Genomic DNA, 72,089 nt, shown 5'->3' with positions numbered 1-72,089 from the left:
CTTTGGCTTTGTCTCTTCATTCTTTCTCAAGTTATTTCTCCACACTTCTCCAGTAGCATATTGGACACCTACCAACCTGGGAAGTTCATCTTTCAGTGTCCTACCTTTCTGCCTTTTCATACTGTTCATGGGGTTCTCAAGGCAAGAATACTGAAGTGGTCTGCCATTCCCTTCTCCAGTGGACCACATTTTGTCAGACCTCTCCACCATGACCCATCCACCTTGGGTGGCCATACACAGCATGGCTCATAATTTCATTGAGTTAGACAAGGCTGTGGTCCATGTGATCAGTTTGATTAGTTTCCTGTCATTCTGGTTTTCAGTCTGTCTGCCCTCTGAGGTATAAGGATAAGAGGCTTATGGAAGCTTCCTGATGGGAGACTGCCTGAGGGGGAAACTGGGTCTTGTTTTGATGGGCAGGACCATGCTCAGTAAATCTTTAATCAAATTTTCTGTTGATGGGTGGGACTGTGTTCCCTCCCTGTTGTTTGACTTGAGACCAAACTATGGTGAAGGTAATAAAGATAATGGCAACCTCCTTTAAAAGGTCCTATGTATGCACTGCCACACTAAGTACCCCCAACCCTGCAGCGGGCCACTGCTGACGCACGCCTCGGCCGGAGACTCCTGGACACTCACAGGCAAGTCTGGTTCAGTCTCTTGTGGGATCACTGCTCCTTTCTCCTGGGTCCTGGTGTGCAAAAGGTTTTGTTTGTGCCCTCCAAGAGTCTGTTTCCCCAGTCCTGTGTAAGTTCTGTTGGCTCTGTGCTGGGGTTAATGGTGACCTCCTCCAAGACGGTTTATGTCACACCCAGGTTTGCTGCCCCCAGAGTCCCTGCCCCAGATGGTCAATACTGAAATCAGATTGATTATATTCTTTGTAGTCAAAGATGGAGAAGCTCTATATAGTCAACAAAAACAAGATCAGGAGCTGACTGTGGCTCAGATTATGAACTCCTTATTGCCAAATTCAGATTTAAATTGAAGAAAGGAGTGAATATCACTAGATCATTCAGGTATGACCTAAATCAAATCCCTTACAATTATAGAGTGGAAGTGAGAAATAGATTCAAGGGATTAGATCTGACAGAGTGTCTGAAGAACTATGTATGGAGGTTTGTGACACTGTACAGGAGGCAGTGATCAAGACCATCCCAAAGAAAAAGAAATCAAAAAGGCAAAATGGTTATCTGAGGAGGCCTTACAAATAGCTGAAAAAAGAAGAGAAGTGAAAGGCAAAGGAGAAGAGGAAAGATACACCCATCTGAATGCAGAGTACCAAAGAAGAGCATGGAGAGATAAGAAAGCCTTCCTCGGTGGTCAATGCAAAGAAATAGAGGAAAACAACAGAATGGGAAAGACTAGAGATCTCTTCAAGGAAATTAGAGATACCAAGGGAACGTTTCATGCAAAGATGACCACAATAAATGACAGAAATGGTATGAACCTAACAGAAGCAGAAGATATTAAGAAGAGGTGGCAAGAATACACAGAAGAACTATATTTAAAAGTTCTTCATGGCCCAGATAAACACAATGATGTGATCACTCACCTAGAGCCAGACATCCTGGAATGTGAAGTCAAGTGGGCCTTAGGAAGCATCACTACAAGCAAAGCTAGTGGAGGTGATGCAATTCCAGTTGAGCTATTTCAAATCCTAGAAGATGATGCTGTGAAAGTGCTGCACTCAATATACCAGCAAATTTGGAAAGCTCAGCAGTGGCCACAGGACTGGAAAATGTCAGTTTTCATCCCAATCCCAAAGAAAGGCAATGCCAAAGAATGTTCAAACTACCACACAATTGCACTCATTTCACACGCTAGTAAAGCAATGCTCAAAATTCTCCAAGCCTGGCTTCAACAGTACATGAACCGTGAACTTTCAGATGTTCAAGCTGGATTTAGAAAAAGCAGTGGAACAAGAGATCAAATTTCCAACATCCATTGGATCATTGAAAAAGAAAACAAGTTCCAGAAAAACATCTACTTCTACTTCATTGACCACTCCAAAGCCTTGGATTGTGTTGATCACAACAAACTGTGGACAGTTCTTCAAGAGATGGGAATACAAGGCCACCTTACCTGCCTCTTGAGAAATCTGTATGCAGGTCAAGAAGCAAGAGTTAGAACTGGACATGGAACAACAGACTGGTTCCAAATCTGGAAAGGAGTATATCAAGGCTGTATATTGTCACCCTGATTATTTAACTTACACACAGAATACATCATGTGAAATCCCGGGCTGGATGAAGCACAAGCTGGAATCAAGATTTTTGGGAGAAATATCAATAACCTCAGATATGCAGATGACACCACCATTATGGCAGAAAGTGAAGAACTAACGAGCCTCTTGATGAAAGAGGAGAGTGAAAAAGTTGGCTTAAAATTCATCATTCATAAAACTAAGATCATGGCATCTGGTCCCATCACTTCATGGCAAATAGATGGGGAAACAATGGCAACAGTGACAGACTTTATTTTTCTGGGCTCCAAAATCACTGCAGATGGTGACTGCAGCCATGAAATTAAAAGACACTTGCTTCTTGGAAGAAAAGTTATGATCAACCTAGAAAGCATATTAAAAAGCAGAGACATTACTTTGTCAACAAAAGGTCCATCTAGTCAAAGCTATGGTTTTTCCAGTAGTCATGTATGGATGTGGGAGTTGGACTATAAAGAAATCTGAGTGCCGAAGAATTGATGCTTTTGAACTGTGGTGTTGGAGAAGACTTGAGAGTTGCTTGGACTGCAAGGAGAACAAACCAGTCAATCCTAAAGGAAATCAGTCCTGAATATTCATTGGAAGGACTGATGCTAAAGCTGAAACTCCAATACTTTGGCCACCTGATGCAAAGAACTGACTCATTGGAAAAGACCCTGATGCTGGGAAAGATTGAAGGCAGGAGGAGAAGGGGATGACAAAGGATGAGATGGTTGGATGGCATCACCAACTCAACGGGCATGAGTTTGACCAAGTTCCAAGAGACGTTGATGGACAGGGAAGCCTGAAGTGCTGCAGTCCACAAGGTCACAGAGAGTTGGATACGACTGTGCAACTAAACTGAACTGATTCTAGTGCGTATGTAATAATGTCTCACTGAAGTTTTAATTTGCATTATTCTGATGATTAATGATGTGGAACAATTTGTTATATGCTGATTTTACATCTGGATCTTCTCTTTTGTGAAATCTTTCTCCATTTTCTTGTTGGGTTGTGTGCCCTGTTTTTATCAGTTTGTAGAAGTTCTTTATATATTAGATATTATTCATTCATCAGAGAAGGCAATGGCAACCCACTCCAGTACTCATGCCTGGAAAATCCCATGGACGGAGGAGCCTGGTAGGCTGCAGTCCATGGGTTCACGAAGAGTCAGACATGACTGAGCAACTTCACTTTCACTTTTCACTTTCATGCATTGGAGAAGGAAATGGCAACCCACTCCAGTGTTCTTGCCTGGAGAATCCCAGGGACGGGGCAGCCTGGTGGGCTGCCGTCTATGGGGTTGCTCAGAGTCAGACACGACTGAAGCGACTTAGCAGCAGCAGCAGCAGCAACAATCGTTCATAAAACATATGTGTTACAAAAATGTTCTCCCAGTCTATGACTTGACTTCTCATTCTCTTAATGGCAATTTTAATAAAGAGATCTTAATTTCAATTACCTCTAATTTATTGACTATTTTTCTTTATGGTTAGTGTTTCTTATTTCATTTTTAAGAAGTTTTGCCTGCATCAAGATCATCAACATATTTTTTCACAGTTGTCTTCTAGGAAATTTACTGTTTTAGTTTCAGTGCTATAATTCATTTTGACTTATTTTTTTGTTTGATTGTGGTAGGAGTGAGTTCACTTTTTTACCTATATAAATATCCCATATATTCAATACTATGTATTAAAAAAAAAAAAAACACCCCGCACACACACAAATGTCACATGTTACACACCAGTGACAACTGTGCCATGTATTTGGTGATTGTATGTGATTGGGCCTGTTTCTAGACTTTCTGTTTTGTTCAAATTGACCTATCTTTCCCTCAATACCACAGGTTTGATACTATAGCTTTATAGTAAGTTGTCTTTTTCAGCCAGGCTATGTGGCTTGTGAGATTTAGTTCCCTAACCAGGGATTAAAACAGGGCCCCAGCAGTGAAAGTGCCGATTCCTAAGCACTGACCACCAGGGAATTCCCCTATAGGAAATCATGATATGTGGTCATATAAATGTTCCAATGTTGTTTTTATTCTTCAACGCTGTTTCTGCCATTCTTGGATATTTGCATTTGCTTTTCAATTTTAGAGTCCCTTTGTCAATTTTGATTTTAAAACAACCCTGCTAAGACGTAGACTGAGGTTACACTATAGATCAATTTGAGGAATTAACATTATAATAAAGTGTCACAATTCTTGAATGTAATATATCCCTTCATGTATTTAGATATTCATTATTTATTCTTGATAATGTTTTAGAGTGTTCTGGTATTCTTTCCTTTTTAAAAAAAGATTTACCCATGCATTTGCTCACTTTTTATGCTATTGTAAATAGTTCCACTTTTCTATATTTTTGTTTCTATATATCAAAGTGAAATTTATTTGTCTTTATTGGCTATGTGTCCACTGATCCTAATAACTGTATTAATTCTAATATTAATCATTTGTGTATACATTCATTTGCATTTTCTATGTGTATAACCATGTTGACATAGTTCTTCAAAAATTAAAAATAGAATTACCATATGATTGAGCAATTAATTCCACTTCTGAGAGAGAGAGATATATATATAGATACACACACACACACACAAAAAGAATTCAAAGAAGGATCTTGAGGAGATATTTGCTTACCCACATTCATTATAGCTTTATTCACAATAGCTAAGATATGGATGCAATCCAAATGCCCAGGATTAATAAATAGGTAATGAATACAGAAATGCAGTGTATATGTAAAATATGATATTATTAAGCCTTAAAAAGGAAGGAAATCCCGACACATGCTACAACAGGAATTAACTTGGAGGTCATTATGCTAAATAAAATAAGTCAATCACAAAAAGACAAACTTCCCAGGTGGCGATAGTGGTAAAGAACCCGCCTATCAATGCAGGATACATGAGAGAGGTGGGTGCAATCCCAGGGTCGGGAAGATTTCCTGGAGGGGTGCATGGCAACCCACTCCAGTATTCTTGCCTGGAGAATCCCATGGACAGACTGGTGGGCTACAGTCCAAAGGGTCACAAACAGTTGGACACGACTAAAGCAACTTAGCACCTACGAACTACTCATCAGTATCAATTCAGTCACTCAGTCATGTCTGACTCTTTGCAACCTTATGGACTCCAGCATCCTAGGTTTCCCTGTCCTTCACCAGCTCCTGGAGCTTGCTCAAACTCATGTCCATTGAGTCAGTGATGCTATCCAACCATCTCATCCTCTGTTGTCCCCTTCTTCTCCTGCCTTCAATCTTTTCCAGCATTGGGGCCTAGAGAATTTAAACAAACTGAGGGCTCTGTCTCTCTCTAGCCTATTTCCTCAGTCATAGTAGGAATGTTACTGGTAGCACTACACAGACTAATGGGTGGAGCCAGGCTTTATAAACTGATATGTGGAAGGGTGACCTTGGTCTTACACACAAAGGAAGGCAGGAAAGGATTGTTAAGTAAATTCTCATATGAGACATCTAAAATATTCAAATTCATAGAAATAGACTGGTTGTTACCAGGGGCTGGGGGAAGGGAAAAATAGGGAGTTGGTGTTCCATAGGTACACAGTTTCTGTTTTGCAAGATGAAAAAATTCTAGAGATCTTGCTACACAGCAATGTTAATATACTCAACACTTTAAAATGGTTAAGATGGTTAAAAAACTATTAGTCATATAAAAAATATAACTGCAATTGTTTGTGATTGTCAGAATGCTTAAATCGTCTCATACATTAATTTTACAAATAAATATTATAATACAGATTTGGAAACTAAGTATTTTTAAAAGATAATTGACCATTTTAACAAAAATACTAACAATTTTTATAGTTTATAGCATATCTAAATGCAAAATATATGTTGTCATTTATATAATACTGGGAAGAGAGAAATGGAAGGTTCTTAACTTATGCCTGAAGCAGTATAATATCTCTTGAAAGTTAACATCATAGTTTTAACATCATAGATTCAATGCAATCTGTCAAAATTCCAGCTAACTTCTTCATAAAAAGTGACAAGCTGATCTTAAAATTCATATGGAAATGCAAAGAACCCAGAAGCACCAAAACTATCTTGAAAAAAAAAACAAAGTTGGAAGCCTCACACTTTTTGATTTCAAAATGTACTAGAAAGCTGTTGTTAATCAAGACCTTGTGGTAATGGCATAATGATAAATGTATATGTGTGTGTGTGTGTATATATATATATATATCAGTGAATGGAATTTTGAGTCCAGAAATAACCCTCACATTATGGATCTTTGAATACTTTTGACAACAATGTCAAGACAATTCAATGGAGGAAAATAGTAGCCATTTCAACAAATGGTGCTGGGAAAACCATGCAACAGAATGAGTTGGGCTCATCTATCATACTATAATGTTAATACAAAAATAAACTCAAAATGATCAAATACTTATATGTAAAAGCTAAAACTATAAAACTTTTAGAAAAACACATATGAGAAATCTTTATGATTTTATATTTGGCAATGAATTCTTGGATATGTCACCAAAAATATAGGCATTAGAGGAAAAATTGAGATAAACGGGACTACATCAAAATTGAAACATTTTTTAAATCAAAAGACAAAGTGAAAAGGCAACTCATTAAATGGGAGAAAATATTTATAAATCATATGTGTGATAAAGGATTAATATCCAGAATATACAAAGAACTCTTAAAACTCAACAAAAAACCCAATCTGAAAATGGATAAAATACTTGAATAGACGTTTCTCCAAAGAAGATGTACAAATGGGCTATAAGCACATGAAATGCAAAGCAAAATCACAAAAAGATACCAGCTCATGTTCATCAGAATAGCTGGCTGTTACATTTTTAAAAATGAAACTAACAAATGTCCACAAGGATATAGAAAAATTAGAACCTTTGTGCATTGATAGTGGGAATGTAAAGTGGTGCAGGGACTTTAAAAAGTTTGATGGTTCCTCAAAAAGTTAAACATCAAACTACCACATGATCCAGTAATTGCATTTCTAAGTATATTCTCTAAAGAACTGATAGCAGGAATTCAAACTGATCTTTTTACACCATTTCAGCATTATTTGCAACTCAAATGTCCACCAGATGAACAGATATACAATATGTTACAACATATTGTGTACATAAAATGGAATATCATTTCAACTTTAAAGAATGCAATTCCGATACATGCTACAACATGGATGAACTTTAAAAACATTTTGTTGGATGAAATAACAACAAATTATTGTTGTTATTTTTGTTGGAGGAAAATAATTTTGTTACTATTGTTGGAGGAATATTTTGTATGATTCCATTTATACAAAATGTACAAGTAGTCAAGTTCATAGAGACTGAAAAAAGAGAAGAGGTTACCAGAGTCCTGGGAGAGAGGGAAATTGAGAATTATTGCTAAATGGATACAGCTTCTGTTTGGGATAATGAAAAAAGTCTGGAAATAGTGGTGATGGCTGTACAACAATGTGAGTGTATTTAATACCATTGCATTATATAATTAAACAGGGTTAAAAGAGTCAATTTTATGTTATGTACATTTTACAACAATAAAAAACCAGTTAGGCCTCCAAAACCCCCATTCATAGCAGCCAGATGAATGACACCCCCACCTCTACCCTAGCAGAAGACTGAGGGTAATTCTCTGAAGAAAGTCAAACAGACTTTCATGGGTGGGAGGTGCTCTTGAGTACCTCAAGGAGCACTCTTGAGGGTAGGAGCACTACACCGAAGTGGAAATTTCATGAATATTTACATTCTTCTTCTTGAGCCTTCACTTCTTTCCTCCCCTCACTTCCTAGGGTGCTGGCACCAGACTGATACTCTCCAGCAGGGAGACAAGACAAGTCACTCTGTGAAGAATCAGAGAAGTTCAAGAAATAAGGCCGTAACAGTGACATGAGGGCTGCCTCCAAACAGATCACCCATCAGTGAAACCCCCAGTCGACAAGTCCACCTGTATGCAGAGAGTCATACTCTCCTACTAGACGGGGCAAGATGGTCAACCATCAATCGAAGCTACAAAGATAGAGGACAAAACAAACCAAAACACTTAACTTGGAGGGTGCAGCAGTTATACAAGGAAAAAGTAATACTGGAATAACATCACTAATATCCTTAGAGAGATAAGATATTCCATCCATGATATAAGGGCAAGGTGTTAACACACACACACAAAAGAGTTCTGAGAAATTTGGGGGTTGGCCAAAAAGTTTGTTCAGTTTTTTCAGTACGATGACTCTAGTAGCACTGAGTTGTCTTTAACTTCATTCAAAACAATTTTGTTAGACTATTGTGACAGCTGTCATATTAGCTTGCATTTTTTAAAAAACTTATCAAAAGGGGTGAATTTTTGTATAGCCATTTTAATATTGAAAATGGAAGAAACAAGCAACATTTTCAGCATATCATAAATAAAGGTCAATAAAGGTGAAAACACAACTGAATCACAAAATAAAGATTTGTGCAGTGTTTGGATAAAGTGCTCTGATTTATCAAATGTGTCAAAAGTGGTTGGCGAAGATTTGTGCCGGAGATTTCTTGCTGGACAATGCTTCATATTCGAGTACACCTGTTGAAACTGATAGCAATGAAATGGGGACATAAACTGAGAACAATCTCCGTTACACCACGAGGGAGATATGTGACATACTCAAAATATGCAAATCAAGTGTTGAAAATCACCTGCACTAGCTTGGTTACATTAATTGCTTTGATGTTTGTGTTTCACATAAGTGAAAAAACCTTCTTGACTATATTTTTGCATGTGATTCTCTACTGAAATGTAACAAAAATGTTTCATTTTTAAAACAAATTGTGATGGGCAAGGAATACTGTGGATATTGTACATAATGTGGAACAGAAGAGATCATGGGGCAAGTAAAATGAATCACCATCAACCACACCAAAGACTGCTCTTCATACAAGGAAGGTGATGTTGTGTACACGATAGGATTAGAAGGGAACTCCTTCAGAAAACCAAGTGATTAATCCTCAAATGCCCCCAATTAGACCAACTGAAAACACCACTCAATAAAAAGCATCCAGAATTAGTCAATGTAAAATGCATAATCTTCCATCAGCATAATGGAAGACCACATGTTTGTTTGATGACCAAGCAAAAACTGTTACAGTTTGAGAAGTTCTGATTCATCCTCCATATTCACCAGACATTACAACTTCAAATGTCCATTTATTTTGGTCTTTACAAAATTCTCTTAATGGAAAAAATTTTAATTCCCCGGAAGACTGTAAAGGGCACTTGGAACAGTTCTTTGCTCAAAAATATAAACAATTTTGGGAAGATGGAATTATGAAGTTGCCTGGAAAATGGCAGAAGGTAGTGAAACAAAATGGTGAGTACATTGTTCAATAACATTCTTTGTGAAAATGAAAATTGTGTCTTAGTTTTATTTAAAAACTGAAGGAACTTTTGGGGCAAACCAATAGAAACATGATAGCAGAAGTGAAAAATAAAATGTTTAAAAAATAATGTTGATATTTCCTAGAAAATAGTGCAAAAATAGATATAAAATAGAAAAAATAGGTCATAAAACTAGAGGACAAATCAGAAAATCTACTAATAATATACAAATGACAGGAATTCCCAAGGGAACAGAGAAAATAAAGATTACAAATAATTCAAGAAAGTCTCCAAAGTGAAGGATGTGAATTTCTTGATTGAAATGAGTTCCCAGTATAATGGTTGAAAATTTAATGATATCAAGGTGCAGTATCATGAAATTTCAGAACAATGAGTGCAAAGAGAAGATCCTCCACGTTTCAAAGAAAGGATGGGTCTTATTCAAGGGGCAGGAATAGAATGACAGTAGAATTCTCTATTGGCCACAGGAGATGCCAAAAGACAATGGTGCAATGACCTTAATGTTATGAAGAAAAATGATTTCCAAATTAGATTATTTAACCAGCTAGACACTCACATTAGTAAAGAATAAAGACACTTCTACACCTGGACATTTTATTTCCCATACACCACTTCTGAAAAAAATCTCCTGGAGGTAGGCTCCACCAAGCAAGTAAACTAGGAAAGTGAGGAAGAGGGCTCCACAAATCAGGGATTCAATGCAAGAGAGAGGTATGATGGTGAAGGGAAATCCTTACACAGCAGCTGTGCACCCACAGGTCTGGAGAGCGACCAGTGCAGACTGGAGCAGATCACAGGTCTCTCTGGAAGGGATCTTTTTTTCAAAAAGATGAAATTGATACAATTCTTCATGTGTTTAAACATACTAAGAGCTTTACACAAAGAGAATTTGGGAATTAATCAGTGATAAGCACATGAAAAATCTAACAAATTAGCAAGTCACCTAGAGATTATCATATTAAGTGAAGCAAGTCAGGAGAAACATAAATATCATATATCACTTATATGTGGAATCTAAAGTAAATGATACAGGTGAACTTATTTACAAAACAGAAATAGACTCACGAAAAAAAAAAGAAAGAAATAGACTCACGGACATAGAAAACAAACGTGGTTAACAAAGGGGATGGAGGGGAGCTAAATTAAGAGTTTGGGATTACAGAGGCATACGACTGTATAAAAAATAGGTAAACAACAAGGACCTACTGTGTAGCATAGGGAACTGTACCGTATATCTTGCAATAATCTATAATGGAAAGAATCTGGAAAACAATATATATGTATATATATTATAATATATGTAGTGTATACACTACATATACACATATGCATAAACCAAGTCACTTTGCTGTACCCTTGAAACTATCAAAACACTGTAAATTAACTATCAGTTCAGTCCAGTCGCTCAGTCGTGTCTGACTCTTTGCGACCCCATGAGTCACAGCACACCAGGCCTCCCTGTCCATCACCATCTCCCGGAGTTCACTCAAACATCACGTCCATCAAGTCGGCGACACCATCCAGCCATCTCATCCTCTGTCATCCCCTTCTCCTCTTGCCCCTAATCCCTCCCAGCATCAGAGTCTTTTCCAATGAGTCAACTCTTCGCATGAGGTGGCCAGAGTACTGGAGTTTCAGCTTTAGCATCATTCCTTCCAAAGAACAACCAGGACTGATCTCCTTTAGAATGGACTGGTTGGATCTCTTTGCAGTCCAAGGGACTCTCAAGAGTCTTCTCCAACACCACAGTTCAAAAGCATCAATTCTTTGGCGCTCAGCTTTCTTCACAGTCCAATTCTCACATCCATACATGACTACTGGAAAAACCATAGCCTTGACTAGACAGACCTTTGTTGGCAAAGTAGAAAGAAGTGAAAAAAAGAACAAGGCAACTATTAACTCCAAGTAATTCAAAGGTTATGCAAATGAAAAAAGTGACCCTAGGGTATTAGGGGGTGGATAAACTTGTCTGCAATTAGAGTTTACATAGCCATAGTAATGAAAAAACTCTAGGAAAAATTTCAGTTTATCTACATTCAGAGTCTTGAGGTGTAGTAAGTACATGTGAGGTGGGAAGCATGGAAGAGAGCTAAATTCTTATCTCCTATACTAGGAAATCAAGATATGATACCTAAAACGGAAAAATATAAAAAGCGGCAAAGTAAGCATTTGGTTATGTGTTGTAGATACTAAATTATCAGCCCAAAGATGTGAAAAGTGGAGTAAAATGGAGGTAAGATGGAGGCAGTTACATTGGACTACATTCCTTGTAGAACTTTTTAATTCTGCACATTTAGCTTTCATAAAAGTAAAACCACAACATTGTTTTAAATAACTGCAAAAACAAAAGCAACCTCATACTCCAAAAACCCTAGAGTTTCCCATTTGCTATTCAAATTGAACTTTGAGTTTGACTTCATCTGTAAAATCCCTTATTATATGGATTGAAATAGATTGTGAATACAAAAGTGCTTGGACACTACAAGAGTTGTTTAACAACAAGAATTTACAATCCAAAAGTTAGGAATCCTTAATGTTGATTTATTCCATCATGTTGTGTGTGTAGCAAGGAGCCGGGACACAACAAACATTATCACTGCGTGAAACCAGTGACCTTGCCTGAACTCACGTGTCCAGTCCCTGCACCCGCTCTTACCTGTTCCAGGTGGCTATCTACTCTTTGGCCTCTGGGACCAAACTTTTCTGAATTCGGATTCCAGCTTGTGCCACTTCTGGTTGCCTAACTTCAGACAATGTTCTTAGCTTTTTGAATCTCCGCTTCCCTACGAGGCAATAGTAAAGCCTCTCTTGCGAAACTGCTGTGACAAACACATGAGAAATTAACAGAAAGTCCTTTGCTTTGGTGGGTAAGTAATCACAGCTTCCCAACTCCAGCGTCTGTCTTCCTGGGCGCGCGGAACACAGGAGACACCAGCATAATAGAGCTGCTAGGCGGCGGGTGGGGGGGAGGGGGAGGATCCTGTCACCATGGCAACCAGAGACGCCTTGCGTTCCCTGGCTGCCCGCGGCAGAGCAGAGAAGGCCAGCCGGCTGCCGGCCACGAAGACCCCGGCGGCATGAGGGAGGAGGAGGCCGCGGCAGTCGTGACGGTGCCTCAGGCGGGCCGCGATGGCGAGCAGCCCGGGCCTCCCGCAGGCCTGGGGTGCGCGGCGGTGCGCGGAGAACCGGGCGGCGGTGGTCCCCAGGAGTCCCGCAAGCAGTGTGAGTTCCCTTCCAGCCGTCGACACGGTGGGAGGGACGTGGGCGAGGAGAATCCGTGAAAGGCGAACGGGGAAACTGCGGTGGGACTAGCTGAAGCCGCAAAGGTTTTGGAGGGAGGGGTTGGAGTTGCTGTTTTGACAAAGGTAAGGGCCAAAGGCATCTGGTCCATTTCCCCAAGCCCTCCTTCATAAAAGGTTATCTGAGCCCAGGTAGCCTCCAACTTAATGGGCAGTGGCATTGGCCTGGAAGGTACTGAAAAAAATTGTGCACGTATGAATACACATACATATAGTATTCAAAATATTAAATTACAAAATATATTTTAATTAAAATTGTGTAAAATATAAAAATTTGTTTTACATATAAAATATGAAATTAATTTTTAAATACATAAATTATATATACACGCATGGAAATACACGTATCATTTTTGTCAATTCCTTCATTTTACAAACCGGGAAACTAAAGTCTAAACTAGCAGAAAGGATATACCTTGCCCAGCATCACTCAGTGCAGGAGAACGCCTTCAAACACTTAAACTCCCATCTCTTGGATTCTCCGTTCATAAATTATGATTACCTGACCCTTTTAGAGTCTCACAATTATGGGTCACATGTTAACACACTGCTGCTGTTTCCTCCTGCCCTGCCAAACATACAAACAACCTTGCAAGAAGTAAAAAGGAGTTCTGGTTCACAACCAACATAGTTGAAAGTTGAGTCCGCGCCAGGTCAAAGCGCTTATCCATCTTGTTCCATAAATTTACAGATATTTCCCAGCCCCGTGTGCTCCACATGTCTTCAGTAGGTGCTAAGGAATGATGAAGATGAAAATAATAGTCTGAAGAAGGTGAGCAATTCCCAGCCATTCTGCAGAGCCTCGCTGATTACCCCTCTAGAGAGCAAGGGTTGGGCCGAAGAAGCTCGACTTCCACTCCCCCAGGGACCACACACCCCCTCTTGAGAGCCCGGCACCTCCCTAGGAGCCTCAGAACTGCTGTTGCCTGCCTCTTTCCTCAGCATCAGTCACAATATACTTGATTATGATGCCTCATTCTTGTTCTTGTCAACAGCAGGCAGAGACCTTATTTAGAGCGACTAAGTTCAGTGTATATGTAAGTATTCAGTATATTTAAGGAATTCCTTACTCTGACTTGAAATTCAACCTGGAAATTTTCTCATAAGCGACACTAGAATTTAGAGGTTCTTTATTCCTTTTGGCTGTAGGAGTAAAAGGTGGAATTAGCCATTTGCTTGTCAGTTGAACAAATATTGAGTCCTGATTGCGTGCCTTCCATTGGGCAGTTGCTGGGAAATGAGTAATGAATTAAGGCTGGTGTCTAATTTACACAGGGGCTGACAGAGTCAGGGTAGAAACATACGAAGAGTGCCTGCCTCAACCTTCCTGAGCTCATTGTTTAGGGCCTCAGCTCAAGTAGAGACAGATTATTCATACCTGTTAAATTAAATGGGCACAAGTACCTATTTAATTTTCAAAAAAAAATTTTTTTTAAATCTTCAGTCTCTATTTTTTGGAAAGGTCCTCAGTGTCTGTACAGCTTCTACTCCCTAATCACACATCTGCTCCCAAATATACACAGATAAAATGTGGCCCTTTCCCACTGAAACATCTTTGAATTATATAACGGTGGCTATTTGAGCCCCACCAAATCTTTTATCGCCTCAGTGTTACCTTTATTTATTCATTTTAGTGTTATCTTTAAAATAATTTGTAGTGCTCTCACCATGGGCTGAACTATCCCAATATTCTCCGTTTTATTAAATCACTGAATCCAGTATACTAGGTACCATCAGATTAGGGTAGTGTGGTAGGACCATAACTTCGCTTGATCTGAACGTTATACTTCTATTAGGTGAATCTATATAAATTCACAATAGCTGTTTAGGCAGACACATTAGATTCTTAACACACAACAAATGCAATCTATGACATCCTTAGTTTCTCTTTTCCCATCTGTCCAATTGAAAACATTTGACCAAGGCCTTTTCTGTCCTATACTTACGGAGTTCCTCTGTTTAGTTCTAAATGCAGGTCGTTATATTATCCCCATCAATACCATCCTATGGATATGAACATTTCATTCCAAGTATGGAAGGCCCTTTGAATCCTGAGTTTGCCATTCAGCCTGTAAACCATTCACCAAGTCTGTGTCATTCTCACATTTGGTGAGTTTGCTGAAAGTTCCTATATTCAGATTAACTAATTAAATGGTGAACCCCACAGTCCAAGTAGAGTCTCTGGAAGCCCCTGATCTGTCAAGTAGCATCTTTGGCTGGGCACTCTGCCTCCTATATGAATGCACTTTATCAAATGTCTTGCCGAAATGCAAATACTATACTATGGGTACAACATCTCCTTAATCTAGCCAGTTTAGTAACTTGGTTTGAGAGGGTCAGCTATGTTGTTCAGTCACTAAATCATGTCCGACTCTTTGTGACCCTATGGACTGCTAGCATCCCAGGCTTCCCTGTCCTTCACTATCTCTTGGAGTGTGCTCAAACTCATGTCCATTGAGTCAGTGATGCCACCCAACCATCTCATTCTCTGTTGTCCCCTTCTCCTCCTGCCTTGAATCTTTCCCAGCATCAGGGTCTTTTCCAAAGAATCAGCTGTTCACATCAGGTGGCCAAAGTATTGGAGCTTCAGCTTTAGCATCAGTCCTTTCAATGAACATTCAGGGTTTATTTCCTGTAGGATTGACTGGTTTGATCTCCTTTCTGTCCAAAGAACTCTCAAAAGTTTTCTCTTGAACCACAGTTTGAAAGAATCAATTTCTTTTAATTTTTATGACTAGTTTTAAAAACTTTTGAAACTTACTTTCTCATCCATAAGTGAAAGGTCACTCAGTTGTATCCAAACCTTTGCTACCACATGGACTGTAGTCCATGGAATCCTCTAGGCCAGAATACTGGTGTGGATAGCCTTTCCCAATCCAGGGATTGAACCAGGTCTCCCATATTGCAGGCAGATTCTTTACCAGCTGAGCCATAAGGGAAGCCCCTCTTACATAAAGTAGGAATAATTTTACCTTCCTATAGGCTGATTGTCAAGAAGAAAGATAGTATACATAAGATGCCTAGAACATGGTAGCATTCAATAAACCGTAGCAATTGTTAGTAGCCAGCTCGTTGCTTCCTTCCTTTCTTGTCTTTCTCTTTGTCTTTCTTAGAGCAAGGAATATTTGCCCAAACTAGCTCTTTATGAGTTTCCCAGGTGCCACTGTGGTAAAGAATCCACCTGCCAATGCAGGAGACACGGGTTTGATCCCTAGTCCAGGAAGATCCCCTGGTAGGAAATGGCAACCCACTCCAGCATTCTTACCTGGAAAATCCCATTGACAGAGGAACCTGGCGGGCTACAGTGCATGGGGTCCCAAATAGTTGGACATGACTTAGTGTGCATGCACATGCACACGCGCACGTGCACATGCACACACACACACAGCTGTTTACAAGTCTGTCATTTTTCATAGTTCCTTGAAACCTTTGATGATTTCTTCTGTGAATTCTTGTGAGAGAAGGGCTGAAATTTGTCAAGAGACATCAAATTACAGCAAGTGATCTCTTCATTTCTACTGAGCTATTATAGGCTTTTCCTCTTAGCCAAATTTCTTAAACCCTTTTCTGCCTGAAGATCATGATTTAACTAAATTTTAATCCAGAGTTAAACTTGAGTAATGCTGACCCACATTCATCTCTCATTCGTATGACTCTGAATTTGGGGGAAAACAAGCCCAGACCCAGAGAATATCTCACTCTACCTTGTTCATGTCTGAGGGTGTGTTTGGGTCTCACGACCAGGAATGACCTAGACCCGTGGCGAGAAGCATTAGGTCTCTTGCCCCATTTGGGCCAGTCTGCACACAAGTCAAATTTGTTCTTCTTCAGTTGGTCTAGAAAAGAGGACACCTGCCATATCTTTGCATCGGTCATTGAGATTCTCCATGGCTCCCTGGACTGAGTTTTTAAGCACTAGGACTAGAACTACTAGAACTGGCTGCCTGCTCTTCACAGGGCTGGGTGGGCAGACACACACACAGAGGAATCTGCGCTCCACCTGATTGAACAATGCTTTGGTTCCACTTGAACACACACTTGTTGAGCATCTATTATTTTTTTAATTTGTATTTATTTATTTTTGGCTGTGCTGGGTCTTCGTAGCTTCACGCAGGCACTCTCTAGTTGGGGCAAGCAGAGGCTACTCTCTAATATGCCGGCTTCTCACTGCCGCGGCATCCCTCAATGAGGAGCACACGCTCTGGGGAGCAGGGGCTTCAGTAGTTCACAGGCTCTAGGCTCAGCAGTTTGCGGTGCACAGGCTTAGCTTCCCCGACGTATGTGGGATCTAGTTCTCTGACCAGGGATCAAATTCCGTGTCCTCTGCATTGGCAGGCAGACCAGCAGGGAAATCCTGTTGAGCATCTACTATTATGTCACACTCTGTTCTAGGACTCTGATGAGCTGAACAGACACCTCTGCTCTCACGGTATATAGCCTGGCAAGGGAGACATACGGTACTAATAGTTACACAAATAAAATTGTACATAAAGTAAATGAGGCTGCATACACATTGCAATAAGTCAAATGAAAGCAAAGAGGAAAATACTATGAGAAAAAGTAACCAGGGACATTGTGGAGCCAAGGAAAATTTCCTTAAAGAACTGACATCTCAGCCTAGACCTGACATTCAGGTAGAAGTCACCCAGGCAAAAATAATTATGAGAAGGACAGTTCAGGCAGAGAAAACAGAATGTACAAAAGAGACAATGTGTGGGGATGGACAGAAAGGCCACATGGCCGGAGCTCAGAGAGCAAGAGAGAGAAGGGCTGACAGGAGAGTCTGGAGAGAAGTATGGGCTCAGATGACTCCCTGGGCTGAGCAGAAGAAATGTAGCTAAAGAGCTTAGAAAAAACAGTCCATCCTCAACTATAACAGTGAAGTCTTGTGGGGCCAGGTTTGGAGGTCAGGAAAAGGTCATATGTCCATTACTGACACTCCACTACAATTCAGGTTTATTCTTTTAAAAAGCTGATGAAATACTACTAGACTGTTCTGTATCATGTATCTGGATTGTAGGCTGTATGCATGGAAAGTGAAAGTTGCTCAGTCGTGTCCAACTCTTTTGAACCCATGGACTATACAGTCCGTGGAATTCTCCAGAATACTGGAGTGGGTAGCCTTTCCCTTCTCCAGGGGATCTTCCCAACCCAGGGATCAAACCCAGGTCTCCCACATTGCAGGCAGATTCTTTACTGTCTGAGCCACCATATATCTTTATTATTCACTGCTGTGTCCTCTGCCCCAAATGCCTGGCACAGAGTATGTCTTTAATAAGAATTTATTGAATAAATGAAAGTTTTCTTCAAGTTAATGAAGAAAACTTCATATATTACTTCATAATACTTAAAATAAGTTATCTGAAACTTAACCACAAAATATAAAGTTCTCCCCCGGCAAAGCTAAAAGTTACACTGGAAGGGATCTTTCCAAAATAGAGTCTGCAGGATGAAACACCTGTTATTTGTATGGAAGGATTTGTCTCTTTAAAAAATAGTTATTTATGTAAATAATGGCTAGAAGGTTGGGCAGAATTTATAATAAGTAACCAATTTTGTTAATACCTTTACAGGGAAGAAGTTTTTATATTGTGAACCACATAAGAGAATTAAGGAAGTACTCGAAGAAGAACTTTATATTAAAAGAGATGAATGCCACATTAAACATCCACCTGCAGGTAATCTCAGTGACAAATTAAGTATGTTTGCAAAATGGATATAAAATTACCTGTTTGATGGCAGTGATTATTTTATTTATTGTAAAACCATGAGTATTAAAAGAAAAACAGCCCCCTGAGAGGTTCTTGGATAATTTTATATAATTATTTTGCCCTTGCCCAAATAAATTAATGTATTTACATTGCTGTTCCACATTTTTGATGGATTTATTTCTACTTAATGATAAGTAGAATTTTTTCCAAGTGTCTGGAAAGCACAATAACATCCTCAACCTTTATCAATATGCTGCTGCTGCTGCTAAGTCACTTCAGTCATGTCCGACTCTGTGCGACCCCATAGACGGCTGCCCACCAGGCCCCCTGTCCCTGGGATTCTCCAGGCAAGAACACTGGAGTGGGTTGCCATTTCCTTCTCCAATGCATGAAAGTGAAAAGTGAAATTGAAGTCGCTCAGTCATGCCTGACTCTTAGCAACCCCATGGACTGCAGCCTACCAGGCTCCTCTGCCCATTGGATTTTCCAGGCAAGAGAACTGGAGTAGGGTGCCATTGCCTTCTCCATAAGTAGTACCAATAACCGTGATGCTCAAAGTATTGACTGCATCAGAATTATCTAGGAATTACAGGTTAAAAGCAGACGGCTGAGCCCCATCTAGAGAGTAACTGGCTTAGAAAGTCTGGGATGGGGCCCAAGAATTTGTATTTCTACCAAGTCCCAAGTTGATGATGCTGGTCCAGAGACCCCACTTTGCAAATCACTGACTCAGAAGAATCTAAGTCATTTAAATAGGTCAATTCATCCCAGGATTTTATCTCACATACACATAGTATATGGGTTACATGGTCTGGGCATTGATAGCTCACACTGATGATTCATTTGAAAAAAGATATGCTCTAAAGAGGGTTTCCCTGAGAGCTCAGAGATAAAGAATCTGCCTATCCATGCAGGAGATGTGGGTTCGATCCCTGGGTCAGGAAGATTCCCTGGAGGAGGGCATGGCAACCCACTACAGTATTCTTAACCTGGAGAATCCCATGGACAGAGGAGCCTGGCAGGTTAGGGTCGCACAGAGTTGGATATGACTAAAGCAACTGAGCACACACACATGCATGCTCTAAAGAATCCCTTATAGACATTATTTTGAAACTGCTGGAGCTCCTTATTTTTTATAGTTCCTTCTCTGTGATTACTAGGTGCATATTTCATGTTTTTATTGAAACCCTCTTGGATACCAGCAGTTGCTTGAAGATATAAAAGAAATGAGACATGACTCCTGTACGTAGAGAACTTGACATTTTCTGAGGAGAATTGTTGAAAAACAGGCTCTGCTGTGCTAAGTTGCTTCAGTCGTGTCCAACTCTTTGCAACCCTATGGACTGCAGCCCACCAGACTCCTCTGTCCGTGGAATTCTCCAGGCAAGAATACTGGAGTGGGTAGTCATTTCCTTCTCCAGGGGATCTTCCTGACCCAGGGATCAAACATGTCTCAGATTTCCTGCACTGGCAGGCATGTTCTTTACCATAGGTGCCACCTGGGAAGCCCAGGCTAGTGGGACCCAAATTAGAGCAGAGGCTGCAGGCCCAGAGGTACAACTTTCAGACTCTGTGACATAGTTTCACACTTTATGGGGTTTTTCCTATTTCTTCACTCCCTGTTCTGTCCCATTGATCTATTTCAATGCCACATTGATACTACAGCTTTTCATAATGTCTTCTTTTTCCTTTAAGAATTGTTTTCCCTCCACTTTACATTTTAAAACCAGCATAGAAACGCCTTTTAGGGTCTTCTTGCATCACCCATTCTTATGGAAAGAGAGGTCAAAGGAATGGCTAATTTTGTTCATACTGTGTCTTGAAGGAAAGTTTAAAGTCTTAGAGTTTGAACTCTACAGATGGATGCAGAATGACCAACTAAATTGTTTCTCTGAAACCCAATCTGCAATTGTATTTGGGTCCCCTTCATTTCAGAGATTACATAAAAGCTCATTTATACACTATTTGGATGGTGTGTTGATTCTTAATGGATAAATTTATTTATGTCAGTCTGAATAATTAGGAAAAATCATTTGGTTTATAAAAATTTGTTTTTCTAGGCAATCTTAAATATTGAAAGTGAAAGTGGCTCAGTCATGTCCAACTCTTTGCGACCCCATGGACTATACAGTCCATGGAATTCTCCAGGCCAGAATTCTGGAGTGGGTAGTCTTTTCCTTCTCCAGGGGATCTTCCCAACCCAGGTACTGAACCCAAGTCTTGTGCATTGCGGATGGATTCTTTACCAGCTGAGCCACAAGGGAAGCTCAAGAATGCTGGAATGGGTAGCCTATCCCTTCTGCAGAGGATCTTCCAGACCCAGGAATCCAACTGGGGTCTCCTGCCTTGCAGGTGGATTCTTTACAAACTGAGCTATCAGGGAAGACTTCTTAAATATTTTTCATATGAAATGAAGACCGCATGGGGTGCTGCATTTTTTGTAGCATCCACCAGAGGTCGCACAGAGGTGCTATTTTAGCCTAGAAAAAATATTTCAAAGCTGAGAATTGCTTCTGTAACGTTAAGTTTTAAAGGGCTCTAATGGATAAAAAACGGAAGCCTACTAAATTTTTTCTTTTTCGTTTCTTCTCCTTTTCACGGCTGGAAGCCCCATGTGGACCAGAACAGGAAACTAGCACGTAGGGAGAGTTCCACACTCTTCCAGCCTAGCCCGGAGAGCTAAGGCTGGCAGTGTTCATCAGCTACTGTAAACTGCAAGGTTTACAGTGACAAACTCTTTTAAATATCAGAAGAAAGATACAGCCTCTCTTGCTGGAGGACACACCTTGCCACACACACCCAGAATTCTGCATAAAACTCTTAGGGATTTTTAGGACCTTGAATGTAGTCTTCTAAGGTAGTACAGTAGTAAAGAATCTGCCTGTGAATGAGGGAGACGCAGGAGAAAGGGGTTTGATCCCTGGGTTGAGAAGATCCCTTAGAGAAAGGCATGACAACCCACTAGAGGAAGGCATGGCAACCCACTCCAGTGTTCTTGCCTGGGAAATCTCATGGAAAGAGGAGCCTGGTGGGCTACAGTCCATGGGGTTGCAAAAGAGTCAGACACAACAGCAACTGAGCACGCACACACATGACTTATAAGCAGCCATCCCTAGATGTTAGAAGTTAGACCCATTATTTCTACGTTTTCACTTATTGGCTCTGTCACCCATCCCAATTAGGCCTTTGCTTCCACGCATACAAGGAAATTGTTCCTTTCCAGATTGCAAATGACCTTTGTTGTTAAGGTCAAAGGTAGTGATCTTCAAGGTCAAATCCAATCCACAAACTCAGCTTCTCCACAGCATATGACATAACCATTTACTCCTTCCCCGGAAAACACTTTCTCAGCTCAGCCTCCAGGTCACCATGCTCCAGTCTCCTGGTTTGAGTTGTACCACCCGTTCTCTGTCCTCCTTGCTGACTCTGCTTCTTCTATGCTCTAAAATGTGTAAAACTCAGTCATAGACCTTTTTCTGTATCCATACTCCCTCCCTGCAGATCACACTTGGCCCTCTTGTGCTGACAACTCCAAAATTTATATCTCTGCCCTCTGATTTTCAAATTCCCAGAAGCCTACTTGGCTTGGATATCTAAAGGCCTCTCAAACTTAGCATGACCAGAACAGAACTGAATAAAAATCTTTGAAAAATTTTAATATGGACCATTTTAAGTCTTTATTAAATCTTTTATAATATTGTTTTTGTTGTATGTTTTGGGTTTTTGGCCACGAGGCATGCAGGATCTTCGTTCCCTGGTGGTAGTGTTTTAGTTTCTAAGTCGTGTCCGACTTTTGCAACCCCGTGGACTGTAGCCTGCCAGGCTCTTCTGTCCATGGGATTCTCCAGGCAAGAATACTGGAGTTGGGGTGCCATTCCCTTCTCCAGGGGATCTTCCAACCCAGGGATTGAACCCAGGTCTCCTGTATTGCAGGCAGATTCTTTACCGATTTAGCTACGAGGGAAGCCCAAATTCCCTGACCAGGGATCAAACCTGCACCCTCTGCATTGGAAGGTGAAATCTTAACCACTGGACCACCAAGGACATCCCTAAATCCCAGCTTTTAAATCCCACTCTTCAGTGGGTCTTCCCCATCTCAAGAAATGGTACCACCATTCACTCAGTTGATTAGGCCTAGAAGGCAAATCCTCTCTCCATGGTCAGTCCATCAGTGAATCCTGTGAAATCTACATTTGAAAGATATTTGAAATCTCCCCACCTTGCCCAAAACATCTACTTCTGCTTCACTGACTATGCTAAAGCCTTTGACTGTGTGGATCACAACAAACTATGGAAAATTCTGAAAGAGATAGGAATACCAGACCACCCTAACTTCCTCCTGAAAAACCTGTATGCCAGTCAAGAAACAACAGGTAGAACCAGACATGGAACAACAGACTGGTTCCAAACTGGGGAAAGAGTACATCAAGGCTGCATATTGTCACCCTGCTTATTTAACTCACATGCAGAGTACATCATGCAAAATGCTGGGCTGGAGGAAGCACAAGCTGGAATCAAGATTGCAGGGAGAAATATCAATAACCTCAGATATGCAGATGACACCACCATTATGGCAGAAGATGAAGAACTAAAGAGCCTCTTGATGAAAGTGAAAGAGGAGAGTGAAAAAGTTGGCTTAAAACTCAACATTCAAAAAATGAAGATCATGGCATCTGGTCCCATCACTTCATGGCAAATAGGGAAACAGTGGAAACAGTGAGAGACTTTATTTTGGGGGGCTCCAAAATCACTGCAGATGGTGACTGCACCCATGAAACTAAAAGACACTTACTCCTTGGAAGAAAAGCTATGACCAAACTAGACAGCATATTGCCAACAAAGGTCAGTCTAGTCAAAGGTGTGGTTTTTCCAGTAGTCGTGTATGGATGTGAAAGTTGGAGCATAAAGAAGGCTAAGCACTGAAGAACTGATGCTTTTGAACTGTGATGCTGGAGAAGACTCTTGAGAGTCCCTTGGACTGCAAGGAAATCAAAGCAGTCAGTCCTAAAGGAAATCAGTCCTGAATATTCATTGGAAAGACTGATGCTGAAACTGAAACTCCAATACTTTGGCCACCTGATGGGAAAGGCTGACTCATTAGAAAAGACCCTGATGCTGGGAAAGATTGAAGGCAGGAGAGGGGGACGACAGATGATGAGATGGTTGGATCGCATCACTGACTCAATAGACATGAGTTTGAACAAGCTCCAGGAGATGGTGATAGACAGGGAAGCCTGGTATGCTGCAATCCATGGGGTCACAAAGAGTCAGACGTGACTAAGCAGCTGAACAATAGCAACCACTTTGCCCACAATCACCTGCCCCAAACCCCAGTCGTCTCTTGCAGGCTCAGCAATAGCCCCCAGTGACAATTTCTACTCCTTCCCCCTGCAGTCTATTCTCTTCTCAGAAACCAGAGGCATCTCTGACAAACATAAATTTTTGCCCATCACCGCCATGCTAAAGCTCTCCAATGCCTTCTTATTTTCCTTAGGCTAAATTTCACCTTTGTCGTGTGGCCTGCTCACCTCTGTGAACTCATCTCCCATACTCTCTGACTCCACTTTAGCCACACAGTTTTTCTTGAAATTCCCTTGAGAGTCTTCTCCAGCACCACAGTTAAAAAGCATCAATTTCTTCAGCACTCAGCCTTATGTATGGTCCAACTCTCACATCTGTACATGACTACTGGCAAAACCAAAGCTTTGACTATACAGACCTTTGTCAGCAAAATGATGTCTCTGTTTTTTAATATGCTGTCTAGGTTTGTTGTAGCTTTTCTTCCATGGAGCAAGTGGTAGCAATAAGAAAAAAAGTATTTCTGTGGTATCCATGCCTCCAATAAATGTAGAAAAAGAAAAAACTGGGAGAGCCAATTATTTCTTACCTCTAGCCTCCTCTACTTACTTATATTATTTGCCTGGCCCTTTCTCTCTCTTTTTTCTATGTGTATATACACATATGAATATATATTTTTATTTGAATTTAAGCAATATATACTGTTCTTTATATACACCCAGTTCAGTTCAGTTCAGTCGCTCAGTCGTGTCCAACTCTTTGCGACTCCGAGAATTGCAGCACGCCAGGCCTCCCTGTCCATCATCAACCCCCAGAGTACACCCGGGGGTGTACTAAATCCTGGGAATCGTTAACTTATTGACCTCACTGGGCCTCACTTCTAGCGTTGTTTTATTGTTTGGGGGCATGTCTCTTGCTCTTGTTACATGTTGTTGTTGCTAAACAAGCCTACTTGGTTTTGTTGTTAAGCAAGTCTGCTTCCTTCAGTCATCATTAACTTACAGGAGTCTCCTATACCTTTTGCTTCACTTACAGTCCCCCAGTGGGATTAGCTATTTAATCTCCTACTTTGTCCCTTTACTCTTTCCGTATCACTATTCTTCCCATTTTGTAGCTCTAGAAGCTGAGACTAGGGGAAGGTACAGTAACTGTTGCCACTCAGTGGAATAACTGATACATGAATGTAGGTTCATCTGAAGCTGGTATCTTTGCTCTTTGTCACTGGGTTATACTTTATAAGATTATATTTTCTTAGAGGGAAAAAAGATTTGAAACTGCATTGGTAGCGAATAGTATTATTTTCGGTTAACACAAGATTGTCATGATCTTATCCAGGTTCAGGTTCAAACCTGAGATAGAACAGGTTTCAGAGGCTTTACACGTTCTGTCAGATAAGCCATTGGGCCTGGATCTACAGAATCTCACCATCCTGAAAAAAAGAAATGCAGCTTTCTGACCAGCAGTGCAGGAGACCAGTTGTAATACAGAAGTGTGTGTGTGCGCTCAGTGCTCAGTTGTGTCCGACTCTTTGCGACCCCATAGACTGTAGACCACCAGGCCCCTCTGTCCATGGGATTCCCCAGGCAAGAATACTGGAGTGGGTTACAATTTCCTTCTCCAAGGGATCTTCCCAACCCAGGGATCAAACTCAAATCTCTTACATCTCCTACATTGGCAGCCAGGTTCTTTAGCACTAACACCACCTGGGAAGCCCTGTAATACAGGAGATGTGGGTCAATCCCTGGGTCAGAAGATGCCCTGGAGAAGGAAATGGCAGCCTACTCCAGTGTTCTTGCCTGGGAAATCTAATAGACAGGGGAACCTGGTGGGCTACAGTCCATGAGGGTCTGAGCTTCCCTGGTGGCTCAGACGGTTAAGTGTCTGAGTGCAATGCGGGAGACCAGGGTTCAATCCCTGGGTCGGGAATACCCCCTGGAGGAAGAAATGGCAACCCATTCCAGTACTCTTGCCTGGAGAATTCTATGGACAGAGGAGCCTGGTGGGCTACAGTCCATGGGGTCGCAAAGAGTTGGACACGACTTGAGCGACTTCACTTTACTTTCACTTAGCAACTAAATGGCTGACCACCACCATGTAACTTTCTGGATAAGTAAAGAATTTAGCTAACACAGAAGCAGAAGATATTAAGAAGAGGTGGCAAGAATACACAGAAGAACTCTACAAACAAGATCTTCATGAACCAGATAATCACGATGGTGTGATCACTCACCTAGAGCCAGACATCGTGGAATGTGAAGTCAAGTGGGCCTTAGAAAGCATCACTATGAACAAAGCTAGTGGAGGTGATGCAATTCCAGTTGAGCTGTTTCAAATCTGAAAGATGATGCTGTGAAAGTGCCGCACTCAATATGCCAGCAAATTTGGAAAACTCAGCAGTGGCCACAGGACTGGAAAAGGTCAGTTTTCATTCTAATCCCAAAGAAAGGCAATGCCAAAGAATGCTCAAACTACCACACAATTGCACTCATCTCACACGCTAGTAAAGTAATACTCAAAATTCTCCAAGCCAGGCTTTAGCAATACGTGAACTGTGAACTTCCTGATCTTCAAGCTTGTTTTAGAAAAGGCAGAGGAACCAGAGATCAAAATGCCAACATCTTCTGGATCATCGAAAAACCAAGAGAGTTCCAGAAAAACATCTATTTCTGCTTTATTGACTATGCCAAAGCCTTTGACTGTGTGGATCACAACAAACTGTGGAAAATTCTTCATGAGATGGGAATACCAGACCACCTGACCTGCCTCTTGATAAATCTATATGCAGGTCAGGAAGCAACAGTTAGAACTGGACATGGAACAACAGACTGGTTCCAAATAGGAAAAGGAGAACGTCAAGGCTGTACATTATCACCCTGCTTATTTAACTTATATGCAGAGTACATCATGAGAAACACTAGACTGGAAGAAACACAAGCTGGAATCAAGATTGCAGGGAGAAATATCAATAACCTCAGATATGCAGATGACACCACCCTTATGGCAGAAGTGAAGAGGAACTAAAAAGCCTCTTGAAGAAAGTGAAAGAGGAGAGTGAAAAAGTTGGCTTAAAGCTCAACATTCAGAAAACGAAGATCATGGCATCCGGTCCCATCACTTCATGGGAAATAGATGGGGAAACTGTGGCTGACTTTCTTTTTGGGGGCTCCAAAATCACTGCAGATGGTGACTGCAGCCATGAAATTAAAAGACACTTACTCCTTGGAAGGAAAGTTATGACCAACCTAGATAGCATATTCAAAAGCAGAGACATTACTTTGCCAACAAAGGTCTGTCTAGTCAAGGCTATAATTTTTCCTGTGGTCATGTATGGATGTGAGAGTTGGACTGTGAAGAAGGCTGAGCACCGAAGATTTGATGCTTTTGAACTGTGGTGTTGGAGAAGACTCTTGAGAGTCCCTTGGACTGCAAAGAGATCCAACCAGTCCATTCTGAAGGAGATCAGCCCTGGGAGTTCTTTAGAGGGAATGATGCTAAAGCTGAAACTCCAGTACTTTGGCCACCTCATGTGAAGAGTTGACTCATTGGAAAAGACTCTGATGCTGGGAGAGATTGGGGGCAGGAGGAGAAGGGGGCGACAGAGGATGAGATGGCTGGATGGCATCACTGACTCGATGGACGTGAGTCTGAGTGAACTCCAGGAGTTGGTGATGGACAGGGCGGCCTGGCGTGCTGCAATTCATGGGGTCGCGAAGAGTCGTCAGACTGAGCGACTGAACTGAACTGAACTGATAATTCATGTATTTTTAGTGGTTCCCTGAAATTTTCCCCCTCCTTCCAATTTTTTTAAAAGAAGAGGTAGGTTTATGAGGCATGCATTACAGGACTATTGCATTCATTTTGCCATTGATTTTAAAACAATATCTACATTTCAAAAAATTCTGTAAGAGAACCACACAGGAGTAAATTAATGTACTAATTTAATGTTTTTAAGTTGCTAGGGTTTTTTGTATTTTTCTGGCTAAAACTAGCAGAGTTTATGGTGGTCGTGAAAAATTTGATGAATGAAGCTTACTAGTTTTCTCTTACACAACATTCTATTTCCTGATTAATTTTGGGAGTGTGGTACCAGACACATTCATTTGTGTCTATATGTGCCTGAATGCATGCAAACTTACTTTGAGTCTGGTTTATTATGTTTAGTATAAATTTAAGAAATGTAAAACGTTACCCAGCAATTGCGGATATTTTTGCTATTCATTAACACATTCAACAAAAATGTTTTTGTACCTGCAATATACAAGGAACTTACTAGACACCAAAAGCATGTTAAAATAATTACCAAAAAAAAAAAAGAGAGATAATTACAGAGCTCAGAAGTCACCAAACAAAAGTTTAAATGACTTGAAATTTTCTTCCTCTGACCACGTTTACACAAAGGAAGCATGGACAGTATGTTTCTAAGCTGGCTTCTCAAGGTCTAATGTTCATTATTCACAGTCTGGAGACAGCTGAAGGAAACAAAAATGTTTTTAAAGGGCAGCCTTCTCTGTCGGACCAGGTCAGATCCCATCGGCCAAAATTTTCAGCATAAAGACTTTGTTCTGTAGCTTTCAAATTCAGGATAAAAACACACCTAAAAAGATTTCTGAGTAGAATAGGCTTGGAGGCAAGAAAAGAGGAGAAAGAAAAGAATCTCTATAATATTCCTACCTTCCAGAAAGGACTTAATTCTTTTCTCCTGGCTTCTCTCTGTGCCTGCTTCTCTTTTCAGGTTAAGCTGCCAGCAGAGGTCTCTCTGGCCAGCTCCACCCCTCCCCCTCCTTGTCTTCCTTTCTCCACCTGGAAAGCGTTTGCCCAGAGCTTAGAGGCTGAAGCTCCCTTTAAAGATGCCGCTGCTTCAATGGGTATTCATACTTCTTGCTCGTCCTCTTTTCCTCCAGGAGAATGTATCACTTTCCATAACATTTTCATCCAAAAATATCCTATCTGCTCAAAATCACGCTATTTATCCCAGCAGCCTCTATCCCCAAGTACAATAAATGCTTGTGACTAACAGTATTCTGCTTTGAGAGTTTTCTTTTCTCACCCAGGTGTTTCTGGGCATATGCATTTGTGTTTCAGGTACTTTCTCTGTTAGGGCTTCCCGGTTGGCTCAGCAGTAAAGCATCCTCCTGCCGATTCAGGAGACTCGGCTTTGATCCCTGTGTCAGGAAGATCCCCTGGAGAAGAAAATGGCAACCCACACCAGTATTCTTGCCTGGGAAATCCCAAGGACAGAGGAGCTTGGTGGGTTACAGTCCAAGGGGTTGCAAAAAATTGGACGTGACTTAGGGAATAAACAACAACAGCAACAGATTGTTTCTATCAAGTTGTGCTTGCATCTGAAAGAGCAAACGAAATTAGATTGGTACAATCTTTCCATCTAATTTGAGATGGGTTTTCTACAGAGTTTTGCCCCCGGATCTTTTTTTTTCATATTTATTTATTTAGCTGTACTGGGTCTTAGTTGCTGTATATGAACTCTTAGTTGTGGCATGTGAGATCTAGTTCCCTGACCGGGGATAGAATTCAGCCAACTGCATTGGGAGCACGGAGTCTTATCCACAGGACCACCAGGGAAGTCCCTGCCTCTGGATTTTTACCTGTTTTCTATTTACCAGACCTTCCCACAATATGGAATAAATCGAAACGTATTTCCTTAGTGTTGCATAGGGTGTCACAGAGAGTATTGAATAAATGTTTGTGGACTCCTTCATCTGAGAGTTTATTACCCTTTTCTATGTCTACACAGGGCAAAAGAGGAAACTGCCTTGATCAGTTAAGAGAAGATTTGGGTTAGATATTAGAAACAGCTTGAATTTTGTAAGGTCTTGGCAGAAGGAAGTTGTGGAGACTTCCTTGAAGGTCTTTAGAAAGGAGGGGGGAACTAATCTTGACAGATAGCTTCAGCCACTCCATTCAGGAGCAGAGAAGGAGTCAGTTCAGTGAGTCACTTCAATGACTGTGCCTCTGGAAACAGAGTCTCAGTCCATGCTTGGACAGGAAAATCATTGTCTCTGTAAAAAAAAAAAAAAAAAGCTACTATTTATTGGGTACAAAGCACTTATGTCCATTTCATCCAAATGCAACAACAATCCTTCAAGGTAGATATTATTGTCATCCCCGTGAGAGGACTGACACATACTGGATTAAATGATTTGCCCAAAGTCATAAAACTGGTAGGTGGTAGAGAAGGGACTGAAACCCAGATCTCCTCAGATCCCAAAGGCTGTGCCCCCAGTCATTACCTGCTATAGACTCCTTTCTGGAGGGGTCATGTCAGTGTGTTTGCCATAGGAAACCTTACGTCTATGGAGAATATTGGATATTAACATTTGTAGCTTCAGAAATGGGAAAACCAACTTAACGGCACTTACCTGAATTCACTTCTTTGTTTAACTTGGGTCACAGTTTTCTACACAGTAAATTCTCACTAAATACTTGTTAACTGACTCCCCAAATGTAAACATGTGATTTTAAGATACATAGAAAAGCCCAGTGCAAATCATTACTAAGCCAACACTTATTGACAGTATCAGGATTTAGACATTCAGTTCAGTTCAGTCCCTCAGCCATGTCGGACTCTTTGCGACCCCATGAACCGCAGCATGCCAGGCCTCCCTGTCCATCACCAACTCCCGGAGTCCACCCAAACCCATGTCCGTTGTGTCGGTGATGCCATCCACCCACCTCATCCTCTGTCGTCCCCTTCTCCTCCTGCCTTCAATCTTTCCCAGCATCAGGGTCTTTTCAAATGAGTCAGCTCTTCACATCAGGTGGCCAAAGTATTGGAATTTCAGCTTCAACATCAGTCCTTCCAATGAACACCCAGGACTGGTCTCCTTTAGGATGGACTGGTTGGATCTCCTTGCAGTCCAAGGGACTCTCAAGAGTCTTCTCCAACACCACAGTTCAAAAGCATCAATTCTTTGGCGCTCAGCTTTCTTTATAGTCCAACTCTCACATCCATATATGACTACTGGAAAAACCATAGCCTTGACTAGACGGACCTTTGTTGGCAAAGTAATGTCTCTGCTTTTGAATATGCTATCTAGGTTGGTCATAACTTTCCTTCCAAGGAGTAAGTGTCTTTTAATTTCATGGCGGCAGTTACCATCTGCAGTGATTTTGGAGTCTAGAAAAATAAAGTCAGCCACTGTTTCCACTGTTTCCCCATCTATTTCCCATGAAGTGATGGGACCAGAAGCCATGATCTTAGTTTTCTGAATGTTGAGCTTTAAGCCAACTTTTTCACACTCCTCTTTCACTTTCATCAAGAGGCTCGTTAGTTCTTTTTCACTTTCTGCCATAAGGGTGGTGTCATCTGCATATCTGAGGTTATTGATATTTCTCCTGGCAATCTTGATTCCAGCTTGTGCTTCTTCCAGCCCAGCATTTCTCATGATGTACTCTGCATATAAGTTAAATAAGCAGGGTGACAATATACAGCCTTGACCTTCTCCTTTTCCTATTTGGAACCAGTCTGTTGTTCCATGTCCAGTTCTAACTGTTGCTTCCTGACCTGTATACAGGTTTCTCAGGAGGCAGGTCAGGTGGTCTGGTATTCCCATCTCCTTCAGAATTTTCTACAGTTTATTGTGATCCACATAGTCAAAGGCTTTGGCATAGTCAATAAAGCAGAAATAGATGTTTTTCTGGAACTCTCTTGGTTTTTCAATGATCCAGCAGATGTTGTCAATTTGATCTCTGGTTCCTCTGCCTTTTCTAAAACCGGCTTGAACATCTGGAAGTTCATGGTTTACATATTGCTGAAGCCTGGCTTAGAGAATCCTAAGCATTACTTTACTAGTGTGTGAGATGAGTGCACTTGTGTGATAATGTGAACATTCTTTGGTATTACCTTTCTTTGGGACTGGAATGAAAACTGACCTTTTCCAGTCCTTTGGCCACTGCTGAGTTTCCCACATTTGCTGGCATATTGAGTGCAGCACTTTCACAGCATCATCTTTTAGGATTTGAAATAGCTCAACTGGAATTCCATCACCTCCACTAGCTTTGTTCGTAGTGATGCTTCCTAAGGCCCACCTGACTTCACATTCCAGGATGTCAGGCTCTAGGTGAGGGTGGGTGATCACACCTTCATGATTATCTGGTTCATGAAGATCTTTCTTGTACAGTTCTTCTGTGTATTCTTGCCACCTCCTCTTAATAGACATTACGTTACAAATATTTTGCCGTGATGTTTTCCAGTTAGTTTACTGTTTCAAGGGGAAGATTAACCAGCATCTAGTTTAAAAGATTGTAGGATCTACTGGAGGAGTTAATCTGGTAACTTTAGGTTATGTTATCTTTGGAAATATTTTGTGCTTCTAGAAGTTAAATCAGAATCAGATAAGACTGACCAATGAAGTCCACGTTTTACCTATTACATATTCCTAATTTCTCTGTGTTTTGATGTTGGTTTCTTTAATGACTTTTCATCTCTTTCTTCAGGGGAAGTTAAATTAGTAGCACTGTAGATGTTTAACTGCATAGGAAATAATTGAACAAATGAACTGGAATTACACATTAAACAAATGCTAAAGTCTTTGGGTAGTGTAATTAACTCAAATAAGTCTCCATCCAAATCTGAGAAAAATAATCACCAGGTAAATAGTTTAAAAACACTCTGTGCTAAAAACAGTAGAAACTAATAATCATTATCTTGCTTTTGAAAATATTGACAGTGGCCCTGGAAGGGATTTGGAGCATTAAAAGGAACCTCCCTGTGGGAGGCTTGAAGCCAGGACTGCAGAGCAGGAACAGCTTACTGCCACAAGCCAAATACTATTCAAGGCACGGAGGCCTGAGAAGTAAGATCCTGATACCCTTGATTTCCCCCTGCTCCCTGGTGGCTCAGATGGTAAAGAATCTGTCTTCAGTGAGGGAGATCTGGGTTTGATCCTAGAGTCGGGAAGATCCCCTGGAGAAGGGCATGGCAACCCACTCCAGTATTCTTGCCTGGGGAATCCCATGGACAGAGAATCTTGGTGGGCTACAGTCCATGGGATCACAAAGAGTTGGACATGCTGAGCGACTAACTCTTTCTTTCATACTTGATTTCCAAGCCCAGTGTGGAGGGTGCTATTGCTATGCTGTCCTAAGTCACTTCCATTATGTCCGACTGTTTGCAAACCCATGGATTGTAGCCCACCAGATGCCTCTATCCAAAGGGTTCTCCAGACAAGAATACTGGAGTGGGTTGCCATTCCCTTCTCTAGGGGATCTTCCCAACCCAGGGATCAAACCTGCATCTTACGACTCCTGCATTGGCAGGCAGGTTCTTTACCACTAGCGCTGAGCAGTTTATAAACCAGTGATGTGTTTTATTTATAGTTCTCAGTCAAAATCCAATCTTTTTTTGACTTGTTTCTCTCAGGTTACTTGTAGTTCAGCAGTTCAATTCATTGCTTTATTGTGGAACTTGAACAGTTATAGTTCAGGTAACCAATTTACCCCATGGATACAATAGAAGTTCACACTCCTGAGTTACACCCCTGACTCTTTTTATCCGTGGCACACTTTGCAGCCCACAGACTCAGTGGGTAGGAATCTTGCACTGTCCTTTTCTTGTAGATGGTTGATCTGTGTTTACTAGTGGCAATGAGGAAAGAGAGATGACGAAATTCAGGAAGAATAAGGTAACTGTTTTACTTGGTTCCATGAGTTTTATCCTATTTTAGGTAGGAGGCCAACAGGGTGGCCCCAGTACACTGTTCCTCACAGACAGTATGTTTGGGGAAAAAAGTATTACTCATTCCTCACTCTCCTGCCAGCGTCTGCCAGCAATATTTGTGGCAGGATGTGGAGAAGGCAGGGATTCTCACATGGGGGTACAAGCAGTGTCCAGATAGTGGAGGGACATGCAGTTAGGTCCTGAAAACAGCTCTACGTTGAGAGGGAACCCTGGGCTGAGAAGAGAGAAGTGGGTAAGTGCCAAGCTTGGGTACTCTTTACCTAAATGTGAGTCATACTGGCAAGTGCTATGGAGCGCTTTGTATTCTAGACCCTTTTAATGTAATTATCTATTAAATCTTCACAACAATCATATGAAGCAGGTACAGTTCTTTTCACAGATGAGAAAAATGAGACCTAGAAAGCTTGAAATAATTTACTCAAGTCAGTCAGCTAGTGAGAAGAAGTGACTAGACACCAGCAGCTCTGTGAGTCAGCAGTGCATAGGAGCTGGGCTGTCCGCTGGGCCTGGAGGCAGGTGAGGGCTCAGCCCAAGTGCCACAAAAGAAGGGGCTCCCAGGGAGGCGGCCTCTGGAATATGGATTCAGTAGGAGGAAAATATGGAGAAGGCACTGGCAACCCACTCTGGTACTCTTGCCTGGAAAATCCCATGGAGAGAGGGGCCTGGTGGGCTGCAGTCCATGGGGTTGCTAAGAGTCGGACACGACTGAACAACTTCCCTTTCACTTTTCACTTTCATGCACTGGAGAAGAAAATGGCAACCCACTCCAGTGTTCTTGCCTGGAGAATCCCAGGGACGGCGGAGTCTGGTGGGCTGCCGTCTATGGGGTCGCACAGAGTCGGACACGACTGAAGCGACTTAGCAGCAGCAGCAGCAGGAGGAAAATACAGCCACTAAAGACTGACACACAAAGTGAAAAGATAAAAACTTGTTACCTAAGGGATTCACGTAGCAAAAAGGAACCAGTAATGGACACCTGGGTTTAATAATAATAACGTAGTCGTAATCACCATTTACAGTGTGCCAGGCATGGCAGCGGGAGTTTTATAGTTATGTAATCTGCAGAGTCACACAAGATGAGGGTTTTAGTCTCCATTTTCCAGGTGAGAAAATTGAGGCTTGGAGACTTTTTGCATTACCCAACTTCCTGTGTCTAGGGAGTAGTGAGGCCAGAACTATAAGCCGATGTCTGTCTCACTTCCAACACTATGCTTCAACCTCTGTGAAACCACTGCAGAGAAATTCACACATCGGACAACAAGGGCTGAATAGCAGTGGTTAAACAGGCTCAAATGCCAGGGCCAAGGAATGCAGGGTTAGGGACCTGGGAGGCAACTGAATGAAAACCCACAGATGTGCGTGTCCTAAAGTACTGCTTGTTCAACCCAAGTCTGGGACACTTGCCCAGCGGGGACTGTTTATTTCAACTTTCCACCCAGTTACTCAGGTCCCAACTCTAGAGGGTAAATCCAACATTCCAATAAAACTCACAAAGCAATTTATTTTAAAGGTGATTTTCTAAGGTCATATTATAAGACCGGTTTGAAGAACAAGTTACCTTCAGCTTAAGACATAGAAGTGCAACAGATTCCCTGACTTATCAATTAAGGGCATATAATAAAAAACATATGTTTGATTTGGACTATAATTACAATACTTTCACCCATACAGTTTAGGAGAAACTTATTCACAGCTCCCACTCATTGATACTCTTCCACATTACCTTCCTAGCAGCCCTCAGCCCTCTATCTCCAGCCCACTGTCAAGCTCTTACAGTGATCATGTTACAGTAACTGTTATTGTTGAATGTTTTAGCTACAACTCTGTAAGTTACCAGCTGCATTTTGCCATCTAAAATGCTTCTATCTGCTATACAAATCATAGCTGATGAATCCATAAGAATCGGTTGATAATTGATAGGAAGAATCACTGTCTGCAGTGTAGTGATCACTGGAGTTGTGACTCCTCCAACATTTAACACACGCCATTTAAAATTAGAATCCTTTTTAATTCTAGAATCAATTGTAGTTCTAAATTCTAAAACACTTAGGTTAGACAAGAATACTCAACCCAGCAAGACTCCTGTTCAGATTTGCTGGAGAAATCAAAAGCTTTCCAGACAAGCAAAAGTTAAGAGAATTCAGCACCACCAAACCAGCTTTACAACAAATGCTAAAGGAACTTCTCTAGGCAGGAAACACAAGAGAAGAAAAAGACCTAAAAAAAAAAAGTAATTAATAGTAATAGGATCATACATATCGAAAATTACCTTAAATATAAATGAATTAGATGCACCAACCAAAAGTCATAGACTGGCTGAGTGGATGAAAATGTGTACATGTATGCACTTCCACCTACAACATCACTGTACTTAACTCCCCAAATTGTACATAATTACGTTAAATTGTTAGGTTAATCATGTTTCTATTATGGCTTGCAATTGAAATTATCTTTTATTTTTTTGTCTGGCTATTGATTGTGAAAACTGATAAACATTTTTTACTACTGTGATTATGTAACTATTACTCATTTTAATACCATTGTATCATGATTGGTCAACAGAAAATAATAGAATTCTATATCACTAAAACTACCATTTAATTAAAAAAAAAACCTGTAATCACTTTTTAAAATCCAAAAGTACATTAGAATTATCTTGGAATTTTTTGAAAAATACAAATGCCCAGGTACTGGTTTTTTCTCCAGAATTGCAGATGTAATTCTAATGAGCAGCGATGTTTAGAAACAACTGGACTCTATGATGATGTTTTGCTAATGCTAATGCTAAGTCACTTCAGTCGTGTCCGACTCTGTGTGACCCCATAGACGTCAGCCCACCAGGCTCCGCCGTCCCTGGGATTCTCCAGGCAAGAACACTGGAGTGGGTTGCCATTGCCTTCTCCAATGCATGAAAGTGAAAAGTGAAAGTGAAGTTGCTCAGTCGTGTCCGACTCTTTGCGACCCCAGAGACTGCAGCCTACCAGGCTCCTCTGTCCATGGATTTTCCAGGCAAGAGTACTGGAGTGGGGTGCCATTGCCTTCTCCAATGATGATGTTTTACTTTTATCTAATTTGTTTTACCCTTTGTATTTCAATTCAGTGCTTTCATTTAGTTTATGTTTTCCAATTTGTGTCTTTGTTGTTGTTGTTGTTCTTTCTCAAGCCTTTATCAAGTGTAGTAGAAAAGCTTTTGCATACATATGTATATAAATGGAGTTTCCCGGGTAGCTCAAACAGTAAGTAATCTGTCTGTAATGCAGAAGACCTGGGTTTGATCCCTGGGTTGGGAAAATCCCTGGGAGAAGGGCATGGCAACCCACTCCAGTATTCTTGCCTGGAGAATCCCATGGACAGAGGAGCCTGGTGGGCTACAGTCCATGGGGTCTCAAAGAGTCGGACACAACTGAGCGACTTACACACACACATACATATATAAGTAATATGCATAATATAATATATATATTTTAAAAGATATAAACTTTTATATGCTTAAAATAACTCAAGAAGGACGTAGAAACTGGTTATAGAAGTTGTCTCTAGGGAGGAGAAAGACACTAGAGGAGAGACCTAAAAACTGAAGCATAATATACATACAAATAAGTTCACATATTGTAGGTGTACAGCTCAGTTTTCACAAACTGAGCACATCTGAGTAACCAGCACTTAGAATAGGAATCAGAGTCTTATCAGCATCCCCAAAGCAAAAAGGGTAACCCTTTACCTTTTAGTTTTTGGCTGTGCTGTCTTCATTGCCATGTGGGCTTTCTCTAGCTGCGGAGAGTAAGGGCCACTCACTGGTTGCGGTGCTCGGGCCTCTCGTGGCCGTGGCCTGCCTTGTTGCGGAGCATGGTTTCCAGGGCTCACAGGCTTCAGGAGTTGCTGCTCTTGGGCTCAGTAGTTGTGGCCCACAGGCTTAGTTGCTTCACGGCAACTAAGGGATCAGGGATCCCTTCCTGCACCAGGGACCAAACCCATGTATCCTGCATTGGCAGGTGGATTCTTCACCACTGAACCACCAGGAAACCCACTTCTGTTGTTTATGTTCTGGGTTTTTTTTTTTTTGGCCATGAGGCCTGTGGGATAGTTTGACATTTTAATTATGTGTCTTAGTGGGGGTCTCTTTGGGTACATCTTGTTTGGGACTCAGGGCTTCCTGGACTTGGTTGTCTGGTTCCTTTGCCAGATTAGGGAAGCTTTCAGCCATTATCTCTTCAAATAAGCTTTCTGTCCCTTTCTCTTTCTTGTTCTGGGACCTCTTTTATGTGACTGTTCCTCCCCTTGACGTTCTCTCAGTGGTCCCTTTACTATCCTCACTTTTGTTTTCTTTTCTTTCATGACTGAGATTTTACTGGTTGTTTTGAGGATCAGGACACAGACATTTCAGTTTGTACACAATTCTTAATATACATACCGAAAAATCTAAAAAATCATGTAGATGTGATTCTTTCTGAATAGTTATTCCAGTGACTTTCCAGCTGAAAAGGTCGAGGCAAATTTTCCTTAACAGGATACAAGTACCAATATCTTCAAATGTTGATGTGCTGTTATGTCATAAGCTAAGCTAAGTCACTTCAGTCGTGTCCGACTCTGTGCGACCCCATAGACGGCAGCCCACCAGGCTCCCCCGTCCCTGGGATTCTCCAGGCAAGAACACTGGAGTGGGTCTGTTATGTCATAAGTCCCACTAATTCACAATTTGATATTATATACAAAATCTACTCAAGTTTTTCAAGTTTTTGATGAATTCACAGCACATTAACAAAGTTACCAGGAAAATTGGACTACCATGACCAAAGAAAGATGGTACAGAGTGCACAAAATTCTGACCAGGATAGCCAAGATCAAGGAGTGGTTTGTTTTAGGAAATAATTCTACCCAAAATCAACATGGGAAGAGAAGTAAAGTGTTCAGTGAGACTTCCCTGGTGGTCCTGTAGTTAAGACTCTACGCTCCCAATGCAGGGAGCATGGGTTCGATCCCTGCTCGGGGAACTAAGATCCTGCATGCCATGTGGCACAGCCAAAAAAAAAAAAAAAGTATTCAAGACATTAAATGCACAACTGACTCCAAACTGTCATTTGGTATTCTTTGTATCATAGGATATAAAAGCTACCCCATCTATGGAATATTAAGCTGACACCTAACACAATCAAAATTTCCCATATTCAATATCCCACTATTTCTGATTGGACCAAAAAAAGAAACAAACAAAGCAACCAGCAAATTGTTTACAACAGCAACATGGATGGACCTAGAGATTGTCATACTGAGTAACGTCAGACGGAGAAAGACAAATACCATATGATATCACTTATGTGTGGAATCTTTAAAAATGGTACAAATAAGCTTATTTACAAAACAAATAGAGTCACAGATGTAGAAAACAAACTTACGGTTACCAGCGGGGAAGGGGGGAACATATTGGGGTTGACAAAGACACATAGTTTATATAAAATAGATGACTAATGAGGACCTACTCTATAGTACAGGGAGCTCTACTCAGTACTCTGTAATGGCCTATATAGGAAAAGAATCTAGAAAAGAGTGGATCTATGTATATGTATACATGCATATACACTGATTCACTTCGCTATACACGTGAAACTAACACAACAGTGTAAATCAACTATACTCCAATTTAAAGAAAACAAGCACTTACACTTTAAAAATGAAGTGGGATTCCCTTTCTTAAAAATACTACTAGAACTGCTAAAAAAAACTTGCATTTACAAACTAATTAATAAAAATATTCATCTGGATTGAATGAGAAGGTAGACAGGGACCACCGATAGGACCCGGTGTGTGATGTTAACCACACATAGCTTCTTTCTTTCCTGCTTCCTCAGAGTCTGGGCTGTCCTCATTTTCAGTTTCTCCATTTTATGCAGGCAAACCTCCAACCAGAGGTTTAGTCACTTCTGCCTGTTTTCCCTTCGCTCCCCCTTTCCGTTTTGTTTGCACTTTTCTGTCCGAAGATGTATCCCATCCTGCTGCCTTTTTTGGCTCTGTTTCCACTTTTGGAGGAGCAGGTTTAGATGGCAACCTCCAAGCTCTCCTCTTGGAGTCTTCCTTTGCTGTCCTCTATGCGGAGCTGCCCTTGTCGGGCGCACACTGTGGGGGCTGAGAGAAATCCAGAAGCTGGGCTGCCTGTCCACTGCTGCTCCTCCTGCTGCCAGAGGAGCTGGGACCCCTCATGAGCCCTCTTCTTATTTATTTTGTTTTCTTTCCCTTTTGCTATTCTGATTGAGTGACTTCTACTATCCTTATCTTCCAGATCACTGGTCTGTATTTTTATTTTTGTATTATCTGATCTCCTGCTGGTTTCTGCTAGTGTATTTTTTACTTCAGTTAATGAATTCAAAACTGTAAAAACTTTCTTTTTTTATATCTTCTAGCCCTTTGGTGAAAGAGGCTTACAATCCTTTTAGCCTTTTGTTGATTCTCTCCCTAAATGCATCCAGTTTTCTACTGAGTCTGATAAACATCTTATGATTGTTACTTTTAATTCTTTATCTGATAAACTTTATCTCCTTTTCCTTTAGCTCTTTTCCCCACCCACCCCCCCTCCCCCCACCCCACCACCGATGTTTTGTCTTATTCTTCCCTTTGAAAGATATTCTGTAGTTTTTTCATTTTGCCTAATTCCATTTCTAACCAGACCGGACATGGAAAAACAGACTGGTTCCAAACTGGGAAAGGAGTACGTCAAGGCTGTATATCATCACCCAGCTTATTTAACTTATATGCAGAGTACATCATGCAAAATGCTGGACTGAAGTACAAGCTGGAATCAAGATTGCCAGGAGAAATATTAATAACCTCAGATACGCAGATGACACCACCCTTATGGCAGAAAGTGAAGAACTAAAGAGCCTCTTGATGAGAGTGAAAGAGGAGAGTGAAAAAGCTGGCTTAAAACTCAACATTCAAAAAATGAATATCATGACATCTGGTCCCATCACTTCATGGCAAATAGATGGGGAAACAATGGACACAGTGACAGACTTATTTTGGGAGGCTCCAAAATCACTGCAGATGGTGACTGCAGCCATGAAATTAAAAGACACTTGCTTCTTGGAAGAAAAGCTATGACAAACCTAGACAGCATATTAAAAAGCAAAGACATTACTTTGCCAACAGAGGTCCATATAGTCAAAGCTATGGTTTTTCCAGTGGTCATGTATGGATGTGAGAGTTGGACTAAAAAGAAAACTGGGCACTGAAGAATTGATGCTTTTGAACTGTGGTGTTGCAGAAGACTCTTGAGAGTCCCTTGGACTGCAAAGAGATCCAACCAGTCCATCCTAAAGGAAATAAGTCCTGAATATTCATTGGAAGGACTGATGCTGAAGCTGAAACTCCAATTCTTGGGCCACCTGATGCAAAGAACTGACTCATTGGAAAAGACCCTGATGCTGGGAAACACTGAAGGCTGGAGGAGAAGGGGATGACAGAGGATGAGATCTGGTTGGATGCCATCACCAACTCGATGGACATGAGTTTGAACAGGCTCCGGGAGTTGGTGATGGACAAGGAAGCCTGGTGTGCTGAAGTCCATGGGGTTGCAAAGAGTCAGACACTGCTGAACTGACTGACTCCTGAACTCTGTTTCTGCATATATCAGCTTCATCGCCCAGTCTTGAAAGGGTGACCTTGTGTAGGAGGTATCCTATAGGGCCCAGCGGTACAATCTCCCCTGGTCAACACAGCCAGGTGCCCCAGGGGTATCCCCAGTGCAGGCTGCGTGTGCCCTCCTGTGATGGGTGGACAACAGTTTTTGTGGGTGTGATGGTGGGTGAGGTTGGTCCCCAGGCAGGCTTCCCTGTGACTGCAGCAGACATCCTAGTAGGTGGAGTCGGTTCCTGGTCCAAATGTCCACAGACCTGGCTGTGACCACTGTAGGGAGCAGGTGCTGGTGTGTAGGCCTGGCCTCTTGGGTTCTCAGGAGAAAGCAGGGCCAGAGCAGGTAGTGTTAGTTAGTCTTATGGAGACTGATAGAAACGGTGCTCACTAGCACCAGGCCAGCTACGTGGGAAGAAAGTGAAAACGAATGATGCTCGGCAGGCACTTCCGCCCCCAGAGGAGGTTCCACTGGACGCCTGTCAGGGGACGTTCAGCTTTAAGGGATCCAATATGTTATTCTTTTGTTTTGTGTTCTGTTTCTCAAGGATTCTCTATTCCTTATCCGTTCTTGGAAAACAGGAACGAGTAGAGATGCACGCAGTTCTCAGGACTGAGATCATGAGAAGAGGCACCTGCTTGGATTCCTTTCAGTGACTCCCATCAGTGACTCCCTTCAGTGACCTTCAGTTCAGTTCAGTTCAGTTCAGTCGCTCAGTCGTGTCCAACTCTTCGAGACCCCATGAATTGCAGCATGCCAGGCCTCCCTGTCCATCACCAACTCCCGGAGTTCACTCAGATTCACATCCATCGATGATGGATGATGGATGCCATCCAGCCATCTCATCCTCTGTCGTCCCCTTCTCCTCCTGCCCCCAATCCCTTCCAGCATCAGAGTCTTTTCCAATGAGTCAACTCTTCGCATGAGGTGGCCAAAGTACTGGAGTTTCAGCTTTAGCATCAGTCCTTCCAAAGAAATCCCAGGGCTGATCTCCTTTAGAATGGACTGGTTGGATCTCCTTGCAGTCCAAGGGACTCTCAAGAGTCTTCTCCAACACCACAGTTCAAAAGCATCAATTCTTTGGCACTCAGCTTTCTTCACAGTCCAACTCTCACATCCATACATGACCACAGGAAAAACCATAGCCTTGACTAGACGAACCTTTATTGGCAAAGTAATGTCTCAGCTTTTCAATATGCTATCTAGGTTGGTCATAACTTTTCTTCCAAGGAGTAAGCGTCTTTTAATTTCATGGCTGCAGGCACCACCTGCAGTGATTTTGGAGCCCCCAAAAAATAAAGTCAGCCACTGTTTCCACTGTTTCCCCATCTATTTCCCATGAAGTGATGGCACCAGATGCCATGATCTTCGTTTTCTGAATGGTGAGTTTTAAGCCAACTTTTTCACTCTCCTCTTTCACCTTCATCAAGAGGCTTTTTAGTTCCTCTTCACCTTCTGCCATAAGGGTGGTGTCATCTGCATATCTGAGGTTATTGATATTTCTCCCGGCAGTCTTGATTCCAGCTTGTGCTTCTTCCAGCCCAGCATTTCTCATGATGTACTTACTCTGCATTTAAGTTAAATAAGCAGGGTGACAATATACAGCTTTGATGTACTCCTTTTCCTATTTGGAACCAGTCTGTTGTTCCATGTCCAGTTCTAACTGTTGCTTCCTGACCTGCATACAAATTTCTCAAGAGGCAGATAGGTTGGTCTGATATTCCCATCTCTTTCAGGATTTTCCACAGTTTATTGTGAGCCACACAGTCAAAGGCTTTGGCATAGTCAATAAAGCAGAAATAGATATTTTTTCTGGAACTCTCAGTGACCTTACTTAAATGTAATCTATTCAGTTATGCCCCTCTTACTCAGGATATGGAATGCTTTCTGGCCCTTTGAAGACTGTTATTTGCTTGGCTTTGTTTTTGTTCAGTTTTTTTTACTGTCTAAAGCTGCCTTGTATGAAGATATATAAACATGTGTTTCTGCAAATACAGCACCCTTGTTTCACTTGAGACTTGGGTCCCCTGCGTCCCTCTTCTCATCAACTCCAGTCCCCAGGTCCCGGTCTACAAAGACTATGACAAACCCCACCCACTCTGGGCCCCAAAATGAGTCAAGGACTCCCCATCTTGTATGGCCCAGGAGCTTTTCAAGCTGTTGCCTCTGCACTGGGTTTGGAGTGAGTGAGTTTCTGCGAGGAGTACTTTAAGAGTGAAGTCTCCCCCCTTTCCCAGGGCACGCCCCCATCCTCGTCCCCCCACTGCCACGCCCCCAGATTTAATCCTTGCTGGTTTTCAGAACCAGCTCTTTTGGGGACTCAGCTTCCCAGTTAGGTCCTGGTGCTGGGGAGCATGATTTGGGACTTGGCCCCCTGTCTCCTCAGGGGGTACCTCTGTGGTTGTGATGTCTCTTGGGGTTGTGGGTTGCCGCACAGAAGTAAAACCAAGGTTTGGTTCTCACAGACCAGGACTCTGCACCTCCTGCCTTTCTCATCGTGGCCTTATCCTTATACCATTAGTTGTAGAAAGTCTGTTGTGCTAGTCTTCAGGTCAGTCCTGAGAGACAGTTGTTCTCTACGAGGTTGTAGTTTTGGTGTGTCCCTGGGAGGAGGTGAGCCCAGGATCGTCCTACTCCACTAACTTGACCTGGAATTTGTGCAAGGCACTACCCTAAGCACTTGGCCCAACCCGGCTCTGCTGCTAAGTGAGCAGTTCCCTGCCCCAACGCTCAGTTTCTGTATCTCCAGTTCCCAGATATAGGGACCTGCCCCTAAAAGATCTCAAGAGAGTAGCAGAAAGGAGTACCTTTACTCTGTCAGAAACTCTCTCTCAGATGCCAAACCCAGAAAAGCCAGTTGAAGAGTGACCCTGCTGCCCCTCACTGCCAGCCACCTTCAGATCTGACATAATATTTATAGCTTAGGAAACTTATGAATTTTTGCTTCACTAAAAAATTTATGACATTTTGGTTCCACTTCTTTGACTAAGTATGAATTGAATGCTAGATTTCTAATTTATGTTCACTCAAAACTTTGATATCGTCCCATTTATTCTGGCATCTAGTATTACTGCAAAAAGTCTAGACAGCTTATTATCTTAATAATTTTTTTTTAAACTTTGAAGCTTGGAACTTTTAATCCAATTCTGAGGATACAAAGAAATGCTAAACTGTAAAAAAAAGAAAAGAAAAACGAGAAATTAAGGCAATGGCAACCCATTCCAGTGTTCTTGCCTGGAGAATCCCAGGGACGGGGAAGCCTGGTGGGCTGCCGTCTATGGGGTCGCACAGAGTCGGACACGACTGAAGCGACTTAGCAGCAGCAGTAGCACAGTATTATTAACTAAAGTACAGCTTTGTTCAAATTTCACAAAATTTTATGCTAGTTTCCATTATTTGTTTTCATACCTGTTCAAGATTCTACATTGTGTTTAGTTGCATTGAGCAACTTCAGCTGCATACAACAAATTCTGATAAATTATTTTCACTTTTATTCTCTTACAATTATTTTCTAATTTTTCTTGTTATGGCTTCTTCAATACACCCATCATTTAAAAGTGGACATTTAATTTCCAAATATATGGTATTTAAAAAATATCTTTGATATCAATTTCTCATTTAAGTGCTTTCTTCTCTGCAATCTGTGTTTTTTCAGTCTTTTAACTTTATTGAGGCTTTCAATGACTAAGTCAAATGTCTGTCTTGGAAAATGTCACATTGCACTTGAAAATATGTGGGTTATTTTCAAATATCTTTTGATATTGATTTCTAACATAATGTCTCAGTGATAGGAGAACAGACTCTGTATGAGTTCAACGCCTTTAGACCATGAAATTTTTGCACCTTGTTTTATGTCCCTGGATATGTTCCAGTGTCTTACAGTTGTCCATGGGAACTTGAATAGAGTTTGTATCCTGCTGTTGTGTGAAAATTGTATAAATCTTAGTTATGTTGAATCAGTTCATAGTGCTTTTCAGGTTTTCTATTGCCTTCTACTTTTCTGTCTATCCATTCTATTAATTTTTGAGAGCTTGATGTTGAAACTCCAGCTAAAAATCTTTATTTTTTTAAGGTGAAGTTTTTGGTTGGAGTTTCAATATCAAACTCTCAAAAATTACTAGAATGAATAGACAGCAAAGTAGAAGGATATAGTAGACCTGAAAAGCACTGACACATGTTGAGGTATGGCAGAAATCAACACAATACTGTAAAGCAATTATTCTCCAATAAAAAAATAATAAAATAATTGTAATATATAGTGGGACTATATGTAACTTTGTTCTGTATTTTCCAAATCTCCTATCAATGTGTTATCATACTTTTATAATTTAAAAAAATTTTAAAAACCACTTTAGTTAGAGACTGTGAAGTATCTCCTGCTTTGATTATACTAATAAGATTGAGTTATTTACTTGTATCATTTCCTTCGTATTCTGTGGCATATAACTGAACAACAAAACAATAATAATAAAGTTATCTAGCCCAGCTCTTCTCAGGCTTTAATGTGCCTGTAAATTACATGGGTATGTTATTAAAAAGCAGTTTCTGATATAGTCAGTCTAGGGTAGGGTCTGAGGTTTTGCATTTCTAACCAGCACCCAGGTGATGATGCTGGTGCCAGTCCAGACACTATGCTCTGAGATAGGGGGATCTAGAAGACTGAGGTTTCTCCAGTTACTTGAATCTCTTGGGTGATTTACATGCTTTTACATGGTGCTCTGCCCAATGAAACACTGTTGAGAACATTAAATCAATTTTAGATTAAAATGGGGTTGGGACTAAAAAACATTTCCCCCAAAGGACAAACTTGCTTATTTGTCCACTTATTTCTTTACTCTAGGATAAGATGAACAACTTTTCCATTGAGAAGAAACTGCTTTCTCCTGATGTCTGAAAAACAGAAGAAACCCAAGCTTGTTTCACAGTTTAGATGTGTACAAGAAGCATATATTAGCCTGTAATTCCTATTATCGGTATTATTTCCTATCTGTAAATTAATCCAAAGCAACGAAAGACTATTGGTAAAGTTCGCTAAGTACCTGAAAACAATGAAAGAAAATATTATATTTATTTTTAGTTGTCACAGTTAGAATACATTGGATGTCTAATTCAGCTTATTTTATTAAACATGCCAAAAATGATAAGAAACAAAGGCATTTTATTGAGTCCTCAAGGTAAATATGTTAACCTTTCACTGTAGCATGATTATGGTCATCCATTAAAAAGAATATCCAGGTAAAAGTTTTATCCATGTAGGTAAAAGTTAGTAAATGAATGGCAAAGATGAAAAGCCTCTGACTCAGAGACAACCATTTTAATGTTAGCCTTGGTAGAACTCATCACTTCTCTAGAATTTTGTCCATTAAAAAGTAAGGAAGTGGGAAATTTATGAAGTGATCTTGAAAACAGGAGTGGGGGTGAGAGGTTTTACAAATACTCAATATAATACTACTGGGCTAAAAACAGGTTGAAAAGGAGAAAAACAAAAACAAAAACCCCTAACCTTCCTTTCCCCCACAATTGTCAAAAATAATATATATACCATATAGAAAACTGGAAAATAAAGGGAAAAAAAACCATCTGTATTTCATTTCTAGAAATAACCACTGCAAACATGCTTATATAGTTTTATTCTTTTTTCCTATGCATGTTTTATTTCACGTTTGAAATCACATTGTATGGTATATATGTTATCCCTTTTTAACATATCATTCCTATTCATTAAAATATAATGAATAATTATATTAAAAATCTGTATATGTTTGTACTAATTTTTTTTTTGCATTTATTACTCTACTTTTTGGATATTTGGGTTTTTCGGATAGCATCTCCTGCATCTCCCGCATTGCAGGTGGATTCTTTATTGCTGAGCCACCAGGGAAGCCCAGTTTACTTACAGCCTTCCCCTCAAATTTAAAAAACTTTTTTTTCCTAGTCTTGTGATTACACAACTTTCATTCACCTTCCACTCTAAAGCTCATCTTAAAATTTTCTCCAGTTTATAGTTCTCGAGTTCATTTCTCAGAGTTAATGAAATAAATCAACTGAGGTCAACAAAGATTTGTTGACTGCGTATGTCCCTTCCCTACTTAAAAATATTTACGCTATGAAACAGTCAACAATCTTGAGTCAAAATCCAAACTTTTCCAGATTTAATATAAAAATTTCCACTTAGTTAATACACATTAAGAGATCCTACATGTAAGCCAGTTCCAGCCACCACCATGTTTATGGAACTCTCTCATCACTGGATACTTAAAAAACAGTGTTGTGAGCCAGTGGCTAAAATTGGAGAGATTATATCTTCAATGAGCCAAGAAATATAACACCAAAAACTACCTGGAGTTGGGGTAAAGCATTTACTATTCTTATGAATCTAAAATCTTAACCTTATCAAAATTCATATCATCAACCTTTCTGCAACCTTTCAACATTTCTGTGTGTGTATATATACTACTTTTACTAATGTGCTCCACGGCATAAAACATAGATTGCTATCGTTAATATTCAGAAAATGAATGATGAATGTGACTTTATTCCTACTTATCATCACTGGCATCATTGTTTTGTCAGTTACCTTTTATTCATTATTTACTAGGCTCCAGGCACTGGGGCGGAGAAGGAAATGGCAACCCACTCCAGTGTTCTTGCCTGGAGAATCCCAGGGACAGCAGAACCTGGTGGGCTGCCGTCTCTGGGGTCCCACAGAGTTGGACACGACTGAAGCGACTTAGCAGCAGCAGCAGCAGCAGCAGTGACTGTATACGGAGAAGGCAATGGCACCCTACTCCAGTACTCTTGCCTGTAAAATTCCATGGATAGAGGAGCCTGGTGGGCTGCAATCCATGGGGTTGCTAAGAGTCAGACATGACTTCACTTTCACTTTTCACTTTCATGCATTGGAGAAGGAAATAGCAACCCACTCCAGTGTTCTTGCTTGGAGAATCCCAGGGATGGGGAAGCCTGGTGGGCTGCTGTCTATGGGGTTGCACAGAGTCGGACACGACTGAAACGACTTAGCAGCAGTAGCAGGCATTGGGGCAAGTCTTATTTTCTTGAATAAAGGAAAGGAAAGGAAAATGAAGGCGCTCAGTCAGTTCTGCCTCTTTGCAACCCCATGGACTGTAGCCTACCAGGCTTCTCCGTCAATGGGATTTTCCAGGCAAGGGTACTGGAGTGGATTGCCATTTCCTTCTTTGCTTGAATAGCAAGATCCTACTTAACAATAAATACATTGCTAATCTCATGTTACAAATCACATATACATATGACAAGACAGCCAAGACTGAGTATTTAGGTAATTTGCCCCAGATCCCAAAACTTGCCCTAATTCATAAGGTGACATAAATGCCAGATGATTAGACTATTCTCTATAAATATTGGCTGAATAGATTTGAACTTTCATGACAAAAGAGGCAGCATCCTTTTATTTCTGATTAATAAACATGTTATGTAAGGAAAGATTAGAAAAGAACTTTGAAAACTGTTTTCCTACTGTAATAGAAAAAAAAAATGGTTATTAGGTACTCAAGTACAGATACAACACCAAACAGTAATACTCAGAGAAGATTTCTGGGCTCATATACCTTTCCATGTGGCCACAGGCAAAAGGGACCTGGAATGATGTTGTCCCCAAGGGAGCTGGCTGGTAGGTCCATCTAGGCAGCAGCAAGTCTGCTGTCAATGCCAGAAGTCTGAATCTTGTTTCACTATAAGATAGCTCGGTTTCTATTGATTCTACCTGCAGAGCAGATACAAGCCTTGCTGTTAGCTCACAGACCCCAAGTGGGACTCTGTAGGTGACTGACTTTTATTTGCACATGCTGCTCAGTCATGTCCAACTCTTTGGAACCCCATGGACTGTAGCCAGTCAGATTCCTCTGTCCATGGGATTCTCTAGGCAAGAATACTGGAGTGGGTTGCCATTTCCTCCTCCAGGGGATCTTCCCCACCCAGAGATCAAACCCACGTTTCCTAAGTCCCCTGCATTGGCAGGCAGATTCTTTACCACTGAGCCACCTGTTTTCAGAAATGATGTCCTCTTTGACTAGAAATGATGTCCTCTTGCACTTGGGCTTTCAGGGTGACTTTAGAAATATCCTTCCCCATGTCTGCTCTACTCCTGCCCCCAAACAAGTTCCCCCCAGTTCATCCTCAGCTTTGCGGTCCGGGCCGGGGGCTTCCCAGCAGCCTCTAGCACACACGGCAGCCTTCCCCCTAGGGACTGATGTCACAGCACTATTTCCTTGCTAGGACTCCTCTCTCTTTTCCACTTTGGGGCCTTGGTCCTTTTGGGGTTAAATTCTGTTCTTCACTGCCCCACTGCACATCTTCCAAACCGGTTTCATGTAGAGGGTTTTTCATGTCAGGATTATTTATAATAATGAATAATGTAGAGGATGATTTTTAAAATTACTATATAATAGGATGCCTCTTGTTATTTTTTCTTTTTTAAATTTTAAAAGCACTTTTAAATGAAACCTCCTCGAAAGCCAGGGTTACAAGGACATTCTTTCAAATGATAAAAATCTATAGCAATCTTAAACCAATGGCTCTTTTTATTCTTGATGAAATGCGACAGAAGCATTCTTTCATGTCCGACTCTTCGCAACCCCATGGACTGCAGCCTACCAGGCTCCTCCATCCATGGGATTTTCTAGGCAAAAGTACTGGAGTGGGGTGCCACTGCCTTCTCCGATTCTTTTTGAGGAGAGGACAAAAGAAAACTGCTTTTTTCCTAAAGATGCTTGGATCTTGCCCACTTTCCTCCTTCATCTTATCTGCTCCCGGGTCTGGAATTCCCGTGCTTCCTGGGTTCAAGCCAGGGACAGCTGCCATGGGGTGCTGGGTCACTTGAGTCATAGGGCTTCAACCCACTTCCTAATTTGGCCAAAGAGTCTGTCTCTCTCTGTTTCTCTCATTTCTCCCCTGTTATACTCCCTCTCTTTTTCCTTTCTTCTTTCTCATCTTTCTTTCCTTCCTTTGTTTTTTTCTTTCTGACTGTCTGTCTGCCTTCCTTTGTTCCTTCCCCATCTAGCCTTTATTTCTTTATGCTCTGGCCAATTTCAAAAGGAGATTTGTCACTTCAGTTTCCTGTACAATGAGATTTAGTCTCCCTACTGTAAGTGTGCATGGATCATTAAAAGCTATGTCTTTTTCCTCCTGATCCTGATCTTTACTTCACTATATTCTTTCATTTAAATTCTAATTTAAAGTTTACCAAGTTTGATCCTGGTAGCCAATATTGAAAGGAAATCCTGATAAGTAAAATAATATTGTTCATAACATTTTTAAAAACTCCCCGGTTTGAATATAAGTTGGATTGTGTCTCCACAAAAATTTTATGTTGAAAACCTAACTCCTAATACCTCAATAAAGTTGATTTTTAAAAAATACTTAGATTAAAAAAGAAACCAGAGCTCCTTGGAAAATGTCTGATTCTAGACCCAAGGCAGGAAATCTCCAATGTGAATTTAGGACATCTTGTTGTACCAGAAAACAGGGAAGTTTCCAAAATTAATAGGTCACATCCAAAGCACTTGGGAGTCACCATAAAGCAGTCCTCTGTCCAAAGATGGCGAAATTTGAGCACAAAATAAATGACACACACTGAAAATACAAAGAGCCATGAGTTCATATGGATATTTTTTTAAATGAAAGAGAATGAAGGCAAATGGCAACAACAGAAACAAAACCCAGTTTCACTAAATACCAACTAAGATTGCAAAGGCATTAATTCTTATTTACAAAGGTAGTAACTGAAAAGAAAGAATCATCTATTATCTTACCTTTTCTGAACAATTTGGTAATTTAGGTACCTAAGAGCCCTAGTAGATTAAGGGAAATCCTCTTTACAGAATTTCAGTTAATAAATGTGGAAAGAATGAGAGATTAATGAAACCATCATTTTATAATCCACAAAGCGTTGACTGACTGTGCTCATCAGTGGATGAAACCATTAGACGAGTGTTGATGGGAGGTTCCTCATTGGGAGGGAAGGCTGGGCACCACCAGAATCTGTAGTTTATCTTCAAATGACACAAGTGCGACAATGGAACACTGAGTGCCACCTGGTGTCAAGTTACCAGGTGGCTTGATTAGATTCATGTAATCCCTTTTGAGTAAGTAGATTTTGTAGGTGGCACAGTCATGAAGGAATGAAATGATATGATAAATGAGATTTACTTGAAAACATAAAAAGAAATAAAGGGAAAGTGGTTAAGTGGAGCATATGTGGGTAATCAATAATTGCTGAATCTTGATGAAGGGAACTGAGGGGCTCATCACCCTTTTCTTCCTGTGTTTATAGTTTTTCATAATAAGTTGTTTTACAGTAGACATAAGGAAGCATTTGTTTATGGAAATAATAGACTGAGAAAGTTTCTTCCTTGGTCATCTGTTTAAAATAAAAAGGAAAACAAGAGTCAGACACCTCTTCAGAACTGTTCAGCTCACAAAGGTGTTCATTTCTCTGAAAACTACCATCCCCACTCCCTCCCCCAGCCCACCCGCTGACCACCACAACTTTGGACCCTATGCCAGACCATAGCTAATTTCACTAGGTGAACACCACACCCAAGATAGTCCAGTCAGATTCTTGCTGCCAAAGACTTAAAATTGAAAATCAAAGTTGCTTGTCAGACACTGCTGTTGGAGAATCATGGAGCTATGGAGGATTATGTTCTGCCCAGCGAACAGGAGAAACAGAGAGCTGATGGGGGTGGTGGGGTGGAGGGAAAGAAGCAGATGTAGAATTCTGACAGCGTTCTCTGTCCCACAGTCCTCCTTTTGGACTTTGAAACCCTTCTCACAAGAGAGTAACTTTTGTTCAAGCGAGCCCTCTGTCACAGATTCACTTTGGGTGCAGGACACCAAGGCCTTAGCTACCCATGAGTGTCAGGTGAGAGTGTCCCTCAGTGGAGGGGCCTTTGGCCTTACAGATGGCTTAAATCTTTGATCATTTAAGGAAGTTTCTGCTGAGTGACTCTATAACTTAATTACACTAGCTTTCTTGCTATCTTTAATAAAACTCTTCAACTCTTAAAAAAATAAAAAAAAAAGAGGGTCACTATGAGACTCAACAGGTAGAACTGGACATGGAACAACAGACTGGTTCCAAATAGGAAAAGGAGTATGTCAAGGCTGTATATTGTCACTCTGCTTATTTAACTTATATGCAGAGAACATCATGAGAAACGCTGGGCTGGAGGAAACACAATCTGGAATCAAGATTGTTGGGAGAAATATCAATAACCTCAGATATATGCAGATGACACCACCCTTATGGCAGAAAGTGAAGAGGAACTCAAAAGCCTCTTGATGAAAGTGAAAGTGGAGAGTGGAAAGGTTGGCTTAAAGCTCAACATTCAGAAAACAAAGATCATGGAATCCAGTCCCATCACTTCATAGGAAATAGATGGGGAAACAGTGGAAACAGTGTCAGACTTTATTTTTGGGGGCTCCAAAATCACTGCAGATGGTGACTGTAGCCATGAAATTAAAAGACGCTTACTCCTTGGGAGGAAAGTTATGACCAACCTAGATAGCATATTCAAAAGCAGAGACATTACTTTGCCAACAAAGGTCCGCCTAGTCAAGGCTATGGTTTTTCCTGTGGTCATGTATGGATGTGAGAGTTGGACTGTGAAGAAAGCTGAGCGCCAAAGAATTGATGCTTTTGAACTGTGGTGTTGGAGAAGACTCTTGAGAGTCCCTTGGACTGCAAGGAGATCCAACCAGTCCATTCTGAAGGAGATCAGCCCTCGGATTTCTTTGGAAGGAATGATGCTAAAGCTGAAACTCCAGTACTTTGGCCACCTCATGCGAAGAGTTGACTCATTGGAAAAGACTCTGATGCTGGGAGGGACTGGGGGCAAGAGGAGAAGGGGACGACAGAGGATGAGATGGCTGGATGGCATCGCTGACTCGATGGACGTGAGTCTGGGTGAACTCCGGGAGTTGGTTATGGACAGGGAGGCCTGGCGTGCTGCGATTCATGGGGTCGCAGAGTCGGACACGACTGAGCGACTGAACTGAACTGAACTGATGAGACCTACTTCTTACATAATAGTAAATTTTGTCCCCTACCCTTTTCTTTTTTGTCAAAAGCTGCCTCTGGCAGGCCACTGTAATTGCAACCAAAAGAATCCTTTGTAGTACTGTTAGGGGAAGCACACTGATTGAAATCGCCCACCCTGGCCAGGCACCCTAGTAACTATTTGCATTAGTTGTTTTATGACAGGAGATCCTGATAAGGAATACGGAACTAATAAGCCACCACCAACCGGAAGAGTTCGGGAAAGGTCGAAAGGAGACATGGCAAGTCTGTCCACTTCCCAGAATCCCTCTCACTAGCATCCATCTTGGCTGAGCGATGCGTGCGCCACCAGGAAAGACTCTGAATTAGAATAATTGGCCAAAGACCACCCAGAAACTAATCCCCTCACCACAAAACCCGAGACTGCGAGCCACGTGGCAGAGCAGTTCTCCTGGGTTCCCTTACCCTGCTGCTCTCCACCGGGGTGCCCTTTCCCAATAAAATCTCTTGCTTTGTCAGCACATGTGTCTCCTCAGACAATTCATTTCTGAGTGTTAGACAAGAGCCCAGTTTCGGGCCCTGGAAGGGGTCCCCCTTCTTGCAACAGTACAACTGCCTTTAGTTTTATCTGTCTTAATTATAGTGCTTCCTTGGAGCACACCTATGGGCTAAATAGCTTCCTTCTAGTTTTATTTCCACATCTCTATAACTAAAGGAGAGAGAGTAGAAACTTTGGGTGGAGAGACCCACTGTCTACACCCCGCCCCTCACAAATCCTAGCTTCCCTTTAACCTGAAAAATTTATGTGACAGTATGAAAAAATCTTGCTTAACTAATTATAATTGTATATGAAAGAGTTGCAGAGATAGGTGTCTAAAAAAACTTTCCACTCTGATGGTGACACTTGATTAATTCAAAATGACAAAGGACAAAGTGACAAGGCGATCAAGGAAATGTTGCTTCAAGAGGCAAATGGGCAGGGTTACTAAAAGCCACAGCTTTTTTTTTTTTTTTTTTACAGTTCTGTCGTACAACCTCCAGTTGTGAGGGCAAGCGGACTCCAACGGAGAGGCCTCAGTGGGTTTTGAAAGTGAAAGTGAAAGCCAACTCTTTGCGACCCGGTTGGACTATGACCCTCTCCAGGCAAGAATACTGGCGTGGGTTGCCATTTCCTTCTCCAGGGGATCTGCCCCAGGTCTCCTGCATTGCAGACAGACGCTTTAACCTCTGAGCCACCAAGGAAGCCCAATGCGTTTTGGCTCCCTCTTTTTATAAGTTTTTGTCTCCTCCCCAGTGAGCCTGCCCTATGCAAATTAGGGCTAGCCAGGGAAGAGGCGCGTTTTTTCACCTCACATCACAGCTTTTAAAGTCTACTTTTGGATTCTTCAAGTCTGAAATTTCTCTAAAGCTACAATTCACAGTATGGGTTGAATGTGACAGTTAGCATGTCCCACAGGGGTAGAAATGTTCGTTTGTTTGTTTCCTCACACCTGGCACACACTTGACATCCAATAAGTGTTACTACATGAAGTTATAGCTTTTGCAAATTTTTAAACCCAAACAAGTTCTGACCCTAATGTAGCCCTGCAAATATGGAGTTGGCCAAAAAGTTTGTTTGGTTTTAAACCAACCCAATATCAATACAGAATGATTCTCAGTGCCATATGGCTTGGAAAACACTTTAGGAATAGCTCTGCAAGCTGATAATGTCAAAATATATCAAAATAGAGAAAAATCACAGCATTTTATATTTTAAAGGAACACAGGCAATCCTGAGGTCATCATACCAAAATCTAACAACAATCCCTAAAGTTCTTTCTCAAACTGTGGACAGGGAAATGGGTCCTTGAGAGCCTGGAGGGAACCCAAGAGGCAAAGCAGCTTTACAGTGATGAAAAGCAGGCTCTATAAATGGTGGTCGGACAGCATCTCCAGTCTTCAATCACATCGAATTTCTCTTCTCTGACTTTAAGAGGAGCTGCACTCCTCCTACTGTCTTAGATGCTCCTGGAAATTGCCTTTGAACAGTGACTCATGCAAAGAAGTTTCCGGGTTTTTTTTTTTTTTGTGCAGCGTTGTGTGGTGCTGCGAGGCCAGAAGTAGTTCCGGCAATGCAATCAGACAGTTGGCGCAGTGTTTAGTCACCTGTAGATTCTCTTCCTCCTGAGATCAAATGTTTGTTGAATCCGGTTAAACATTGTTATGGCTTCCCAGGTGCAGTTGTAAAGAATCCGCCTGCCAATACAGGAGACTCAACAAATGCAGGTTTGGTCCCTGGGTCCGGAAGATCCCTTGGAGTAGGAAATAGCAACCCACTCCTGTATTCTTGCCTAGAAAATTCCATGGACAAAGGAGCCTCGCAGTCTCTAGTCCGTGGGGTCACAAAGATTATACACGACTGAGCATACAGAAATATTGCTAAGGGTAAATTCAGACCCAAAGGTTCTTTTTGGAGTGATTGAAAATAATATAACGAGCATTTTTATTGTGGTTTCACCCCAGTGAATCGTGCAAGATTTCTGGACTGTGGTTTACCCCACTCCAGTACTCTCATCTGGAGAATCCCATGGACGGAGGAGCCTGGTAGGCTACAGTCCATGGAGTCACGAAGAGTCAGACACAACTTCACTTTCACTTTCAAGCTGGTCATAAAAAATGTTCTCTTGGTATCTCTAATTTTCTTGAAGAGATCTCTAGTCTTTACCATTCTATTGTTTTCTTCTATCTCTTTGCATTGATTGCTGAGGAAGGCTTTCTTATCTCTCCTTGTTATACTTTGGAACTCTGCATTCAAATGGGTATATCTTTCTCCTTTGCTTTTTGCTTTCCTTCTTTTCACAGCTATTTGTAAGCTATTTGTGATGTCCTCAGAGACTCATTTTGCTTTTTTGCATTTCTTTTTCTTGGGGATGGTCTTGATTCCTGTCTCCTGTACAATGTCATGAACCTCCGTCCGTAGTTCATCAGGCACTCTGTCTATTAGATCTAGTCCCTTAAAACTATTTCTCACTTCCACTGTGTAGTCATAAGGGATTTTATTTAGGTCATACCTGACAGAAATGGTAGGGACTTAACAGAAGCAGAAGATATTAACAAGAGGTGGCAAGAATACACAGAAGAACTCTACAAAAAAATCTTCATGACCCAGATAATCACGATGGTGTGATCACTCATCTAGAGCCAGACATCCTGGAATGTGAAGTCAAGTGGGCCTTAGAAAGCATCACTACAAACATAGCTAGTGGAGGTGATGGAATTCCAGTTGAGCTATTTCAAATCCTAAAAGATGATGCTGTGAAAGTGCTGCACTCAATATGCCAGCAAATGTGGGAAACTCAGCAGTGGCCACAGGACTGGAAAAGGTCAGCTTTCATTCCAATCCCAAAGAAAGGTAATACCAAAGAATGTTCAAACTACCACACAATTTCACTCATCTCACATGCTAGTAAAGTACTGCTCAAAATTCTCCAAGCCAGGCTTCAGCAATACGTGAATTGTGAACTTCCAGATGTTCAAGCTGGTTTTAGAAAAGGCAGAGAAACCAGAGATCAAATTGCCAACATCCTCTGGATCATGGAAAAAGCAAGAGAGTTCCAGAAAAACATCTATTTCTGCTTTGTTGACTATGCCAAAGCCTTTGACTATGTGGATCACAATAAACTGTGGAAAATTCTGAAAGAGATGGGAATACCAGACCACCTGACCTGCCTCTTGAGCAATCTGTATGCAGGTCAGGAAGCAACAGTTAGAACTGGACATGGAACAACAGACTGGTTCCAAATAGGAAAAGGAGTACATCAAGACTGTATATTGTTACCCTGCTTATTTAACTTATATGCAGAGTACATCATGAGAAACACTGGGCTGGAGGAAGCACAAGCTGGAATCAAGATTGCCAGGAGAAATATCAATAATCTCAGATATGCAGATGACACCACCCTTATGGCAGAAAGTGAAGAGAAACTAAAAAGCCTCTTGATGAAAGTGAAAGAGGAGAGTGAAAAAGTTGGCTTAAAGCTCAACATTCAGAAAATGAAGATCATGGCATCTGGTCCCATCACTTCATGGGAAATAGATGGGGAAACTGTGGCTGACTTTCTTTTTGGGGGCTCCAAAATCACTGCAGATGGTGATTGCAGCCATGAAATTAAAAGACGCTTACTCCTTGGGAGGAAAGTTATGACCAACCTAGACAGCATATTAAAAAGCAAAGACATTACTTTGCCAACAAAGGTCCATCTCGTCAAGGCTATGGTTTTTCCTGTGGTCATGTATGGATGTGAGAGTTAGACTGTGAAGAAGGCTGAGCACCAAAGAATTGATGCTTTTGAACTGTGGTATTGGAGAAGACTCTTGAGAGTCCCTTGGACTGCAAGGAGATCCAACCAGTCCATTCTGAAGGAGATCAGTCCTGGGTGTTCATTGGAAGGTCTGATGTTGAAGCTGAAACTCCAATACTTTGGCCACCTGATACGAAGAGTTGACTCATTTGAAAAGACCCTGATGCTGGAAAAGATTGAGGGCAGGAGGAGAAGGGCACGACAGAGAATGAGATGGTTGGATGGCATCACCAACTCGATGGACATGGGTTTGGGTGGACTCCGGGAGTTGGTGATGGACAGGGAGGCCTGTCGTGCTGTGATTCATGGGATCACAAAGAGTTGGACACGACTGAGTTACTGAACTGAACTGAAACTGAAGCTGGTCATGAAACTATAAAATGTGGCTGCCCCACTTCTTTGGCAATAATTCTCCCTTGCCATGCATGAGCAACATGGATTTACCCTTCCATTCCGATATACTTTCAAAATCATTCATATGTCACTAGTTTTGTTGACTTTAATCCAGCAAGTATTTCCTAATATTTCAAGTTCCTCAGACTCCTTTTAGAAGAAGAATCACAGGAATAAGCGTGATGGAATCTGATCTGACTACTTTTGTGTTCTCAGTGGTTGCTCGAGGGAAATTTGCTGGTCGAGGCGGACTTCCCTGATTTCTATGGAAAATGCATCTCCTCTCCATTTTCTGTAGTGAGGTGTGCCCTGGGTCTGTGTGAGAAGTGGGGTCAGGACAGGGGAAAGGTGAGGGGATTCACCATCCCTTCCTCCAATTGTAAAGAGTTGGGCTGCCTTCCTGAGTTCAGGTCTTGTCTTGAGTTAGGGTCCGATTGCCTTGAGTATGGCCACACATAAGCTCTGATGTGGAGCCGGTACCATAGTAAACCCAGATCAGACCTGTTTGCGATCCTGAGACCGTACAGGATTTGTGCTAACTCATTTGACCAAGGACCCAAATAGACTTCAGGTGAGCTATGAAGATCGTGCTGGTGAACATGAAGAGGACTTGGGGAAGCCAGTATGATACTCCACGTGTTTACCCTACATTTGTGCTATATTATTTACCTTAGTCATTATTTTTCAGTCCAGTCTTTTCCATACTCTTCATGAATGAACAAAGTGAACTGTTTCATAAGTGCTTCATGAAATGTAAAATTAAAAGTGGGCATTTCCCTGGTGATCCAGTGATTAAGATTCTGTACTTCCACCTCAGGGGGTGTGGGTTCAATCCCTGGTCAGGGAACTAAGATCCCACATACTGAGTGATGTGGACAAAAAAAAAAAAAAAATTATAAGTGTTGTTCACTCATTCACTCATCTATTCGCTTATGTAACAAATATTTATTATACACCTTACATGTGCCAGGCACTACACTATGTGATAGTAACATGTTCATTGCAATGTCAATGTAATTTTCTATTTCTTTTTTTGGGAGGTAAGAAGTGGGTTTATGTAGAGAGAAACACATTCCACAGACAGATTGTGGGTCACCTCAGAAGGCCAAAATAATTTTCTTTCATGTAAGTCTTGTATTCCATAACTTGTACACGTGATTGCAAATACACTCTAAGAAAGAGTAGTTTAACAAGGAGAATGCAGATGTAAGCCCTACAAACATTGTGAATATGATACAAATATTTCTGACTGTAAACCAGAATTTCACAATGTACATTTTCCTGAACATCCAAAACTCTTGCATTACCTGTTCAGTCAAGTAAGAATATAGAAAGGACTTGAGTGCATAAGAGTTAAAATCCTAAAGTAAGTGTAATACATTCTCATATTGACTATTCATGACAATCTTTTAGGGGCAGTAAAATTTTGCACTGGGATAAAGACAAACAACCTTAAAAGTTGGTGCTAGTTTTATTTTTCTATCAAGGGTTTAATAGGGCAATGAACAATAACTTGTGGATTGTTATGGAACTTACACAATCCTTAACAGTTATTAACTAAGTAACTCCATAATCGTCAGCCCAATTATGCACAGGAAAAAAATAGTATCTGAGAAAAGAAATAATCACCTTTCTGCATACGAGTTAGCTTTTGCAGTTGTATCTGCTCACTGGTTGCTCCCCATTTCCTAATAAGTATGTCATCCTGGGAGGAACTTTGCCCTTTTCTGTCTTCAATGGAAAAAAAAAAATTGAAGTATACTTAGCAGGTCAATGTTCAGTTGCAGAAATCTCAGATCTAATAAAAAATAGCAACCCATTTGAGGACAGTCTGGTTCTCATGGACCCAGGCTGACCGTGAATTTGGTGCTGGTGGGCAGACCCAGGGCAGTCACAACACATTCTGAGGCATCTCTGGAAAATAGCATCTGTCTCTGGGAAGGAGCAGTGTGTGTGTGTGCTCAGTTACTTAGTTACATCTGACTCTTTATGACTATAGCCTGCCAGGCTCCTCTGTTCATCGAATTTTCCAGGCAAGAATACAGGAGTGTGTTGCCATTTCCTATTCCATGGGATCTTCCCCACCCAGGGATGGAACTCATGTTTCTTGCATCTCCTCCTTTGGCAGGCAGATTCTTTACCACTGCACCACTTGGTAAGTCCTGAGGAGCAGCAGGACAGGCTTAAAATGAACTCTTTCCATGGAGAAGAACAAAGCATGAGTTGAATTTTTAGGAACCACAGTTGGCCTGGTTCTTGCCCCCAGAGAATCCAGTCTCTATATCAAATTTTGGAACTGAATACACCATCCTCGGTCCCATTGTGCATGGATCCCTCAACCATCTTGATAAAGTGAGCCTTGAATTTTGGAGCTCTCCTCTAGTTTGTACAAACCTTTAGTCAAAATTCCTTATTGATACCTGACATTGTCATCATGCTTATGACTGAAATCCAGTTCTTCTTGTGTAATATTTTGTGGAAACTAGGAGGTCTTTAAATACATACAAAAGAAGCATTTGCTTATTGTTACAAAGTCAAAAAGAATCATAGAATATTTAAAGTTCTAAAGTGATTTAGAATTTAGAATTGCATAAGGCTGGTAGACACATGATTTTGGTCTCTGCCACTGTCCCTTCTCTCTTCTTCAGGTAAGAGCACTTCACTTTTTCCTTTGGGGAATTACTTTCCCCCCATTGTTAGTCCACAGTCTTTATATGAGATTGATTCTACCCCCTAGACCCAGAAGAAGGTCTAAAGGGAGTCCTCATGCCCTCACCACAGTGATTCTTCAAGCATAAGTGCCTAGTCCAGGTTGTGCCAGTGAGACCCAGCCTAATTTGATGGAGTTTCTGATGACTGTCCCCAGGGTCCTGATTAATATATGTATAGCATTTACCACTGAAAGCCTAAGGAACTTCTTAAAGTCACAAGTCATTCGAATAGCCAGCTTCTCCTGATACTTGCCCACTTTCTAGTTGGGGATCAGTGATATTAACAGAGCATTTTAATAATACAATTAGAGCATTTATTCATTCAACAAGTATTCATTGAGATGATGAATACAACTAGATGCCTGGTTCTGTGCTAGGGATAGAGGTTGACAGAAACAGCCATGATCACTGCCCAATCATGTTCTGAAAGATGTATATAGAGGCACACAGGAGGGGCATGTGACCTACCCCAGATGTATGCATATGGACGTCCAGGAGGGCTTCCTGGAAAAAGAGACTGGCCTGCTACACATCTCTGAATTGATTCTCCTTTAAGTTTAATTTAATCTCATTCTCACAGCTACTATCTTAGTCCAGGCTCTCTTGTTTCACATCTGAATTATAGCAAGAGTTTTCTAACTGGACTAGATACTTCTACTCTTATCCTGGTCCCTAATGGCTGGTGGCTCAGATGGAAAAGAATCTGCCTGCAATGCGGGAGACCTGGGTTCAATCCTTGGGTTGGGAAGATCCCCTGGAGAAGGGCATGGCAACCCACTCCAGTGTTCTTGTCTGGAGAATCCCCATGGACAGAGGAGCCTGGGGGGCTACAGTCCAAACGGTCAGACACGACTGAGAAACTAAGCACAATACCCAGTTCATTCTTCACTGATGACAGAATGATTTGTTTCTTAGCAACATTTTATTGACATACTATACATACATAAAATTACATATGTAAGCATACAGTCTGATGAATTTCTTCAAGCAAATACACCCATTAACCAGTGCCCACATCAATAAACATGGCCAGCATGCCAGAAGCCCATCTCATGTGTATACACATCTCCTTTCACAAGTGAGCTTTTAAAAATACTAATCTTGATGGACATGTACACACAGCTATATGTAAAATGGATAACTAACAAGGTCCTATTGTATAGCACATGGAACTCTGCTCAATGTTATGTGGCAGCCTGGATGAGAAGGGAGTTTCAGGGAGAATGGATACATGTATATGTATGGTTGAGTCCCTTGCTGTTCACCTGAAACTATCACAGCATTGTTAATTGGTTATGTTGTTGTTGTTTTTCAGTTGCTAAATCATGTCCAACTCTGTGACCCCATGGACTATAGTCCAACAGGCTTCTCTGTCCACAGGGATTTTCCAGGCAAGAATACTGGAGTGGGTTGCCATTTCCACTTGCTCCTTGGAAAAAAAGCAATGACAAACCTAGAAAGCGTATTTTAAAAACCTAAACATCACTTTGCCTACAAAGGTTCATCTAGTCAAAGCTATGATTTTTCCAGTAGTCATGTCTAGATGTGAGAGTTGGACCATAAAGAAGACTGAGCTCTGAAGAACTGATGCTTTCAAACTGTTATGCTGGAGAGACTCTTGAGAATCCCTTGGACAGCAAGCTTAAACCAGTCAGTCTAAAGGAAATCAACTCTGAATATTCACTGAAAGGACTGATGCTGAAGCTGAAGCTTCATTGCTTTGGTCACTTGATGCAAAGAGCTGACTCACTGGAAAAGACCCTGATGCTATGAAAAGATTGAGGGCAGGAGGAAAAGGGGGCGACAGACGATGAGATGGTTGGATGGTATCACCAACCCAACAGACATCAGTTTGAGCAAATTCAGGGAGATAGTGAAGGACAGGGAAGCCTGGTGTGCTGCAAGTCCATGGGGTTGCAAAGAGTCAGACGTGACTGAGCAACTGAACAACAACAAGGGAAAACTGAATAAATAAGCAAGCAGATTAACATTTACCAAATGCCAAACACAGTGTTAGGCTCTGTCTATGATGTCTCATTTTACTGAAGTGGGGGAGAGAGGATGGGCATAAAGGTATAGATTTCCGAATCGTTATAAAAAGAAAACCCAACATGTGCTTTCCTTCCTTTGATTGAAAGGAAGTTATTCATTCATTTATAGTTTTTTCTTTCTAATTAAAAATAAACTGAAGAATCACTGAGATATCTTATTTCAAAGCCCATTTGCTTAACTATTAATATCTTGAAAAGTGATTCTATGGAAAGAAAAACGTTATAAAAAGTTTTGGTGTAGGAGAAAGTATCACTAGGTTGATGGGTATAGCCAGAGCACCTAACACTGTTCTTTCAGCTTCCAAGCTGTCAGTGTAGCCAGGCAGGAAGTGCCACCTGAAACCATTTTTATGGAAGCTTTTACAATCTGTACTTGGTTTACAATGAAAAAGTTCTTCACAATAAATCCATACGGCATAACATCAAAAACACCTGTCAGGTTGGCCCCTTCCCAGCAAGTCTATTTCTTCCCTAACATCTTGTAACTTACCTGGCAGTGGGCTGGGACACCACCCACGCACCGCTGGGCTCTAAAAATTCTCTCAAAACAGCCTGCTCTTCTCAGGTCAGCAGCCCACCCATGCCCTATTTAGAAATTTGCTGAAGAAAAGTTTAGTTACATAAATGAAGGTCAAAATCCAGAAATTCAAAATCAAGCCATAGGGAAAAAACTCCTTAAGTCACTGTGGAGGTAGATGCCTCGGTTGCTTCGTTGATCAACCAGAAGGTACCACTGTGATACTTATCCTTTATATCCTAAACTTGGATGCTATGATATTTATCTTAGTCATCATTTTATAGTCCTGTGTTTTGAATGATCTTCCTATTCCTAAGTGCAGATAAGCCGTTTCTTAAGTGCTTAGAATAAAAAATAAAAAAAAAAAAGGTGGCGTTCATTCATCCATCTCATTGAATAGGCAGGGATTTCCCTGAGGACAATGGCCACAAGGGCCACATTTTTACGTTTGGTTTCTGAGTTCTCCTAGCCCTGGTACAAAGAAAGTTTTGAGCCAGCAGGCATAAGCGTTCATTCAGTGGCGGAGGGAAGAAACAGAACAATTCCATTGTTCAGAAACAATTCTCTCTCCACTGCTGGAGCATAGGCAAAGCGAAGGTCTTTTTGACAGCAGGCTTTCCTGGAAAACTTGGTTTCACAAAATGCACCACCTCTGTGGCCGCGCCGAGGAGGCCGAGTGCACGACCTGCGGGGGTCGGCGGCAGGTCACGAGGTCTAGGCTGCGCCTCCCTCCGCTCAGCACCTCGGCCTCGCGGGCTCCCTCCCTCCCGCAGGCGTAACCGACCCTGGACAGCAAAAGAGGAAGGAAGCGGTTCCCCGGTCCCACCCCCGGGCCGCCTTTCTCCGGTGCCCGCCTCCTCTCGCGCCGCCACCGAGGCTTCGGGAGGGTCTCACGCCGCCTGCCAGCGCCAGGGGGTGAGCCCGGCCCTCACCCTGGAAGGCAAGCGTCTGGGCCGCCGCGATTGAGGGCTGGGGCGTAGCTGGGAGGGAATATTTCGGGCCGAGACGTGGGGTGTGCGGAGAGAAGCATCCGGAGCCGCGGGGTGGGCCGCGGAGGGGAAATCCAGGAACCCTGGAGGGGCGCAGGAGCGGACGGAGGTGCCGCAGGAGGCGCCCGGGGCCTGGCCGGGCCGGTCGGGCCGGCGACGCGGTGGAGGGGAGGGACCCAGCGGCGCCAGGTTGGGTCGTCGGGTCCGCCCTCCTCACCCTGGAACCTCGCCGGGAGGGGAGCGGCGGGGAGGAGAGCAGGACCCGCGCGTCCTCAGATCCCGGGACCGCCCTCTCGCGCTCCAGGGCGGGGGGCAAGCGCCTAAGAAGGCTGGAGCCGCTGCAGCAGCATGAGAGCGGGCGCCGGCGCTCCACGCTCGCGGCCGCGCGGCGGGCGGCGGCGGCGGCGGCGGCTCTGCCCGCGCTCGCCATGCGCGCGCGCTGGGGCCGGCGGGGCGCCCGGCGCGGAGGTCCGGGGCTGCCCGGCACCCACTTGGCGCTGCTGGCCGCCAGCCTGCTGTCCACCGCCGTGGCCATCTACGTTTGCTGGAAGCAGCTGCCGCCTCTGCCCTGGGCGTCCCCCAGCCCGCCGCGGCCGGTGAACGTGCTGCTGTGGTGGGAGCCCTTCAGGGGCCGACACAACCCCCGCAGGCCGCCCCCCGACTGCCAGCGGCGCTTCAACATCAGCGGCTGCGTCCTGCACACGGATCGCGCGGCCTACGAGGAGGCCCAGGCGGTGCTCTTCCACCACCGAGACCTGGTGAAGGGACCCCCGGACTGGCCCCCGCCCTGGGGCGTCCAGATGCCCCCGGTGGAGGAGCGGGAAGGGCTGGTGATGGACGACGAGGGGCAAGAGGCTGAGGCCGAAACCTCGGCCGCCCTGGGCCCCCGGCCCCCGGGCCAGCGCTGGGTGTGGATGAACTTCGAGTCGCCCTCCCACTCCCCAGGGTTGCAGGGCCTGGCAGGTAACATCTTCAACTGGACGCTCTCCTACAGGGCCGACTCGGACATCTTCGTGCCTTACGGCTACCTCTACCCCAGGACCCATCCCAGCGAGCAGCCGCCGGGGCTGGTCCCACCGCTGGCCCGGAAGCAGGGGCTGGTGGCCTGGGTGGTGAGCAACTGGGATGAGCGCCAGGCGCGCGTGCGCTACTACCGCCAGCTGAGTCAATACGTGACCGTGGACGTGTTCGGCAAGGGCGGGCCCGGGCAGCCGCTGCCCGACGCAGAGCTCGTGCACACGGTGGCCCGCTACAAGTTCTACCTGGCCTTCGAGAACTCGCAGCACCTGGATTATATCACCGAGAAGCTGTGGCGCAACGCCTTCCTGGCCGGGGCCGTGCCGGTCGTGCTGGGCCCCAACCGTACCAATTACGAGCGCTTCGTGCCCTCCAATGCCTTCATCCACGTGGACGACTTCCCTTCTGCCTCCTCCCTGGCCGCCCACCTGCAGTTCCTGGACCGCAACCCGACTGTCTATCGCGGCTACTTCAGGTGGCGCCGGAGCCATGCCGTGCATGTCACCTCCTTCTGGGATGAGCCCTGGTGCCTGGCCTGCCAGGCTGTGCAGAAGGCTGGGAACCAACGCAAGAGCGTCCCCAACTTGGCTGGCTGGTTTCAACAGTGAGGTCATTGTCCCCCTGGGTGTGACCCTGGAAGCCATGTCTGGATGCTCTGCGGTGCCTCTCCTTGACGGCCAAGTCGTGGGACTGCATTTCCTAAATACCCGTTTTTAATCTATGGGAACAAATTGATTTACCAATTAATGTCATTCAACACAAAGACTGGGTGGGAAGGATCCTGGGTGCTCATGGCTTTTGCATAACTCGCGGTTGTCCGAGGGCATCCGAGCTCAGGGATGAAGAAGGGGACGTTTCCTCCTCATTTTAAGGTGAGGAAACAGCTTACCTACAAGAAACCATGGTCTGTGGCTCTGAATTTCCTCATCAGCCACAGGCTATATTTGTGACCTGTGCTGAGTCCAAATTTCACAGACTCCTCCAGTCACATGTCCCTGGGCCAAATGCTGCAAAACCCTGGTTTTAGAAAGAGCCTTTTTGCAGGATAGTGAAGGGACTGTGGCCACCAGGGTCTTACTCTTTGTACCTGGATTCCTCAAAGCCTCATCGCCTAAGAAAGGTGAGGAGGGTGATCCAAGACTCCATTGACTTCAGTAACAACTACTGTTGTTTGTTCCCCTGCTTTATGAATGGAAACAAGATGCTGGATTGTCCTTGGAGAAGAGGGAGAGTGAATATTTGGTGTACCTCGCTTTATACAAATGTATTCCTGAAAGGCCGCTTTTTAATCAAATCCACTGTTATAAGAGAGCGCAGTGTTTATGGAACCCTGTGGAGAATCCCTTTACAATGTGAATAATCATCTCCTGTTTTCTTCTGTATCCGTTTTTCTATAACCTGGGTTTTTAAAAAAGCATAATTATAGATGTGAAAATAAAGCAGAAGCAACCTTCTTCTCCCTTCATCCCAGAAATCCAGCCTGTGTTTACATAGAAAAGGAAGCCATACTGTCATTTTCCACAGAATTATTTATTTTTGTGTCTTTACGGGAGCTGAAATTTAAACCCAGAAAGTCAGTCCTCCAGGGGTGCTGGCATTACCCCTCTGCAGAACAGAGAGTGAGATTGCACTGTATTATGGAATCATGCAAAAGGAAAAAAGTCTGGTGGCTGTTAATGGCAGTTTTTGACTCTTGTCAGTTTGAAGTTAAATGGTTGCTAGGGAATAGAACTAAATCTGTGCCTGCAGTAAAACTTTATCTTTTGTTACAAAAATCTGCAATTCTGCCTGGGGCCACCGGATTTCTGGTCTGCCCAGTAGTACGTTCGTGGACGTGCTTAGTTGCTCCGTCATGTCTGACTCTTTGTGACCCTATGGACTGTAGCCTGCCAGGCTTTTCTGTCCATGGGATTCTCCAGGCAAGAATACTGGAGTGGGTTGCTATTCCCTTCTCCAGGGGATCTTTCTGACCCAGGAATCAAACCCAGGTCTCCTGCATTGCAGGCAGATTCTTTACCATCCAGATACAAACATTTCTATGGCCCTTGAGACTGTGCTGTGGGACCAACTTTGAAACTATATTCATTGACTAAAAACTGTGGAATGAACAGCATGTTAGGTGTCACCATGTACCTGCACTGTGTGAGACCCTGAGTGTGAGAAAGACAAAAATATGTAAGACAAGGTCCCTATCATTAAGGCTGTTGAAATCTACTTTTGTCAGAAAGCAATTGGCAGAACTTATTTGTTAAAGTAACATTCTTTTTTTTTAATTAACATTGTTGATTTACAATGTGATGTTAGTTTCAGGTATACACCCAAGTGATTGAGTTGTGTATATATATGTAATATATAATACGTATATTATCTATGCATGCTAAGTAGCTTCAGTCGTGTCCAGCTCTTTGTAACCCTATGGACTGTAGTCCTACAGGCTTCTCTGTCCATGGGTTTCTCCAGACAAGAATACTGGAGTGGGTAAACATTCTTTCTGACCCACAGATTGAACCCGAGTCTCTTATGTCTCCTGCATTGACAGGCCAGTTCTTTACCCCTAAGGCCACCTGGGAAGCCCTACATTCTCTATAACATATATTATAGGTATATATATTCTTTTTCAGATTCTTCTCCATTATAGCTTATTACAAGATATTGAATATAGTTCTCTGTGATATACAGTAGGTCCTTGTTATCTGTTTTACATATAATAGTATGTATCTGTTAATCCCAAACTCCTAATTTGAAGAGGAAGAATAAATTAGTGACATTAATAATAAATTAATAATAATTATTATTAATGTATTAAATTAATAATAAATAATAAAGTGACATTAATAGTACCATAAATCAATTATTAGAAAGCCAGTTGATTTAAAGCCTAAAATAATGGGCTCTTTTTTTCCTCTTTGATTTATTATAAGCACCCTCAGTGACTAATTATGGATGAGGTCCAACATTAATTAGGTTTATACAGAATTCTGCTGTAAACAGTAATTTTGCATTTGATTAGTACAATGAGCTGATTCATGAAGTAACTTGTCTGTGAGCATTTGTTGCAGACTTGAAAAACTCACTAAAATCTAGGTGCTTCAGTTCTTCCTTTTCCTTAAAAAGAGAAATTGAAATCCCTGGATAAAATTTCTCATTGAAATATTATAGCATGGGCAGAATTACAGTATCAAAGTAGAGTCATTCAGTAAAGAAGGAAAAATTCTACTCTTTAAATAACTATTTATGACTTATTGGCCAATGATCTTGGGGTTATTGGAAATCTACATGGGACAGTTGGGAGATAGTTTGGATTTTAAAGGTACTCTGGCTTAGATTTGAATTCCAGCCATGTGACCTCAGGCAAATTGGTAATAACCCTGGGCCTCAGTTTTCTCATCTGTAAAATGGAGCAGGAATTGGCTTCATAGCAGCTTATGAGCTGTTCAGAGAATAAATAAAAAGGTGTCTAACACGTAGTGGTGACTCAATTGGTGACAGAAAAATAGGGTTTTTTCCCCTTCTTGGAGTGATTTCAGGTTGCCTCCATATCCGCTTATATGGATTATGAAATTAAATCTCAAGATATGTTACAGAATATATCTGAAATAAAAAGCAAGTGACCTCATATCATGTATTTCAAATGAATCCCTAAAGCTAGCCATACTTGCTATTCAAGATGCATCATTGCTGTTTAGATTGAGCTTGAATTTGCAGGGTAGGAAGAAGCACCTATGCTTTCTTTGAAAAAAATTTTGTTTTAAATTTGTTTTGTTATATTAAGTTTTTGTTAAGTTATATTAAGTATTATTTTACTACTACTCTCTTTAGTATTAAGTCTGTTTAAAACTAACCATGTATTTTTTTATTGCTAAGCATGAGGAAGGTATAATTGCAGTTTTATTCATGGGAAAATCCTAGGTAAGGAAAAAAACAATTTATTTTAAGGCTAATCTCATCAAATAGCAAGAGAAATGGGCAATTGTTCATTTTATGTAATTTCATTTTTCAAGTCATTCTAAGTTGAGCAGTTTAAAATTTCATATATGTTAGTACAAAAATACATAGAAATACATCACCTTCTAAAATGGCTTTCTTAAACTTTTCTTTCCAATTTATTACAAATTTAATTTACTAGTTTTAGTGCTTGATGACTTTAATTACCAGTGCACCTGGAATGATATTGACAACAGGAAGACAGTCTGACTCACCTTTAGTATTCACAGGTCTTTTCCAGTTTCCAAACCCTTCCTTAGCAGTAATTTAGAAGAGATAGGGTAGCTTCATGGAAGGAGCTCACAATCTGGAGTCCAAACCTGGGTATGTGGTTCTGCCACTGCCTCTGTGACCCTGATTAGGCAAGTTACTTAAATTAACTTCCTCCTTTATAGTGAGTGAATGACCCTTGCAAAACAAGGATTAAATGTGTTGACATTTGCCAAGGTGCTTTGAAATTGTAAAATCCTGTACAGTTTCAGTGTACTCTAAATTTTCAAAGCTCTAAAGCAGGTATCAGCATACATTTTTTCTGTAAAGAACCAGAGAGTAAATATTTCAGGTTTTACTGACAATACAATCTCTATTGCCTCTACTAATCTCTGCTGTTGGTGATGCAAAGGCAGCCACTGCCTATCTGTAAACAAAGGCGTTGCCATAGTTTGTTAACTCTGCTGTAGACTTTCAGAGCTAGAGGAATTTGAGAAGTTTCCTGATGGAGTTTTCTTAGAAGGGATTTAAGAATTGGCATCTGAGAATCTTGGAGCTAGTTATTCCTAGATTACTAGGCCAGCTTTGCAGCATTTCCCAATTGTCTTATCGGGGGCAAATTATTTAAGCTTTCTGTGTTTTGATAGTCTCATCTCTAATTGAAGGTAATTATATATAATATATGAAGGTGTTGGGAGAATTAGACACTTAGAGTACTCAGGACAGTATGGGAAACATAGGAAGCACCTGAGAGATGTTAGCTGTGATGATCACCTGTCCATTTTACAGAGAAGGGAGTGGAAGTCCAGATGTAGTTAAGGACTTGTCTAAGACTACAGTAATAGTTGGGGCTTGCCTGGTGGCTCACATGGTAAAGAATCTGCCTGCAATGCAGGAGACCCGAGTTCGGGTGGAATGGAAAAGATCCCCTGGAGAAGGGCATGGCAACCCACTCCAGTATTCTTGCCTAGAGAATTCCATGGACAGAGGAGCCTGGCAGGCTAAAGTCCATGGTGTCACAGAGTTGAACACAACTGGAGCTACTAACACTTCCAGTTTTACTTCACAGTAATAGTGGCAGAACCAGACATGCTTGTGCAACAACCCCTTTGAGCCTTTGTCACTTGAACTGAAAAATGAGGGGGTTGGACAACAGCATCTCTCACAACCTTCTAGTTCCATTGCCCTTACTCTACTAACTGACACCCTAGGGCTTAAAGAACGAATTTACCTCCCTAAGTGCCTTCCAGTCTGGAAATTATTTACTATGCAGCATCAGTAAATTGTCACACACACACACACACACAAAATGCAGGCACCAGAGAGGGCGACTCTGATGTGGCATTAATATAAAATAAATATATTTTTATAGAATATGTAATTATAAATATTATACATTGTATATGTGAACATATTGTTGTTCAGTCGCTAAGTCATGTCTGACTCTTTGCAACCCCTCGGACTGCAGCTCATCAAGCTCCCCTGTCTCCCACTATCTCCTGGAGTTTGTCAAATTCAATGTCTGTAGAGTCAATGATACTATCTAACTATCTCATCCTCCACCAGTCCCTTTTCCTTTTGCCTTCAGTCTTTCTCACCATCAGGGTCTTTTCCAGTGAGTCGATTCTTCGCATCAGGTGGCTAAAGTATTGGAGCTTCAGCTTCAGCACCAGTCATCCCAATGAGAATATTCAGGGTTGATTTCCTTTAGGATTGACTGGTTTGATCTCCTTGCTGTCCAAAGGACTCAAGAATCTTCTCCAGGAGTACAATTCAAAAGCATCGATTCTTCAGTGCTCAGCCTTCTTTATAGTCCAACTGTCACATCTGTATATGACTGCTGGAGAAACCATAGCTTTGACTATATGGACCTTTGTCAGCAAAGTGATGTCTCTGCTTTTTAATATGCTGTCTAGGTTTTTCATGTCTTTCCTTCCAAGGAGCAAGTATCTTTTAATTTCATGGCTGCAGTCACTGTCCACAGTGATTTGGGAGACCAAGAAAATAAAATCTGTTACTGCATCCACTTCTTCCCCGTCTCCTTGCCATGAACTGATGGGACTGGATGCCATGACCTTAAGTTTTTTGATGTTGTGTGTATATACATGTATGATACATCACATGCCTTAAGTATCAGAGAAGGGAGCCAAGTCCTTGGCAATTAGTATGGTAAATAATTGCATTGAATACATTTCAATCATTTTTAAATGTTTCTCAGGGACTTTTAAGGTGCACATTCTAATACAAATTGAGTATTTATGTACCCAAGTTCAGATTATTTTGACAAAATGATTAAAGCAATGAGATGAAAAATGACTCTCTTTTTTTTATAATGTATATTCCCCAGGCACTAGTGAATTCAGCAGTGATACATTGGGTGTTTCTTGGTCAAGGGGTTTCTGTAAGGTCACTGGTAAACTGAAATGTGATGACTTTGATTTTTCTGAACCACACAAGGTCTCATTCAGCTTGCCCTCTGCTCTTTCTTGCCTGGCTTCTTCACTTTAACCCAGTGATTCATCTCCAAGGGTGTAAGTAGCATGCTCTTTTCTCTTATTCCAGTTTATTTTGCTAAGTGCTCAGATGTCCTCTGTACTGTCTCTAGCTTCTGTGCTCTAAATTAAATAATACCATT

The 72,089-nt window shown here is 41.9% G+C and overlaps 2 protein-coding genes across 3 annotated transcripts; both read left to right on the top strand.

The window, feature by feature from the left end:
• The first annotated feature begins 12,565 nt into the window (after positions 1-12,565).
• C15H11orf97 (chromosome 15 C11orf97 homolog) lies at positions 12,566-46,353 on the top strand. 2 transcript variants are annotated; one of them, XR_009490587.1, is made up of 5 exons: positions 12,566-12,801; positions 18,452-18,556; positions 32,575-32,700; positions 33,464-33,528; positions 46,046-46,353. XR_009490587.1 is itself a non-coding variant. In NM_001077076.2 (4 exon segments), coding segments are annotated over 4 exon segments (381 nt in total). In that variant the 5' UTR covers positions 12,615-12,656; the 3' UTR covers positions 46,051-46,350.
• An 18,279-nt stretch (positions 46,354-64,632) lies between these two features.
• Positions 64,633-66,039, top strand: FUT4 (fucosyltransferase 4). The gene is given in 1 exon segment (NM_174736.2): positions 64,633-66,039. A coding segment is annotated over 1 exon segment (1,197 nt). The 5' UTR covers positions 64,633-64,671; the 3' UTR covers positions 65,869-66,039.
• Positions 66,040-72,089: the final 6,050 nt, after the last annotated feature.

Source organism: Bos taurus, chromosome 15, assembly GCF_002263795.3.
Source record: "Bos taurus isolate L1 Dominette 01449 registration number 42190680 breed Hereford chromosome 15, ARS-UCD2.0, whole genome shotgun sequence".
Classification (NCBI taxonomy): domain Eukaryota; kingdom Metazoa; phylum Chordata; class Mammalia; order Artiodactyla; family Bovidae; genus Bos; species Bos taurus.
Note: the sequence above shows the minus strand (reverse complement) of the source record. Positions and strands in the feature narration are given on the sequence as shown.